The sequence below is a fragment of the Simochromis diagramma genome, unplaced genomic scaffold, assembly GCF_900408965.1.
Source record: "Simochromis diagramma unplaced genomic scaffold, fSimDia1.1 OVJJ01000776.1, whole genome shotgun sequence".
Taxonomy (NCBI): domain Eukaryota; kingdom Metazoa; phylum Chordata; class Actinopteri; order Cichliformes; family Cichlidae; genus Simochromis; species Simochromis diagramma.
The window spans coordinates 864,129-936,217 of NW_024387296.1; the positions used below are offsets into that span (position 1 = coordinate 864,129).

Here is a 72,089-nt window from a genome sequence, read left to right on the forward strand (position 1 = left end):
AATTGTTCAAAATTAATATTATGTGTACTGCAGTTACAAAATACATTATTCAAATTCCAAAATACTTTTGTGATGTCAGATTTAAATCACAAAACTTAAATCTTACATAAAACATTTTATAAGGATAATTACATAATATATATTAGATATAATATAAAACAATCAGTTGTGTTTTGTTTTAACTTTAACATATAATTTGATCGGTAACAACTTTTACAACTACAGTGTGCCAATCACTCATAATTCCTAAACATGTCAATCAGGTAGGAATGAAGTAAGACATTAATAGGAATAAAGAGTTGTATGTTGACATGTGGCCCTTTCCTTGCTTAATTCATTGTTAATATTTTTGAAAGATTAACCTGTAATAGGACAGCATATCAAGATAGAATATGCTAGATAGAGTCATATAACTAAAGATGAACCAAACTGTTCAGTTTTATCTAGCTCTCAGTTTTAAGAAAGGCTGGTGACCCCTGTTATAGAGTCTGACAGCTGCAGGGATTATATACAAATATTCATCTATACCAGAATTAAACCAGGTCTGAATAAAAAAAAAGGAGTGAGTATCACAACAAAGATTAACCCACAGTGGTCCTAATACCAGTTTGATATCAGCAAACACCGAGAGCATACACTGATATGACACCACAGCCATGCTATCATCGCAAACACTGATAACAGCATAAATTGAATTAAATCGGGACTTGATGAGACCTTTTGATTATCACTAGAAATATTATAAACAGTCGTCTCCATACCACAGTTTGCTATCAGTAAACACAGACGGCATTCATTGATAGCATAGCACATCCATGTTAGCAGTGTATAAATGGATAGTTTAGCATATATTAGCACGGGTATCAATAAAGGACTACCGTATTAAACACTTTTACTAACCTCAGGCAGATGGCCAGGCGCTCTGCAGGTGGGATTGAGCGCCTGTAGTTGGTGTCTAGACGGGCGATGCTTGGACCAACACGGGACAGCAGGTCCTCAAACTGGGCGAGGGAAAGACGGTGGTATCGCTGTCATCGCCGTCATCCAGGCGTAGCTCCTGGAGCAAGTGGTGAAACTCACCAAACTGCTCACGCATCTGGAGGACCTGATGGACCCAGGTACGGTGAGGGCGTCCTTTACGCCGCTGCTCTGCTCTCCACAGTAGATAGAGAAAGGAGACTCTCTCTTCAAACGCTAGCTCGACAGCTGCCATCTTGCAAAGATACCGTCTGGCACAACTTCCTCCCACATTCCTCTCACATTTCCAGTTCACGCGTGTCAAAATATGCAATTTTGAGGCGCGATGGATTTTTCTTGGACACGCGTTGAGGTGCGAATGTGCATGCATCAAATTAGGGGTGTTTGGTACGCTTTCGCTCGCGTCTATCGCGTTCGGTGTGAACACACCGTAACACGATTAACAATAAACCCACCTGAAGTGTAGACACAGTCAAAATCTCAGTCAGGGAGTTTGTGCGAATAACGATGTTAATCATGATGCCCGCGTTAACTCCGTATTAAAGTGATTAGCACTGCCCTATTTTTTTTTAGGGGGGGGATAGTTCGTCCATGTTTGGATTTCTGTGTTGTAAATGCATAAATCAGTCTGCGCATGCATGAATATATTGCCCATCGTCGATTATTGGACTGAAGATTGTTGGTTGGAAAATTTTTACATATTGCCCAACCCTAACACAGACTGAAATAAACATACTGAAAACCAGGTCTGTCGTCAAGAATGTCCTCTCTTTATCAACAGTCGGAATTCGTTCAAGTCTCTTTTTGGCAAAATACCAGCAACAGGGGGAGTTAGCCCACCATGCAGAAAGACTTTTTCAGTATATAGAAGCATTATAACCAAGGGCGTAGATTTGGTTTTGGCATTGGTAGGGACGGATGATTCAACCAACAAACCCTGCCCTGTTTCTTTTTTTCCCCTTTTTGTCTTTGCTTCTTGATAAAAAAGGAGAAATATACTTGCCTACATATGCTATTCTACATGCTTTTAAACCATTTAAAATTACAATTCATAGTTTTATATGTGAATTATATAATGTTAAATTTAACTAAGTATTTTAGACTTTAGTTTAAAACCAGCTCATAACCATAACCAGCTCATGTCTGCCAAGAGGCAGACATGAGCTGGTTGGAAGCACAGGAAACACAGGAATCAAACCAGGGACGCTGCTGTTATGGAGCTGAATTGGAACCATTCAGACACTGAGGCCCTCTGAACACATTTTAATTACAGCTGTGCAGAGACACACTGATGACTGACTGGAACACTATGATTGACATTTTACATTAACCCTTTAAGACCTACCATAGAACCAAGTCCGCCAGAGCTTATATTATATTTTTACCTGCTGTGGAACCATTTTTGGGAGCATTTCAAGTTGCTATACATCAATACAACCATTATAGCCCAGATTTTAATAATATGTATTCATTATGTGCATAGTAATTACATAAATTGCAAAAAAGTGCAATAAACTACAAAAAAATTGAAAATCGTTTTTGATTTTTTAACATATATTTGTAGTTAGAGAAATTTAAGAGGCTTATCCCTCAAAACTGTAAATACAAAAAAGTTGCACAAAATAGTTTCCCACCACAGGAAATTTATTTTGAGTGTCTTCATAGTTTTATTTTTGAAATACACCAATTTTTATACACTGCAGGAAAAACGAAAATAAATATTATACTGCAAATTTGCAAAAAAGCAGCATATGCATCAAAATAAACTATTTCCAGCAGTGCAATATGAGTCCTAAGCATCCCAGAAACAACACAGAAAGTCATAAAGTCAAACATAACTTTTAAAAAGACCAGTATAGGCCCTGAGGCCCTGATAGTAAAAAAGACTACATTTCCGCGAAAATGACGTCACTTCCGGTTTCGGGCAGGTAATGGCGGAAATGCAAAAGTTCGCGCTGACGTCTATTCCAACGTAGGAAGTGTTACAAACAGCTGATCGGATCGGCAAAGCGTGTTTCTGGAATATTATGTTTTTGTTCCTGCAAGGGCTTTTTATGCAGTTTTTGCAAAGCTTTATGTGGAAGGAAACCGTGACCTAGGACAAGCTGATGGCATAAGATGTAAGTACAACTCCTCCGGTTTCATATGCAAAAAAAATTTTTGCGCTAGCTTACGTGGTTGCAGTGCTACTGGGATTTAAAAATAGTTACGCATAACAGAGCGTGCCCGCTCCGATCGGCTCTAAAGGGTTAAGACCATCCTCATACATGGTTTATATTTGGCCACTAGAGGGAGATGTTTATACATGTGTATTGACAATTTTATGTTTAACTGTACATAAAGATTGACTTAATGAAAAGATTTTGCCAGGATGTTGTTGAAACAGTCTGTGAAAATCTTGAGTTTCAGAAGCTTCTAGATTAGGCTGTAATACTTCTAATATAAACATCCATCAATCCATTTTCTTCCGCTTACCTGGGGCCGGGTCGCCGGGTGGAGATATAATCTCTCAAGCGTGTCCTGGGTCTGGCCCGGGGCCTCCTCCTGTGGGACTGGCCTGGAACACCTCACCCAGAAGGCATCCTTGTCAGATGCCTGAACCACCTATACTGGCTCCTTTCGATGTGGAGGAGCAGCGGCTCTGCTCTGAGCCCCTTCCAAATGGCCAAACTTCTCACCCTATCTCTAAGAGAGAGGCCAGTCACCCTTCGGAGGAAGCCCGACCGCAATCTTGTTCTGTCGGTCACTACCCACAGCTCGTGACCATAGGTGAGGGTAGGGACATAGATTGACCGGAAAACTGAGAGCTTTGCTTTCACACTAAGCTCTCTGCACCAGGTCTGTCCAGCATTCTCCCCCGCTACCTGATCCAACTCACCACCAGGTGGTGACCAGTTGACAAGTCATCCCCTCTCTTTACCTGAGTGTCCAAAACATATGACCTTAGGTCTGGTGATACGATTACAAAATCGATCATCGACCTGTGGCCTAGAGTGTCCTGGTGCCATGGGCACTTATGGACACTCTTATGTTCGAATATGGTGTTCTTTATAGCCAAACTGTGGTTTGCACAGAGGTCCAATAACAAAACGCTGCTCGGGTTCAGATCTGGGAGGCCGTTCCTCCCAGTCACAGAAACCCCAACATACAGCAGCAATCCGAGGGGATACCAAAATACCCACCCCAGCCCATTGCCTCTCACCAGGGACAACTCCAGACTGAGACAAAGTCCAGCCCCTCTCCAGGAGGCTGGTTCCAGAGCCCAAGCCATGCATTGAGGTGAGCCCAATTATATCTAGCCAGTACCTCTCAACCTTACTCACTAACTCAGGCTCTTACCCCACCAGAGAGGTGACATTCCATGTCCCAATTGCCAGTCTTGGTAGCCGGGGATCAGTCCGCCAAGACCTCTGCTCCTGGCTGCCGCCTGGCTCACAATGCACCCGACCCCTACAGTGCCTCCTGCAGGTGGTGGGCCTGCAGAAAGATGGGCTCATGTCCCTTTTTCGGGCTGTGCCCGGCCTGTCCCCATTGACTAAGGCCCGGCCACCAGACGCTCACCCTCAAGCACCCTACCCTGGGCCTGGCTCCAGGGTGGGGCCCGGTAACCCTATCCCGGGAAGGGTAAACTATTCCCTCGATAGTCTTATCATAGGAGTCTTCTGAATCGCTCTTTGTCTGGTTCCTCACCCAGGACTAATTTGCCATTGGAGACCTTACCAGGGGGCAAAGCCCCCAGATAACATAGCCCCTGGGATCCCTGGGACACACAAACCCCTTCCCCACACGAATAATTTTTAATTAAGAAAAATGAAATTAAAAATTAAAAACTAATAATGATAAAATAGCACATATCTTGCTGTTATTTCATGATACCCTTCTATTCATTCCACTTAATCTTTCTTTAGCATGAATGTAAAATGTAACCTAAACCTATACATAGGTTACATTGGTTTTATAGTCTAACTAGTGGATCTCAAAATGTTTAACTTTTGTTATAAAGCAGTAGCTCTGCTGTAACCTGTTTTACCAAAAGGTTGCAGCACACTTCAAAATAGGATTTGTGACCGTTTCAAACTTGTCTGAGCTCCGTGCTGGTTCAGGAGATCCACTCTGGGTCACATGTTCATGAGTTTGTTACTTATCAATAAACACTAAGCTCTCTCTGTCTATATTTTATTATGCTCAAGCACAGCTGAAAATAGTTTATAAACGTCCAACCTAACATGTAAAGATTACTTTAGTTTATATCAATTACAATCAATATATTTAAAAAATGTGGAGATGCAAGGATTCATATCTTTGAAGCTGCTACCAGAGTTCTGTTTTGTTTCTCTCATCTGCCTAAAATTAAGAGAAAAAAATACAATTAACGATACACAGTACAATGAGAGTTTATCAGCTAATTTCTTAGTGACACAGAAAAATTATGACATTTATTTCCTCAGTCACATACTCTTAGTACTAACTAGTGATAGTTACCGGTATCAGGTTGCCATAAACAGTAGTAACCAGACCGAAAAGCAGTGCACATTTCGGTGCTTTATTTCTGTGCTTTTTTTTTCCTGAGATGCCATACACTTTGGATTCTAGCCAATCATTTTACCTTTGCAAGGATAGTAGGCGGGCCGAGGTATGTACATTCTTTTAGAGTAGATCTACAGATTAAAAATGCCCAAGGCAAAGTGTTCAAAAGTCTGGCTGTACTTCACAGCAAAAGATGCAAGCTCAGCAGCCTGCAACAAGTGCTTTAAGCTAATACTGCGATACTGTGCAAAGGAGGTAAGACCTCGAATCTGATGACAAACCTGGCGACACATAGCGTTTTTTAAAAGCTGAGAAATGCATCGTATTTGATAGCTTGCTGCGAGACCTCACATTAATCCTACAACTGTTCATAACTTGCATAGTTCACATTTCTGTATAACTGTATATCTCATATTTCTGTATAGTTTTTATTTGATATTCTGTATACTGTAGTTTTTCATATTTACATCCTGTTCATAGCCTGTACATAGCTTGTACTCACTACAGCCTGTGCATACTTATAGTTATAGAATATTCACAACATACTTCATACCGTGTACATTATAACATACCATAATAGACCCATTTCTGTAACATACTGACACATCTATATTATTGCTAATATATATTGTAATATATCTATATCATGGCTAAAGCACTTCTGGATGGATGCAAACTGCATTTCGTTGCCCTGTACCTGTGACATGTGCAATGACAATAAAGTTGAATTCTATTCTATTCTATTCTTTAAGCACCGGTTCGAGCACCGTTTAAGCACCGGCACTATTTCAAAAGTACCGTTTTGGCAATGGTATTGGATATAACCTAAACGATACCCATCCCTAGTACTAACCCCATCTTTTTAGGTTACATTCACAGAATTTTGCTGCCATTCCAGTTACATGCTTATGCTTTCTTTTCTCCAGTGAAAGGCGTGTATTTGTTAGCCACAACTACATTGGGAGAAGCCCAATTTTCCATATGACACTTTGGTGAAACCCACAGAATCACATGGAGAAAACAAAATGGAAAAAAAGTTTTATTAATCTCACAGAGAAACTAGGTTTAAAACTCTGCTAAAAATACATCTCATTTGGAGTGGCTAAATAATTGGAAAAAGAAGATATAGAATGCATAATACATATAATTCTTTGTAACATGTGGATCTCCTTTGGTCTGATGTGTTGGGGGGACCAGTTAGAGACCAGCAGCTGGACGTCAGTGGTTGGACTGTTAGACTACTACTGCTGGACTGGTAGTACAGAGTAGACGACGTCTGGCTCTGGTTCAATGTCTGAACACAAACACACACAGTTCAAACAACAGAAAACATGATTACACACTTTGTAGTTCAGTCAAGATCTCCAATCGCCACCTCACTGCATCATCCACAGTCCCAGTTCAGACTTTACAGGGAACCAGCTGCTTTATAAAATATTAAAATGTGCAAAGAACAAACCTGAAACGAACAGATCTGTAGCAATTAGCTTATGAAAAGCATTAAATGACATTAAAAAGCCATATAGTCACTGTTTCCACATTTTCAATCATTTTCATTGATTGTCCAAAATACTGTGTTGTCATCTATTGATTCAAAAATCAAGAAAATGGCAAATTAGGTCAGATAGAGTGCCGTTATTGTCTCAGGAAGTGCAGGGGATTAGTAACAAGGATGTGAGGGCAACTATGAAGGATCAAGTTTATATAAAGAGCTGGTAACTATGTGAAAGTACATCTTATCACCGTGTTACAGAGAAATGCTACAGTAATAGAAGCATTGTACAGTAACTAGTGTAACAAATTCATTTCTTTGGGAGTCATTACTTAACTCAAAACAATTAATGTTAATGTTTAATTTGAGCATTCACCAGAAGAACAGGTATTGACTTTAACAACAAAAAAATAAATAAAAAAAAATAATGGATTGCATTTATATAGCGCTTTTCAAGGCACCCAAAGCGCTTTACAATGCCACTATTCATTCACTCTCACATTTACACACTGGTGGAGGCAAGCTACAGTTGTAGCCACAGCTGCCCTGTGGCGACCTTCCGGTTATAGATGCGCTTCCCAACCCACTGAACCACAGTCGCCCCTAAGAACTTTACTTATTTATTTATTTTTTACCTCAACAAATTCGTATTTATTAAAAAATTATTATTACTTTTTAGCTACATTTTAATAAAAACCTGAGAGCTTTCAGTTTCACTTGCATAGAGTGCAAGACATTTCTTAACGCATATTTATAATGCTTACTTCTGTGATTGAAAAACTTTAAAGGAATTGTTTGAAATGGCAGGAAAAAAGACTGAAAATAGTCTGGAAACAAGCAGCTCACTCGGCTGTGTTAAAAATAAGGAGGTGCTGTACCTCTGGTCCTCTTTGGTGTGGCTTTTGTCCTCACTGATGAGTAGATTACAGTTGAATCACTCACTGCACAAACAAACAAAAATGATTGCATGTACAATGATGACAGTATTGTTTCATTATTACACTATAGCTGTAACAGTACGGTTTTATTTTGGGTTATGCAGAAATTAAAATTATACACATATGTGGGTTTTCACAGTTGTTGTTTTTTTCCACTTCTTACCACCTCTGCTGAAAAACATCTTACCAGACAGAAGTGGTGAGAATAGGAGGCAGATTACCACAAAGCTGCCGTTTTCTTTTAATACAGACTGAGACGCTTCACCACAGAGCACAAAGCAAACGTGTTCTCACAACATGAACACGTCTGTTAGCCAAACCAGGACACACTGTGGTGAGAGGTCTGATCAGTCTCAGACTACACTTAACTGGTGTCAACAAAAAGAAGTTGCTTCAGTGGTTTCACATACAGAAAGAAGTCAAAAGTCAATATTATATATATATATATACATACACACACACACACACACACACACACACACACATCAGGGTGTCTGTTTCCAGTAAGGTTCCCTATGATAGTTCCCCCCATGCTAACCAAGCCTACCTGAGGTATGAACAAGAGACAGATAACAGAAGCCATACCAGCTTGGGCGTCACCCGCATTACCAAGAGCTGCGTCAGGTGTTGAGAAACCAGGACACATTGATGAGAAGCTGACTACTGGAATAGGAAGGCACAGAAAAAGGGATGAGAAGAGGCCACTGTTGGCCCCAGTGGAAGGTGTAACATGAAGAGCATGAGGAAAATGTGGACCCTTCGATACCCAACATCTACACTAATGGCAAAACAGCTAGTGTCTCACAATATTACCGGTACGATTTTTAATCGGCTGTTTTTCACTATGTGATGTGTTGCTGTTCTTCTACATGATGTTGTCTGTGACATTGTTTTCTGAATCTTTGTTTTGAGCTGCTCTAATGATTCAAATTGAACACCAAAGTTCAGATAAAAATGTCAAAAAAATCTATATTTGTCATTTCTAACAATCAGCATCAAGACATGCAAGCAATAAGACATTTCCACTTAATAAATGTTTTGATTTTTCACCAAACCAAAAGCATGCATTTGAAATCTAGATATCCTGGGTCTCACCTTTAAGATTTTTGTGAGCATATCGTCTCACCAGTACCACCAGTAGAACCACAACACAGACTGATCCAACACATGACAACACAGAGAGAACAGCAGGAGAGGTGGTGTGTTTGTCTAAAATAAAGCAAACACAGTCATTAAGTTGTCGTCACATTGTGAATGTTGAAAGCTGCAGAAACACAGACAGGTGAGTGTGTCACCTGTGACAGTGATCCAGCTGGATGGAGACTCTCCATGACCGCTGATGTCACACTTGTAGAGGCCTTCATCAGACCTGGAAACATGCTGGATGGTCATGTGACCTGTAGGCTGCTTCCTGATGAGGGAGCCATCTTTATAGAAAGCAGCTGGGAGGTTGGAGGGAGTGGTCTTTGTTTTACAGAGCAGAGTGACGTCATCTCCCTCCATCACAGGGAGGACAGGACTCTGCAGGATCACTGATCCACCTCAACACAGAGACAAACTACAGCATTTCATCCATTTACACACAGCTTCATCAACACTAACTCCACACACTCAGCTTACCAGTGACTGTCAGGTTAACCATGTTACTGATGGGACCCTCTCTGGACTCACACCAGTAAACTCCACTGTCATATGGGAATACAACAATGATACAGGTAGGAGCAGCTGATGTTCCCCACCCATCTCCACACTGAGTCCTCTGTCGTTTGCTTGTGTTTCTCCTCAGAGTCCATCCAGCAGAGCTGTCGTCCTCCTCACAGCTCAGATACACAGATCGATCTTCAAAGAACTGAGAGCTGCTGGGACTCACAGTCAGACGAGCTGTGAGGGTTAAATTTAAAAACTGATGATTACTTATACTTTTGTGAGAACAATGGCATAATTATTCCCTCACTGCACTGTGCAATAACCCAAACTGTGTATACAAAACACTTTTTATTTGTATATTTAGTTTATGTTTACACCGGATTGCATATTTGTACAATTTATATAATTTCTTCAGTTGATACTGTTCATATGTAAACAGTGATGCAGAACTGTGCATCCCCCTCCCCCTACATGTTTACACTGAATAGGAGATGCTCAATATCTGATTGTACATCTGTATAGTGACAATAAAGGCATTCTGTTCTATTCTATTTCATCAGTTTCAGATGTGAGCTCCACTGTGAATATATGAACCCAATCAGGTCATATCAGTGAGCATTTCTCAGGTTTAAACTGTGACAGAAGAAGGTTACTGACCTTGGTTTGTTGTGCAGCTCAGCAGTGAGATCAGAACTAAAGAGAAATGACACTCAGGTTGATTTGAGGTGAACATAAAGAACAACAAACAAACTCGTCTCTGTGTGATATATCTGCTCATTTTTAAATTAACGCTCGTAAAAAGAGAAAGGACTGAAAACAATGTTTAAAGTTGAACAAACAAAAAAAGGAACATCTGGTAGGAGAACATCCATCTTCTCTACTAAATTTGGATCTTTGGGTCTACAGAGCCCAACTGTCGCTCGCTTACCATGACATTGGACCAGTAACATCTGAAATGTTACTGGTCCAATGCAGGGTTAACACATAAAACAAATCCCTGATTAGCCTGAAATGTTAAGTGAACATGTTTTAACATTTTACATCAAATTTAAAATCTGACACAGAGATTCTACTTACAGAGCAGACACAGCACAGATGTTTCCTTCATCGTCCTTCTCACTCATTTGAGCTTTTTTTCATGTCTGTCACTGACACCAAGTAAAGCCCGCCCTCTTCCTCTGAGCACCAGCTTTTCTATTGGTTCAAGACATAGTGAGTGGTCAGTGTGTGTGTGTGTAGCCAGCACAGGCCCAAACTGCTGTACAATAAATACATTAAGAACTATAGCATAAAGGGAACCATTAAAAAATAAAACAAATAATACATACGAATTAAAACAGCCCTGTATTAAAAAAAAAACAAGATATTACAACACAGAATCAGCAAAAATTACAAAAATAAAAATAAATTAATACCAACATCTCATACGTTGTCAAAGGCCAGGGTAAAGAGATTGGTTTTCAGAAGTGATTTAAAAACAGGCAGAGAAGAGGCCTGTCTAATCTCTAAAGGGAAATCATTCCACAGCTTTGGAGCTGCTACAGCAAAAGCACAATCGCCTCTAAGTTTACGCTCAGTCTTGGGTACATTCAGGAAAAGCTGATCAGCTGACCTGAGATACCCGGTGTATAAGGCTGCAAATGAAATAATTTTAAAATGAATCCTAAAAGAAATGGGTAGACAGTGAAGTGAAGCTAAAACACGGAAAATGTGTTCAAACTTTCGAGTTCCATTTAAAAGACGAGCTGCAGCATTTTACACCCTCTGTAGATGAGTACCTGTTACGGCCCTAGCAGGGCCTCCTCCTGAAGGTGCCTGTGTGGGCGTGTCCCACCACCTCTTCTACCTGGGGTGCCACCTTTCCCTTTTGTGCAGCTGACTCTCATCAGTAATTAAAAGTATTTAAGCCCAGGGAAAGGTGAGTTCTGGGCCAGAGTGCCATTAGTGTGTTTGCAGCTAGTGAGCTGCTCTTTCTTTTTGACTTACTTTTTACGTTATTGACCAACGCTTGAGTTTTGTTTGTTTTCCTTAAATGGTGATAGCGGCTTGTCCGTCTCTTTTAGTTGAGCTACTTTAATAAAACTCTTTAATTTAACCCTTTTGCCTCCTTGACTCCTTTTTCTGGCCCGGACACTTTTTGTTACTTCCCCCTCACCGCCTAGACCCTTTTAGGGGAACGTAACAGTACCGTATTTTTTGGATCATAAGGTCACCAGCGTGTAAAGCGCAAAAAACAAAAAAGTGAGATAAGTCAAATTTTACTCAACTAATTCTTCTTGCTTCCTCCACTCCTGTACCATTGATCCATTAATGTTGAATTCTCTCGCAGCTGCTCTCTTCCCATGTTGTTGCAGTATATTAATGACTAACCTGGTATTGTGGATGGATTATCTCAGTTGTTCTCCTGACTGAAGTTTGGTCCGTTTACAGCATCCTGTAATTACTGATGCGCTTCCCAAGTTCACCCTGCCATTTAAGACCTGAACCACTCCAGTCCTGTTCCCCTAATGCCCACCCAGTTTTCCAAATGAGAGAGTAAAATGGCATGATCCACTGTATCAAACGCAGCGGAAACACAGGAATCAAACCAGGGACGCTGCTGTTATGGAGCTGAACTGGAACCATTCAGACACTGAGGCCCTCTGAACACATTTTAATTACAGCTGTGCAGAGACACACTGATGACTGACTGGAACACTATGATTCACATTTTACATTAACACCATCCTCACACATGGTTTATATATGACCACTAGAGGGAGATGTTGGACTTTAAACACTAACACTAACATGCTCAGCATGTTCTGCTCCTAATATAATGGTAGTGTTTTAAATAATTTTGAATAAAGATGAGTAAGACTGTGCCGGTTCTTCCTGATCATGCTTTAATTCCTTGAATGTAAAATGAAGAACAGTAATTCCAGAACACAGTGAACAATGCATATACTATTATATATTGTACATATATTTATTAGTTTCAGATTTAGCCATTCTTGTATTTTGCTTGTTTACGTTATTGTATTTTGCACAACTCTGTTGCTTGTGAAGTTCGAACACAAGAATTTCACTCACATGTGCTGTACCAATGTACCTGCACATGTGATGTGACAATAAAAGTGATTTGATTTGATTTGATTTTGATTTGATTTAACATCCTTTGCTTAAAACCCTGACACATCACTTGACTATCGGAGTTAGACAAAGCTAGTTAAACTTCATCAATGTCAGTCTGCTCAATAGGAAAGTATTGTTTGTCATTTTCACCTGTTTTGGAACAAAAGAAAGTGCTGCAATCACAAGACAACCTCCAAGGGCCAATGGTTTATTACCATACTTTAAGAATGTAGTGTAGTTTTTCTTTTTCTTCTTATAAGTCCTCTTGTCATCAGATATCTTCATGAGATGAGTACCTGCAGTCCACCAAGGTTTTTCAGGTAGTCCAACTGTAACGGAGGCGGAAGGCTGGTTTTACTTCCACAGTGATTTTGTGCGAAGGAAGGAAACCTTCCTCCAAACGGATTGAGCAGTGGAGCCGCCAAGGGAAAGCACACATTAAAAACTGTATGATTAAAATATCAATCAATCTTTATTTATAAAGCACTTTTCATACAGAAAAAATGTAGCACAAAGTGCTTTACATAGTTAAAAGCAGCCCACCCCACCCTCCAACTCACTCCCCACACTCTCATTAACATAAATGATGTGAATACACACATATCCCCCCCCACACACACACACACATACACACACGCACACTTAAAGACTAAAAATTGGGCTGGGTTCACATGAGCCAAGTGAGGAAACACTATAACAGGGAGCCGTCTGCACTGGGAGCCGGTCACAGACCGCAACCTCCAGGCTGGGCACACAGCAGGAGGGAGGCAAAGGAGCCCCCCAGCCAGGCTGAGAGGACCCCCAGAAACCCAGCAGCCACGGTCAATCACAGCCCCGGTGCAGAGAGCGCCCTCCGAGGAAACACTGGAGATATGACACAATAGGATATATACAGAATAAAAAAATAAAATAAATAAGAACAGGATACAATATAAATATAAATATAAATATAAATATAAATAGAGTAAGAAGATTAAAAAATGAATAAGAATAAAATCAATAAATATTAGGTAAAGTCTAAATTAATAATAGAATAACAGGATAGAATAAATAAGCATAAAATAAATAAACGCTAAGTAAAAGCTAAATTAAAAAGGTGGGTCTTGAGCCTGTTCTTAAAAACATGTACGTTCTCTGCGGCCCTGAGCTCCTCCGGCAGGCTGTTCCACAGACGAGGACCATACCACTGAAAAGCTGCCTCTCCGTGAGTATGTGTCCTGACTTTAGGGACAATTAAAAGGCCAGTACCAGAGGACCTCAGGGTCCGCGAGGGTTCGTATGGTAAAAGCAGATCTGAGAGATAAGAAGGCCCAAGACCATTAAGACATTTAAAAACCAATAAAATAACTTTAAAATCGATCCTGAAACACACGGGGAGCCAATGCAGCGATTCTAAAACCGGTGTAATGTGGGCCCGCCCTCTGGTCTTCGTCAGAACACGAGCTGCAGAGTTTTGCAAAAGTTGTAAAGTTGAAATATTCTTCTTAGAAAGACCAGAGAGCAGGGCATTACAGTAATCAATGCGACTGGTAATAAAAGCATGCATCAGCATCTCCGTGTTGGCCCGAGAGAGAATAGGGCGGACTCTGGCTATATTTTTTAGATGATAAAATCCAATTTTGGTTACATGTTTAATATGTGGGATAAAACCAAGCTCAGAGTCAAAAATAACACCCAGGTTTTTCACTTGTAGCGAAGGACATAGTGAAAATGCCTCTAATTTAGACAAGAGTTTCTCTCTCTGAGCCTCAGGACCGACAATTAAAACTTCAGTCTTGTCCTGGTTAAGCTGTAAAAAGTTTTCTGCCATCCAAGATCTTATATCCAGGATACAGTTAAAAAGGGCATCCATTGGTCTGGTGTCATCAGGAGACACGGAGATGTACAGCTGCGTGTCATCAGCGTAACTGTGGAAGTTCACTCCATGCCTCCTGATGACACTGCCGAGAGGGAGCATATACAAATTAAAAAGTACAGGGCCTAAAACCGACCCTTGAGGCACACCACATGTCATTTTATGGATCTTAGAGGAGCATGTATCCATAATCACCATAAAAGTTCTGTCAGAGAGATAGGAAGTGAACCAGTTATGTACAGCACCAGAGAGGCCCACCATGTGTTTCAGTCTGTTTAAAAGAATAGTGTGGTCTACTGTATCAAAGGCTGCGCTTAGATCCAGTAGCACCAGGACTCAGAGCTTTTGGGAGTCCCAGTTACATCTAAGATCATTTAAAACCTTTAGGAGAGCCGTCTCTGTGCTGTGGTTCACCCTAAATCCAGACTGGAATATCTCCAGGATCTGTCTATCATTGAGAAAATCAGTAATCTGAGTAAAAACAAGTTTTTCTAAGATTTTACCTAAAAATGGTAAGTTGGATACAGGTCTGTAGTTATTAAAATCATTACAATCCAAATTGCTCTTCTTCAGAAGGGGTCTCACCACCGCCGTTTTAAAGGCAGCAGGGAAGACACCCAACTGAAGAGACCAATTCATCATGTATAAAAGCTCAGCCTCAAAAAATCCATAAAGTGTTTTAAAGAGTGAAGAAGGGATTGGATCTAAAAGACATGTGGTGGGTCTCACTGTGGAGAAAACTTTCTGAAGGTTCTCAGCATTAACCAGGACAAAGCTGTCCAGTGTCTCCTCAGGTACAATCGAGCCCTCAGATGTGTTTACAAACATATCGCGATTAGATAAAATATCAGATCTGATGGCGCTGATTTTTCCCCTGAAGTGGTCTGCAAACTGCTCACAGAGCGAGTCTGTGGGGGTTCTTTGGGAGCTGTTAAAATCAGGGTTAAATAAATGATCTATGGTGGAAAAGAGGACCTTGGGATTATTTTTGTTATTACTGATTATTTTGGCGAAGTATGAATTTCTTGAATTCCTTAATGTATTATTGTACATTTTAAGTTGCTCGCAGAGTATTTCATGGTTGATAGTATTTTTATTTTTCCTCCATCTCCTTTCTGCTGCCCTGCAATTTCTTTTGAGTTTTTTGACTTCTTCATTTCTCCAGGGTGATGCATGTTTTACGTTAATCTTTTTGGTGGTGAGTGGAGCAACGGAGTCAAGGCTTTTCTTCAGTTTGCTGTTGAAATGATTAAAAATCAAATCGCAGGGTGCAGGTAAAATCACAGGGGAGCATTCGTCTAAAACCCTGGTAAAATTTGCAGCCACTTCAGAGGTTAGATAGCGCCTCCTCACAGTTCGCACCGAGGTCTCCCGCTGAATAAAACCGGTGATGTTAAAAAACACACAGTAGTGGTCAGAGACAGCCAAGTCAACAACAGAGGACACGCTGGTGGACAGCCCATGGGTGATGACCAGGTCCAGAGTGTGTCCTCTGTTGTGAGTCGGCTGTGTGATGTGCTGGTAAAATCCAAACAGTGAAGAATGTTTAAGAATTATTTTGCTGCAGGATCAGAAGGATTATCTATGTGCAGGTTAAAATCACCGGTTAAAATTATCATATTATAGTTTGAATGTATGTTTGTTAAAAATTCTGAGAATTCCTTGATAAAAGCAGCGCTGTCTTTAGGTGGTCTATAAATTGTGACAGATAAAACTGGAGGGCTGCTGAAAACAATAGCATGGAATTCAAAAGTGGTAAAATGATCAAATAAAATTTGTTTGGAGGTGAGTGTGTTGTTGGCTAAAGATGCAGTCCCACCACCTCTCTTACCACTTCTAATAGAAAAAGAGAAATTAAAATTTGGTGGGGAGGCCTCAGTGAGAACAACTGGTGCATCCGAGCCCAGCCATGTTTCAGTTAAAAATAAATAGTCAAGTTTATTATCTAAAATTAAATCATTAATAATAAAAGACTTGTTCGACAGAGAGCGTACATTTAAAAGTGCCATACTGATTGAGACTGGTGGATTTTTGACAATAGAGTTGAATGGATGTTGATATTTTTGAAGAGGCCGTAGGTTATTAATGTTTTTGGAGTTACTGGATAATTTATTATATTTAAATAGTTAAAAATGCAAAATGAATTAACACAACCTTGGCCAAGGGGTAGCACAATAAAAGTCAATAAAACACAATATTAAAAGTCCAGTGGCCTGCGCCACAACCTAAAAGTCCCAGGGAGCTAAGAAATCCAGCAAGTGGTATAACCAAAGGAACCAGTGGAGTCCTCGCCTCCCTCTCGCACTCACGTCCTGATATGCTGAAGAAGGAGAGGAAGCAGCAGTCACTATTCTTTCCAGACAGGTTTACTTCATAAAAAAGGGATAAGTCAGAGACTTATCCCGGGTGGGCAGAGCTCTCAACTCCGCCCGCCGCTTCTTTAAAACTGGAAATCGGCATAGTGTTAGGAGGTGGTGGGTAGGTGTATTGTTGTTGTTTGGGTTTTTGTTTTCTTTTTGGTTATAGGTAGGCGAGGCGGGGCTTGATGGCATTCCAACACACCTGCGACGCATCGGACGTCATCAGTGAGCGCTTTTAGGGAGCAGAGTCACGGACGTCTGGTGTCGGAGTATTGTCGCTGTCATAAGTGGTAACGAGTTAGCACAGGCTGCATCTGTTGATTTTACGCTGTGGAGCTGTATGTTTTAAGGATCCACGTTTTGCCTGCTTCTCTTTGTCTTAGCCTGTTCCATCGCCTGCCTGCCTACCTAGGATTTTGTGTTGGCTAGTGTGGATCCGCGACGGAGTGCCACGTTTCATCAGGCTGCGATCACCGCAGCGGCTGTGGTTTGGGTGGTCAAGTAAGCTCTCCAACTCTCTCCGTCCACTTGTGTTTAACGTTCGGCTATCAACGGTACGCCCTAAGCTCTGTTTTGTTCCTTGTTGTCAGGAAGCTCCGGTGCGTCTGCTGCCTACCTGCATGCCTCGGCTCGTCTCATCTCCTCGGTGTTTATCTCCTGGCACATTTTTATCCATCACTGTATATAGCCCCTTCCCTTGTAAATATCCCCCTTACTCGTGTATATAAACTTGCATCACAAACTATTTTTGCGTCCGTGTGTGTGTTTCTGCCACGTAATCCATCTGTGTAATCCAGTACACCTGACAGAATACTCCGACCACTTTGATGGATTCGGCAGAACACACAGGTCCCGCGTCCGGCGATTTACTCCAGAAACACGAGGAGTCTTTGTCAAGCTTGTCTCTGCAGTTGGCGGCGTCCGAGCAATGGGCGGGCCGGGTTAATGAGACCCTGTCAGCCATTCAAGAGACTTTGGCTCGGTTAGTTCCTCCTACTGTTCCCGCTGCTCCTGCCCCCCCGCCCATACCGGCTGCCTCACGGGGTTTGGGCTCGGTTCGTGACCCTGCTCCCCCGGCTCTGGTGCCTTTTACGGGAGAGTTGGGCTGTTGCGGGGGTTTTTTGATTCAGGTTTCTCTGCTTTTTCAGTGGTATCCCCAAGCGTTTTCCGATGATGCTTTTAAGATTTCTCATGTTATCAGTGCCCTTCGTGATCGTGCTTTGGACTGGGCCGAGTCTTATCTCGCTCTGCATCCCGTGGAGACTGTCACGTATGAGCAGTTTGTTCGGGATTTTAAGGCTGTTTTTCATCACCCCCTGCGCTCGGATGAGGCCGCGCGGCAACTGCACGGGCTCCGCCAAGGGGGCCGGTCGGTGGCGGAGTTTTCTATTGATTTCCAGGTTAAGGCCGCGGAGACGGGGTGGGGTGATGACGCGTTGCGCGGGGCTTTCGTCATCGGATTGAATGATCGCATGAAGGATGAGCTCGCCACTCGTGACGAACCGGAGAGTTTCGAGGCTCTAGTTAATCTGGCTATTCGTATCGATAATCGCCTTCGCGAGCGTGAGAGGGAGAGGGGTGGCCGGTTCCGTGCTGGGAGTGGTGAGCGCACCGCGGGGCGCACAGTATCCCGTCCCCCTCCTCCCGGTTCGGCCCGCGCACGGTCTCCTCCGGTGCCCGCCGCTGAGGAGCCTATGCAGTTGGGTCGTACACGGCTGACGCTGGAGGAGCGTCGGAGGCGGTTTGAGGGACGGTTGTGTTTGTATTGTGGCCAGTCGGGCCATTTTGTGTCCACCTGCCCGTTGCGGCCAAAAGGCGGTGCCCACCAGTAATGGTGGGGGTACTGGTGGGTGGCACCTCCTCTCTTTCCCAAATTCCCCGCATGCAGCTTCCTGCTATCGTGAACGCCGCTTCTGGCACTTTCTCCACTAACGCACTTTTGGATTCTGGCGCTGAGCAGAATTTTATTGACGGCGGTCTTACGCGGCGTCTCGGTATTGAGACGAAACCCCTGCAGGTTCCCGTCTCCGTTGTGGCTCTCACCGGTCAGTTACTGCCCTCCGTCACTCATGAGACTGAACCGGTTTCGTTGATTCTTTCTGGTAATCATCGTGAGGTTCTTCGTTTCTTTGTTTTTTCCTCTCCGGAGTCTCCCATCGTTTTAGGTTACCCGTGGTTCGAGCGTCATAATCCTCATATCAATTGGTCCTCCCGTCGCATTGAGAGTTGGAGTAGCCACTGCTTGTCTCACTGTTTACAGTCTGCTCTTCCGCCTTCGCCTGTCTGCTCGTCTAAGCTGGCGCCCGAGGAGGTGGATCTTTCGTCTGTACCTGAACAATATCATGATCTGGGGGCGGTTTTCAGTAAACGCTGTGCGCTCTCGCTTCCCCCCCCATCGTCCTTATGATTGTGGCATTGAACTGTTACCTGGAGCTCCTTTGCCCACCAGCCGGCTGTATAACCTCTCTGGTCCGGAGAAGGCAGCCATGGAGAAGTATATTTCGGAGTCGCTGGAGGCGGGCCTGATTCGTCCATCGTCTTCGCCGTTGGCGGCGGGTTTTTTCTTTGTGGATAAGAAAGATGGATCTCTCCGACCCTGCATTGATTTTCGGGGTCTTAATGACATTACTGTGAAGAACAAATATCCTCTTCCCCTGATCTCTTCTGCTTTTGAACCTTTACAGGACGCGGTCGTTTTTACGAAGCTGGACCTTCGCAATGCGTACCATCTGGTGCGCATGCGCCAGGGAGATGAGTGGAAGACTGCCTTTAACACTCACCGTGGACATTACGAATATCTGGTAATGCCTTTTGGCCTGACGAATGCGCCGGCAGTCTTTCAAGCATTGATTAATGATGTGCTTCGGGACTTTTTGAATCGGTGTGTGTTCGTTTATTTGGATGACATCCTTGTTTTTTCGCGGTCTTTTGAGGACCATGTTCAGCAGGTGCATAGCGTTTTGCAGCGCCTTCTGGAAAACAAACTCTTTGTGAAAGCGGAGAAGTGTGTGTTTCATGCTCATTCTGTGTCGTTCCTGGGCTATGTCCTTGCTAAGGGGCGGGTGGGGCCTGATCCTGGCAAAATCAGAGCGATTGCTGATTGGCCGACTCCTTCCTCGCGCAAACACCTGCAGAGGTTTTTGGGGTTTGCTAATTTTTATCGCCGATTTATTAAGAACTTCAGTCAGATCACCCTTCCGCTCACCCGGCTTACGTCCTCGGCTCGAGTTTTCAGTTGGTCTCCTGAGGCCGAGCAGGCGTTTGCTCGGTTGAAGGAGTTGTTTTGTTCCGCGCCCATTCTCGCCCACCCGGATGGTGCCAGACAGTTGTGGTGGAGGTGGATGCTTCTGATGTGGGTGCGGGGGCGGTGCTGTCGCAGCGCTCGCCCGATGATGGCCGTCTCCATCCGTGCGCGTTTTTTTCGCGGCGGTTTTCTCCGGCTGAGCGGAACTATGACGTGGGTAATCGTGAGCTGCTGGCGGTTAAGCTGGCTTTGGAAGAGTGGCGTCACTGGTTGGAGGGGGCGGAACAGCCGTTTGTGGTTTGGACGGACCATAAGAATCTCTCTTACATTCGGAGTGCGAAGCGGCTTAACTCCAGGCAGGCCAGGTGGCAGCTGTTTTTAGCCGGTTCCATTTTACGATCTCGTTTCGCCCGGGTTCTCGCAATGTTAAGCCGGACGCCTTGTCCCGTCAGTTTTCCCCCGCGTCTGAGTCTACGGGGGTGGTTCCGATCATCCCCTCGTCTTGCGTGGTGGGGGCCGTGACATGGGAGATCGAGAGCCTGGTGCGCCAGGCGCAGCGGCAGGATCCGGACCCGGGTTCGGGCCCGCCGGGTATACTGTTTGTTCCGGCGGCCGTGCGCGCGCGTGTCTTGCACTGGGTGCACGCGTCTCGTTTTGCTTGTCATCCCGGCGTGCGTCGTACGGTTTCCCTGTTACGGCGCTTCTTTTGGTGGCCCGCTTTGGCGAGTGATGCCCGCAAGTATGTGCTGGCCTGTGACACTTGTGCGCGCAATAAGAGCCGTCATTTGGCCCCTCCCGGGTTGCTGCATCCCCTGCCTGTCCCTGGTCGACCTTGGTCGCATATTGCAGTTGACTTTGTTACCGGGTTGCCGCGTTCCGCTGGTCACTCGGTGATCCTCACCATTGTGGACAGGTTCTCCAAGGCGGCGCATTTTGTCCCTTTGTCTAAACTTCCTTCTGCCCTGGAAACTGCTCGCGTGCTCGTGGATCACGTTTTTCGGTTACATGGGATTCCTTTGGACATTGTGTCGGACAGGGGGCCTCAGTTTGTTTCTCGGGTGTGGAAGGCTTTTTGTACTGCTTTGGGGGTGGGGGTGAGCCTTTCCTCGGGCTATCACCCGCAGTCTAATGGACAGACTGAAAGGGCCAATCAGCAGTTGGAGTCCGCCTTGCGCTGTGTGGCCTCCTCTGACCCCGCTTCCTGGAGAGGTCATCTTGCTTGGATTGAGTATGCTTATAACTCTCTCACCTCGGCAGCTACTGGGTTTTCTCCGTTTGAGGTCTGTCTGGGATATCAGCCGCCGCTGTTTCCTTCTCAGGAGGCGGAGATTGCGGTTCCGGCCGTGCGGGATCATCTACGTTGCAGTCGGAGGATTTGGCGCCGGACTAAGGCGGCGCTGCTCCGGACCGTGTCTCAGACTCGCCGGGCTGCTGATCGGAGGAGAACGCCTGCGCCTCAATACACCGTGGGCCAACAGGTTTGGCTGTCCTCTGCAAATGTTCCTTTGAAGTGCGTGGCCAGGAAGCTTGCCCCTCGCTTCCTGGGTCCTTTCACCATCCAACGCATCATCAATCCTGTTTCCGTGAGGCTGCAACTACCGGCCTCCATGAGGATTCATCCTACATTCCATGTTTCTCAACTGCAGCCAGTTTCTCGCAGCCTGCTGTGCCCACCCGTGGAACCTCCTCCGCCCGCCCGGGTGGTGGACGGGGGTCCTGTCTATTCGGTCCGGCGGCTGCTGGATGTGCGCCGTTGTGGCCGAGGTTTCCAGTTTCTGGTGGACTGGGAGGGGTATGGCCCGGAGGAGCGCTCCTGGGTCTCTAGGGCCTTCATTGTGGACCCGGCGCTTATTGTGGATTTTTACAGGAGGCATCCTGACAAGCCTGGAGGACCGCCGGGTGGCGTTCCTTGAGGGGGGGATACTGTTAGGAGGTGGTGGGTAGGTGTATTGTTGTTGTTTGGGTTTTTGTTTTCTTTTTGGTTATAGGTAGGCGAGGCGGGGCTTGATGGCATTCCAACACACCTGCGACGCATCGGACGTCATCAGTGAGCGCTTTTAGGGAGCAGAGTCACGGACGTCTAGTGTCGGAGTATTGTCGCTGTCATAAGTGGTAACGAGTTAGCACAGGCTGCATCTGTTGATTTTACACTGTGGAGCTGTATGTTTTAAGGATCCACGTTTTGCCTGCTTCTCTTTGTCTTAGCCTGTTCCATCGCCTGCCCGCCTACCTAGGATTTTGTGTTGGCTAGTGTGGATCCGCGACGGAGTGCCACGTTTCATCAGGCTGCGATCACCGCAGCGGCTGTGGTTTGGGTGGTCAAGTAAGCTCTCCAACTCTCTCCGTCCACTTGTGTTTAACGTTCGGCTATCAACGGTACGCCCTAAGCTCTGTTTTGTTCCTTGTTGTCAGGAAGCTCCGGTGCGTCTGCTGCCTACCTGCATGCCTCGGCTCCGTCTCATCTCCTCGGTGTTTATCTCCTGGCACATTTTTATCCATCACTGTATATAGCCCCTTCCCTTGTAAATATCCCCCTTACTCGTGTATATAAACTTGCATCACAAACTATTTTTGCGTCCGTGTGTGTGTTTCTGCCACGTAATCCATCTGTGTAATCCAGTACACCTGACACATAGCTGTCTCGTAGCCTCCGCTGGTGCTGTCTCCGCTCTCCCCGCTGGTACTGTCGCTCTCTGTGCGCTGGTCCTCCTGCTGGTGCTCTCCGCGCTGGTCGTGCATCGTCCTTCCCTAACGCCCAGCTCCACCAGCCCCTTCGGCTTGCGGGCGCCGCCGCCTGGCACCACTTACTCCTGCCCGTCTCTCAAGCCTCTCGGTCGAGCTCCTGCCTTTGGTCTGCCAGGCCCTCTTATTGGCCTCTCTGGGATCTCTCGCAGGTGTGATCAGTTTATTATCAGGTAGGGGCGGAGTCTTTCCAGGACAAGTCACCAAATAAATACCATTAAAACATGCAGTAAAACTCATAAAAACAAACCAGTGTACAATATTAAAATATTAAAAAGGTAAAACGCAGCAAAACATGCATAGTAGAAAAACTTAGATAACTTGTCCCTTTCCACCCCGTGACACAACTTCTCCAGAAAGGCACATCCACATGTGCTATCATCCTTTTGCTGTATTTCCTAGTACAGCCTCAGGACTGTGGAGGAGATACACCTTGCTGGTGACCTCATCAACATCTTGAATGTTGTTTTTCCAGGTTTGCTAGTAGTTTCTGTTTCTGTCTCTTTTCTACCGGAGGACACAGCTGTGTTCCCTGTAATCTTTAGAAATCATAGGCTGCATTTAAAGCAGCTGAAAAAGCATCTCATAAATAGTCTATGACCTTGTTTAAATGACCTGTGAGTGTTCTGCTTCTGTTCTTGGAGGTCAAATCAACATGTACAGTGTTAAATATACATGGACCTATTAAAATCTAAAATGTATGTACTCTTTCATTTCTAACATGCTGCCAGATTTGAACTATCAAAGATGTACACATAATTCAACATTCACTTGAAGTGCTGCTTTTTATAAAAGCTTCAAACAGGTGCAGATTTCTCAGAAGACGTGTGTTCAGGTTGTGGTGCGAGCATGGGGCTCAGCCTCCTCATGCCTTCTCCTTTTGAGTTAGACACCAGGACCTGCTTAGTTTTCTGTGCTGGAGACATGAGCTGAAAAACTGCACAATAACACAGTGGAAATAAATACTGAGGACTGTTGATCTTGCACTGCTGCGTGCATCAGGTCCATTGTCACAAAGGTGTGTTCACCATCTCCAGACCTACAAGTCAAGCTAAGTATCGGCAGAGGTCTCTGTACTAGGGTTCAGATCTGCACATCTGAAGATAAATGTGCCATTATGACACTGACAACATGAAAAAGCATGCTTTCAGTATGGAGATAAATATGTGTCAAAAAGGTTGATGATGATCAACAAGCAAAAATTGTTCCACTGTTCTTCACACTATGACTTGAATGCAGCTGAAATTTGTGGATCTGTGTGAAAGTGCAACGTTAAATTTGTCTCAAAACATCACGTGGGCCTGCAACGTGATCTCTGTGTATCAGGCGATGTACCACATGTATTTATGGTTTTGTGACCTTTATATTATTACAAATTTGTAATATATATTTGTATATATTTTCCACCCTGAGCTGTTTGCTGTTTGCTGAGTACATACAGTTTTCGTGATTATTGTTTTTATTTTAAAATTATTGGGCCACTGCTATGTTTGATTTATTTGAAAATGGGCTGTTTTATTATTTGATTAATTTTCCACAAGCTCTGAACTCAAATAGACAAAATGATTTTCATTTCAAAGTCGGCCTGCACGTGCCAGTGTAGTTTTTTTCTCTTCTTCAAAGCATTCATAAAAAGTACAGACAGGTTTTCTTCTTATTAAGACATCTTATTATTTTTGTATTAAACATATGTATAGGAGCCGATTAAGCTCACTGGGACGAGCAGGTTACTGTATGAGAGCAGCTGGCCCGGGTTTGAATACGACTTGTGGCCTTTTGCCATGTCTTCCCCTCTCAGTCTCTCTCTCTCTCTCTCCCTCCACTTTCCACTTTCCTCACAACAAGAAGGTCCTTGGTTAAATCCATTCATCTCTGGCAACAGATTAAAAGCGTTCTATGTGGTCTGAAAGGACCATGATAATCCAAATGTTTGTAAGAATCTTAAGTGGTTTCTTTTGAGGTTATCAGTAAAAGTCAGAGTTCAGAGATGAATGATGGAACTACAACCCATCTGTCTGGAGAGCTTGTGGATGCATCTTCATTAGAAGAGAAAGAATAGTATGCAGGTCAAACTGGATAACTGCATTTAAAGTCTGACTGGAACAAACCTGTCAGATTTGGCCACTAGAGGGAGGTGTTTTAGTTTAGAAGCAGATAAGCAGGTCGTCACTGATGCTTCCACAGTTTATTCCAGAGCACAAGGAACACATCTAACATGTGCAGTGAACAGTAGGACCACAACATTTCTTTTTTCAAAACAACATTGTAAAAATGACTTTTACTTTGAAACCCTACTTTGAAAAAGGCCTAGGCACATACGGACCAGAGCTGTGATGAAATTCCCTGAGAGGAAATTCCCAGACTGTTGTTATGAATTGGGATTATATAAGAAGTGACTGAAGCACGCGTGGTTAGCCTGAAATCTATCCATCCATCCCCTTCGGCTTATCAAGGTCATGCATGAACTGGAGGCTATCGTAGCTCCCACAGTGCGAGAGAGGTGGGGGTACACTCAGGATATGTTCCCACTCTGCCAACACAGCAATAAAGATAACCGTTTACACTCAAATTCACACCTATTGAATCATCAATTATGGTAATCGCACTAACTGCATGTCTTTGGACTGTTGGAGGAAGTCGGAGTACCCGGACAGAACCCACACAGAAATGGTTAGAACACACAAACTCTACACACAGAGACCCTGGCAAGATGGTGGCTTTAAGCTGGGACTGTTTGTTTTGGGGTTTTATTACTAATTGTTTGTTTTATGCATTAAAAAAAAAGATTGGTGTATCAATTCTGGAAAACCAAACCACTACATATTTTTCCCATCTGATACTTTGTTACTGTGATACTTTCACAGTAACAAAGTCAGACTAAAAGTGCATTTATTAATGAAGCAAACAAACTAAACCACTACCAGCATTACAAAAGTGACCTTATTGTAAGCATTAAACATGTTAGCATACTTTTATTAGCATTGCTGAATTTAGATACCTATATCAATTAAGATTATATGATTTTTGAAGTATGTGAGTCTAAATAAGCCAAAGAAACACATAAAATACACAGAAAGTCTTTTGAACATGTGGATTTCCTTTGGTCTGAGGTGCTGGGGGACCAGTTAGAGACCAGCAGCTGGATGTCAGTGGTTGGACTGGTGGACTACTTCAGTGAAGAGTAGACGACGTCTGGTTCTGGTTTAAAGTCTGAACACAAACACACACAGTTCAAACAACAGGAAACATGATTGCAAGCTTTGTAGTTCAATAAAGACCTCAAATCTCCACCTCTCTGCATCACACACAGTCCCAGTTCAGACTTTACTGGGAACCAGTTCAGACACAAATCAGAGCACTGTGAAATTAGCAAGTCAAACAGGAACCCGAAGAGCTGAAATTAACTCATACATGTATACCTAGGGTCAGTTTGAAATCACAAACAAAAATAAACCCGTCATGTCCTGGACTGTGGGAGAGAACCTGCACATCCACAGGGAGAACATGTAAACTCCAGACATTAAGGCCTGAGTCTGGATTTGAACTCAGGACGTTGTTGCTGTTAGGAAACAGTGCTAACCATCACAAAACTGTGCAACCCTGAGCACAATCATTGTTAGCTTATAGTAGAAATGGGACCTGGTGGCCCTCAGAATCTGCTCTTCCTGCTGTGCAAAATGCCCCTTAAAAGCTGATGAGGCATTGTCATCACCCCGGCTGGCATGCTGACGGACAGCATGGACACCTGCATTGATGAATATGACAACTTGAGATCTAGGGGACAGAGTTTCAAAATGATACCAAGCTCATCTACTAAAAATCTCCGACAAGTTCAAATCTCAGTATCATTGACCTCAAGGTCAGAAGTCAAGTTTTCTGAAAATCTGTAAATGCAATAAATTGAGCTCAATGTGACAAAGGATAATGAAAGTGATACCACAGGTGTGTCTATCAGGAGGCTGATTTTTGTTTGTAGTCATCCATTTATAATTACAGAATCACTTGAATTACATGTTATGTGACATAAAACTCTTAAGTATTGTTCCAAGAGAAGGGGGGAGGCTCTTTTATCACTGATCTAATGTTTAGCTGTCCATGTCTCATTTAACAGGAACAGGTTTGTGTGCTTGTTCAGAGATGAGAAGTGTGAGTGTGATATCCTTCACAAATCTGAGATCTGAAATTGAGTCATGATGTGGTTGTGTTAGCTTAGGTTAGGAGGATGTCTGGAAACAGAGTAGCCTTTATTCAAAGTTAAAAGTCAAGAGCAGCTGTACCTGGGCCTTCTTTGTTCAGATGGTTTCAGGTTGGTAAGTTCTCACTGCTGAATGGACTGCAGCTGGATGTAAAATAAAACACATTTAAATGACTGCAGGTACAACAGCTACAGCACTGTGCTATTATCACACTAGAGCAAAAAGTTTACTATTATTTGTAGTATTATCATATTTTTTGTAAAGTTGCATCATGAAAAGTTTAACTGACAACTCTTTATAAAGATTAAAACCTTTGTAAAGTTTCCATTTTTTTAACAGCTCTGCTGAGAAACACAGACCACCACAAAGAACTGGGGAGAGTTTCTGAGAATAACAAGGTGGACAACCACAAACACACCTTCTTCTTCCATTGCAGACCGACGCTCTTTACCACAGAGCAAAGAGCAAAAATCTGCTCACAGCACGACCACTTTAAGTGCATTGAGGCAACTGTTTTTCTGATTTGGTGCTGTATAAATAAATCTGAAATGACCTAAATTATGATTGGCCAAATAACAATGCACTGCAGTGAGAAGCAGCTTAAGACTATATTTTACTAGAATCAATATCAATATGAATGTATCTCTTTTACATATTAGTGTGTCAAAGACACTAGCAAAATATTAATGTTGTTAAGGTGACACTCAGAATGCAAATATATATACTGATGTAGATATGATTTAAAATGCTATTGTCATTTAAAAAACTCAAAGGCTAAATTCGAAATAAAAAGTGAATGCTGAAAGAAGATCTTAATCAAATGAATTTATCCTTTGTGTGCAGAGTTTCCAAATGATGTCTCCACGTTCCTTCCTGTGTTTAAAATGAGCAGCTCTGTGTTGAAACGCCTGCAGCTGAAGTGTTTTCTTTCTATCAGAAACAGGATGCTGGACGACTGCAGAGCTGTTAGCTTCAGTTAACCACAGACCACAAACACACAGTCCAGCTCACAGTGAACAACACTCAGTAAGTACAGTATGAAACACACATGGTAACATTCGTCTAAGTTAGCCAATGTTTAATCAAAGGACACAGATGTATATATAGGTGTGAACTTAATTGTTATGATTTTAGGCTTTTGATCAAAAATAGTTTTACTGTTACAATAATCTGCATTTCTACACTTCTGATCATCCCTCACTGCTTCATAATGTCCTCAAAATTCATCATATCACCAAAGTCATAAACAGTCTTCATGGACTAAATCTAATTCTACCTACAGTCAAACACTCAGCAGCAGTCTTATATTGACTCTGAGCAGAAATGTGCAGTTGTTTTATAACCTCTGCCTAAATGAAAGGGAAACAACAAGGGCAGATGCAGAATCACCAGACACCATCTGATAAAACATGATTTAATGGTTTGATGACTTTGTCATAGAAAATAAGTAAGTAAACCACACAAGTTATACTTCTACTCTTTATGTGTGAGCTGGTCTTCTAGTAAGGATTTTCTAATAAGTCTTCATTAGAACAATAAACAGACTGAGCTGAAACTTGCAGAGGTGAAAAGAACAAGTGCAAAAAGCTGCTGTTCCTCTAATAATCACTTTCCTAAAGAAATTTATTCCCCACACAGTAATCCAGGAAGTTACCATAAGTATATTGAACTCCATCCTTACTATGATAAAAAAGAAGCTGAAACTTTCTGATGTTCATATACTTTGTGTTTAAGCTGCTGATTGGCTCTTTGATAGTGTGGCAGCCATCATGTTTGTTACTACAACTTTTAAGCAAAGTATGCCTTACCTATTTATGAATGTCCTCACATTATAAAACATACCACACATCTACTCCCAAAACACACACAGACACAAAACACTAACAACCCAGTGTAGGAAACACAGTGATACCTCTACTTTGTATTTTGACAGCATGGTACATGACACGTGTGATAATGTCGTCTTCTCCAGCTTGTTGATCTGCTGAAATTTTACAAAATGAAAAATATTTCAAATTAAATATCTAAACAGAGATTACATTTAATCAAGTCGTTACTGTGATCATCATGAGTGTGAACTTTATTCTACTAAACAAACTCAGACATGAAAGATCAGGAAGTCTGAGTCTCACCTTCAGGTTTCCTGTGAACACATCGTCTCACCAGCAGAACCAGTAACACCAGTAGAACCACAACACAGACTGATACAACAAATGAAAACACAGAGAGAACAGGAGGAGAGAGTGATGGAGGAAAAATGATGGAGGTGGAACCAGAAGGAGGTGTGGATGTAGGTGGAGGTGTGGTGGTGTGTTCCCCTAAAATAAAGCAAACACAGTCATTAAGTTGTCGTCACATTGTGAATGTTGAAAGCTGCAGAAACACAGACAGGTGAGTGTGTCACCTGTGACAGTGATCCAGCTGGATGGAGACTCTCCATGACCGCTGATGTCACACTTGTAGAGGCCTTCATCAGACCTGGAAACATGCTGGATGGTCATGTGACCTGTAGGCTGCTTCCTGATGAGGGAGCCATCTTTATAGAAAGCAGCTGGGAGGTTGGAGGGAGTGGTCTTTGTTTTACAGAGCAGAGTGACGTCATCTCCCTCCATCACAGGGAGGACAGGACTCTGCAGGATCACTGATCCACCTCAACACAGAGACAAACTACAGCATTTCATCCATTTACACACAGCTTCATCAACACTAACTCCACACACTCAGCTTACCAGCGACTGTCAGGTTAACCATGTTACTGATGGGACCCTCTCTGGACTCACACCAGTAAACTCCACTGTCAGATTCATATACTTTGCTGATTTCACAGGAAGAACCAGCTGGTTTTCCCCATCCATCTCCACACTGAGTGATGTTCGGTTTGCTTGTGTTTCTCCTCAGAGTCCATCCAGCAGAGCTGTCGTCCTCCTCACAGCTCAGAGACACAACGTCTCTTTTAAAGAACTGAGAGCTGCTGGGACTCACAGTCAGACGAGCTGTGAGGGTTAAAATGAAAAACTGATGATCTGCTTGCTGTTGTCAAGAGTTATAATTTTGTAATTATTGCTTCATTTCAACAGTTTTTTATTCAAAATCCATTGTGAAACATTTCATTTTCAGAGTTTGAAATGTGAGCTCCATTTTACAAACATGAACTCAATCAGGTCATATCAGTGAGCATTTCTCAGGTTTAAACTGTGACAGAAGAAGGTTACTGACCTTGGTTTGTTGTGCAGCTCAGCAGTGAGATCAGAACTAAAGAGAAATGACACTCAGGTTGATTTGAGGTGAACATAAAGAACAACTCCACACAAACAGCAAAGCTATATGTGGAAGGAAATGACTCCTCGAGTTTCATATTCAAAAAAAAAATTACTGCGCTAGCTTACGTTGTTGCAGTTCTACAGGGATTTAAAAATAGTTACGCAAAATGGAGTGTGCTTCCTCCCACTGGTTTTAAAGGGTCAAACACAATTTATAAATCATTTCATTTTATTTTTATTAACATATCTCACCACATCCAAACTTTTCTGACACACGCCATACCACATTTGCATCGGAATATCATGCAGTGGACAGCAGGAAAAAAGCATGTCAAGAGCTACTTTGCAAAGTGCAAGCTAATCAGCAGCAACTCCATGTTTGGACCCAACAAGGTGACTGGAATTTGGCTAGCTTTGCTAGTGCTTTAATATAAAGCCATTCATAGATGGGGGTATGCCAAAACATTCTTGAACTTGAACCACTTTGTGCTCAGATGCGTGGCGTGCAGCTTGGTGAGCTGGTCACTCGGGTGGTATAGCTTTTATTTATTTATAGTATTTCATGAACATGACTGAACATCTGAAACAGCTCAGTGTCAGGACTTATCAAAGTGTCTGAAATGTAACATTCCAACTTCCCCCTTAGTGTGTTTGTTGGGCAGCTTAGATAATGTCACTACAGATAAGAATATCGCCCATATGGTTTTCACTGCCCTATGCATAGCCAAGAAAACAATCCTCATGAACTGGAAAAATAAAAATAATCTTAATTCTAACCAATATAGAAATTATCTATTAGATTACATTAGTCTTGATCCAGCCTCTGCCACATCAGATCTTTGATCAGCTCCATCACCTAGTGGGGGGGGGGGGTCATAGTTTGGTCCCACCTTCGCAGTTGTGATTGGTGTGGGGGTAGGGTCAGGCTTGGGGCGTCGGGGGGTTCCCCAGGAGCATCTTCCTTGTGGGGCTCAACCTGGGGTAGCGGTCAAGGCCTATTAGTGGCTCTGCTGGCTCTTAGGTGACGGTGCAGGGTGCCGCCAGTGCATTGAACCACCTGGGGGGCTCTTCAACTGGTGGGGGAGGTTTTCACATCTTGCAGGAGCTTTCCTCTCTTCAGGAACTCACTCTGCAGGAGCGGGAGATACAGGAGAGGTGGATGAAGATCTCAGCCTGGGCGTCTATTGTCTTGTGTAGTCTGGAAGATGAGTGGATGACGGGGTGGGTGCAGTTTTCTCTGTGGTGGGGTCGGGTGGGCTGTCCCGGGCTCTGTGGGGCCGGGCGGCCCTGCTGTTCTGGGCCCCGGTCCAGATGGGCCTGGGCCCCCTTTCCCTGGCGGGTTGCGGAGTATGGGGGTGCCTACTGGGGTCAGCGGGGGAGCTGGCACGCTACACGGACTCCAAAAGACCATCAGAGTGTACACCTCACCCCTGGCGTCGTTGCCCACCTCCCAATTTTAAATACACATAGACCCGATTGGCGTCTGGAGTGTGGGGCCTCCCTGCTGCTGCCAAGTCGGGGTGGTCTGCTTCCCTCCACCCTAGTGAAAAGGGTGACACCACCTCGGTCTGGGTGCAGTTTCCCCCTCCAGGGGCAAGGGTACCTAGACCTGGGGCTTAGAGTACCCTTGGGGAGTGTGATTGTGTGTACAGTGTCTCTTTATGTCTGTCTCCACGTTGGATGAGTGTTTAGTAATTGCATATAACATAAACAGATTTTGTGACGGGAAACTGTTCTTGAAGTACAGAGAGAGAGAGCTGTGCATGAAGTGTGATTTTATTGTGGTGGAAGCAAAACCGTAAAAGTCAGAGGGAATTCATGACGATGTTTATGTGAAGCGAAGTTTGGATCTTTTGCTGCTGGTTAGGTCAATATTGTTTGGAGAGAGATAAAACTAACAGCTTTAACTCTAATAACAGTCACAAGCAATGTTCCCTCTAATTTTATATGTGTCTGAATAAACACACAAACTCCCTGAGCGATCCCTTGGACCACTGTGAGCAACATTAGATGTGTGCACTGTGGTCACGCCAGCATTGAATCCATCCAAGTTACATGGTTTATTAAAATGACAACATTTACATGTATTCTAGAATACTTTTAATTAACTGCTTTAGCTCACTTACAATGAAAATTAAAAAAAAAAAAATCTTGTTCATGACCTGTGTTGTATGTTAACACTATTGGAAGTAAAAATATTGATCCCACACAAATTATTTGTGCCACTCCAAAAAATAATTTCTGTCCACTATGAGATAAAGGAGAACAACAGCCTGATACCTGCAGGCCTGACAACAGGAGATGTAGCACTCCTTTAACAGCTGTAACATTCAGCAGTCGCCTCATTGTTCTGACACACACAACAAAACTATTGACTACACTACACACTAACTACACAAAATTTGCGCTAAAGTTCACAAATCTCTCACATCTCAAAACACCGCCCTCACTCCTAAAACTTTTCTCCTCCCTAAACAACTGTTGATTGGTCGACATGGTACATTTTTGTAAGTTATAGTTTTGTTTTTGCTCACAGGCTTTCGAGCGTTTTCCTTATAAAACGCCTTTTTTACCGTTTCTTCCCGCAGTAAATATAAACAATGACAGTATTCAGGAAGAAAACCAAACATTGCATATTTTTATCATAACTCTGGTTTTACGTGGCCTATCAACACAATTTAAAAACTGGTATAAAGTCCACAGTTTTTCCGTCATTTGTTCCGTCTGTCCTGCTCAGATCTCCAATGGTTCTACACATTGGCTTCACTCCACATCAGCCACGTCGCTTTGCTAGCTAAAACACTGGTGTCGGCACATAAGGACGCTGTCATAGCCTGTCAACGACGTTGATTAGCTGCGTATATACGAATGTGAATCGCATCATTGGCTGGACTATGGGATAAGGTGGCATCGTTCTAATCCCATACAGGAGCAGCCAGTCACTCACTGACTAACACTGCAAAACAGAATTGTTAAAGTTTTAATTTTATTTTCAATTCAGGTTAGAAGTTTTTTGCCAGCAGTGTGCAATTGCGCACACGTGCAGCTTAGAGGGAACATTGCCTGACATTAATTAATTCTTCAATCTTAAATATGATCAACCTATCTCTAATAATCGGATATGTACCACAGGCCTTCAAGCTGGCTAAAACCTTTACTCAGACCCAGCAGTCTTAGCTAATTATAGGCCAATCTCCAACCTTCCTTTCATATCAAGAATCCTTGAAAGAGTAGTTGTCAAACAGCTAACAGATCATCTGCAGAGGAATGGTTTATTTGAAGAGTTTCAGTCAGGTTTCAGAGCTCAGCACAGCACAGAAACAGCTTTAGTGAAGGTTACAAATGATCTTCTTATGGCCTCTGACAGTGGACTCATCTCTGTGCTTGTCCTGCTAGACCTCAGTGCAGCGTTCAATACTTTTGACCATAATATCCTATTAGAGCGATTAGAACATGCTGTAGGTATTACAGGTACTGCACTGCAGTGGTTTGTATCATATCTATCTAATAGACTCCAATTTGTACATGTAAATGGAGAGTCCTCTTCATACACTGAGGTTAATTATGGAGTTCCACAGGGTTCAGTGCTGGGACCAATTCTGTTTACACTATACATGCTTCCCTCAGGCAGCATCATTAGAAGACTAACTTTCTGCTTCTTAATTCAGATAAAACTGAGGTTATTGTACTCGGCCCTGAAAAGCCTAGAAATATGGTATCTAACCAGATTCTTACTCTGGATGGCATTACCTTGGCCTCCAGTAACACTGTGAGGAACCTTGGAGTCATTTTTGACCAGGACATGTCCTTCAATGCACATATTAAACAAATATGTAAGACTGCTTTCTTCCATTTGTGCAACATCTCTAAAGTTAGAAATATCCTGTCTCAGAGTGACGCTGAAAAACTAGTTCACACATTTATTACTTCCAGGCTGGACTACTGCAATTCATTATTATCAGGATGTCCTAAAAACTCACTGAAAAGCCTTCAGCTGATCCAAAATGCTGCAGCAAGAGTCCTGACAGGGACTAGAAAGAGAGAGCATATTTCTCCTGTTTTGGCTTCCCTTCATTGGCTTCCTGTTAAATCCAGAATTGAATTCAAAATCCTGCTCCTCACATACAAGGTCTTAAATAATCAGGCCCCATCTTATCTTAATGACCTTGTAGTACCATATCACCCTATTAGAGCACTTCGCTCTCGCTCTGCAGGCCTACTTGTTGTTCCTAGAGTATTTAAAAGTAGAATGGGAGGCAGAGCCTTCAGTTTTCAGGCCCCTCTTCTGTGGAACCAGCTTCCAGTTTGGATTCAGGAGACAGACACTATCTCTACTTTTAAGATTAGGCTTAAAACTTCCTTTTTGCTAAAGCATATATTTAGGGCTGGACCAGGTGTGTCATGATCCTGGGTCGTTGATCCAGCGTTTTGTCTTTCTTTTTGGTTTCATCTTGTGTTTGGTGTTTCTTCTGATTCTGTATTAATTCCTTGGGTTGGTTGCCGTGTTTATTATCCCTACCTGTGTCTCCCTTCTGTGCTCCGTTCAGGTCCCTGCGTTTTGTTGTAAAACAGTCTGTGTGTTTCCGGTTTTACTTTGTAGGTCTGCTTCTCATCATGTCCATTAGTGTCAGCTGTGTCCACCCCTGCATGTCATCTCCTCATTACCTAGTGTGTATTTATAGTGTGTGTTGGCTTCTGTTCATCGTTGGATTGTCTGTGTTTCTTGGTGTAACTACGTCGCTCTGCATTCTCAGCCCACGTTTCATGCTTAGGTTTGTCATTTAGTTTTTCCAGTCTAGGTTTTTTCAGTCATTTGTCTTTTCTCACTGCCTGTTCAGTCGCTCCACTTCTGTAAATAAAACATCATTCTCATCACCAGTCCACTGCCTGCATTTTGGGTCCTTTTTCTCCTACACCACACGGCTCACCCCGCCAGCCGTGACAAGGTGACCCTGAATCCTCCCTTAGTTATGCTACAATAGACGTAGGCTGCCGGGGGATTCCCATGATGCATTGAGTTTTTCCTTTCCAGCCACCTTTCTCATTCGTTCTCATTCATATGTGTTAATAGACCTCTCTGCATTGAATCATATCTGTTATTAATCTCTGTCTCTCTTCCAAAGCATGTCTTTATCATGTTTTTAGGGCGCTCTGTAGCTCTGTAGTTTTATTAGATTGAACTTCTGCTTTTAATACGGTTGACCATAACATTCTCCTTACAAGGGTAGAATATGTTGTTATTTTTAACCCTTGTGTGGTGTTCATATTTTTGTTACTCAGCCAGTGTTCATGGGTCTGGTGGACCCGCTAGAGTTTTGGCTTTCCAAATTAACACTATCAAACAATTTTATGTTAAATTACTCAACAGATGTTTACTTCATCCCAATTACAAGCCATATGAACAGTAAACATGGTTAATTTTTTCCCTTTACCTTTGTTAGATCACATTTATGAATTAATGTGCTTCTCGTTTTTTTTTTTTTTATAAAATGTTATAAAAAAATAAATCAGTTATAATCAAGTGGAGTGAGTGGAAAGACACAACACATTTACACGTGAAGCAATATGTTTCACAACTAAATGGGATCAGCTGCTCATCAATGGTGACATTAGGCCCAGGGTTGTAAAACAGGGGGAGGTGGTGCACACATTTATCCCACACTGTCCTGATGGCAGCTAGCTTGTCTCTCTGCCGTCGAGCTGGTCTGTCATCTCGGTTATCAAGACGGATAATCCTGGAAATTTTGTGGAAGTTTTCCAGAGACATTGATGCACAGAAAGGTTCTTGCCGGTTTCTGCATCCCACAGGGATTCTGTGGATTCCCCTTTGGACCTGAAAACTCCTGCAAGATGAATTTGGTCCATCTCCTTCCACCTCTCTCCAAAGACACACCTTCCTTCTAGATTACTGCAATCCAGAATAATTTTCTGGATGGAATCTGGGATGAAAAGCTCAAATGAAGCCTTGATGTCCTGCACATGAGTAACTGTCAGCCATGTTGGCCCTGGCTTATCACAGTAACAGCTCTGCAGGGTGGCTCATTTCTTGGGCAAGAAGACAATTCAATTTCACCAGTTATTGACATCCATATTTCTTCACTTGCTGTCTGGTGGGCTTGTTCTGGTCCTGGAGCTGGCTGCAGATGGGTCTTCGTTTTGTTACTAAATGATGCTCAACCTCATCCTCTTCTTCAAAGTCACTGTCAGACTCTGAATTTTCAGAAATGTGAAATATTCTGAAACCTCTTTGTCAACATCATCATCCGAAGCCCCTCCCTCTTCCAAAATCAATTGGATGGCCCTCGCAGCAGATAATCTTTTGCCATCTTTGCCAGTGTGGTTCTGATCAAGTCTTATTTATAGTATTATGCCCCTAATTTGCAAGTGGGACAGGGTATCAGAAAATAAAATTTGGATCCCTCAAAAAAGAGGGTAAAATGTGTGGGAATGTAAGTAATGTAAGTTAGCAAGGACAGGGATCGTCCCTGTCCTTGCTAACTTACACTGGCTTCCCATCAAATATCATATTGATTTTAAAATCCTTTTGCTCACTGTTAAACATTTAAATAACTTAAAACTTCAAATAACCCTAGCTACTTGATCTCCTTGACCTGTATAACCCAAAGTTCTTCCAGCCAACTGCTCTTAATGCAACCACGGTCTGGTTTAAAAGCCTTTGCTATTGCCGCTCCTAGACTCTAGAATAATCTCCTAGTAGATATCCGTACATCGGAATCTATTCAATCATTCAATTTGTTTCCCGTTCTGCCCGCATTGCTGTACTATTGTGATTGTGAAGCATTGTGATGTATGCTAGTCTTTTAAAATGTGCTATAGAAATAAACTTTGATTGACATGTACTTTATCTTTAAACCTACTGTATGGCTCTCATGGAATTACATTTTTAAAATATGGCGTTCACGGCTCTCTCAGCCAAAAAAGGTACCCGACCCCTGTCTTAGAGTGATCATAATGATTACAGTCATGTGCACTGAATACACTGTGATTATATCGAAAATATCCACTACTTATAATGACACAGAAAGGTCATGTGTCCACTGTGCAGCTGTGTTGATATAACGAGTGAATGATTTGATCTTTTCACTGCCTGCTGTGTTTCCTCGACTCCTGAGCAAAGATAAAGAGTCAGTTCAGACCTGCAGTTGGTCCTCGTGGTGTTTGAACTTGAATTCAGCCTGATTTGTTTTTCATGTCTTCTCCTCCATCATCAGTTATCAGGAGAGCAGACAGTCAAAGTACAAGAATTCAAACAAACACAGAGATTCTACTTACAGAGCAGACACAGCACAGATGTTTCCTTCATCGTCCTTCTCACTCATTTGAGCTTTTTTTCATTTCTGTCACTGACACCAAGTAAAGCCCGCCCTCTTCCTCTGAGCACCAGCTTTCTATTGGTTCAAAGACAAAGGTGGGATACTACTTTTCATCGTGTAAATATTATTATTTTTTGTATGTTATTAACAGATTAATTTTTAAGATGTAACTTGTCTGTGAAGGTTCAGGGGGTCCTTTTGTCCCTCTGTGGGGGGGGCACTCCCACTAGGTTTAAATCGGGGACTCCAGATTCTCCATTCTCGTATTCTCAAAATGAGGAGAATGAACAGTCTTTTTAGCCCAACAAATCAGCAGCCTTGGAATAAACGATTTTAGATTTGATGTTCTTAATAGGTTTTGAAGAGTGTTTACGTTTTTGGTATTAACCATCTCAGGAGGAACATGAAAAAAGAAATCATTTTCACTCCCCACCAGGAGTTGCTTGGTGAAGGAAGAGTGTCGGTGGCATGAGTGCTGCATTCTCTGGGAGAGGGAATTGAGCTGTGCCTCCAGTGTGCAGAACAACAGCACCGAAGCTGAGGTGTGAATGCCTGCAGACACCTTGAACAAGGTTTTGATACCAAAAAAGCTTTATTTATTTATCCAAAATAATTATTATTATTTGTTAACTGACGAGTTTCAGGTTTTGTTTTTTTTACCACAGAATGCAGGTTATGTTACAGCAAATTTATGACTCTTACTTTCCATTGTTTTTGGAAGTGCATTATTTGAATTATTTAAAATGACAGAAAAACCTTCCCTTTCTGAGAGATGTCCAGTTTGATATCCTGAGCTTTTCTAAGCAGCTTACCACCTCTGCTGAAAAACATCTGATTAGAAAGGACCAGTGGGTGTTTCTGAGAAAATGGAAGTCAGACGACCACAAAGGTGCCATCTTCTTTTAATACAGACTGAGACGCTTCACCACAGAGCACAAAGCAAACTTTTTTCTCACAACATGAACACTTCTGTTAGCCAAACCAGGACACTCTGTGGTGAGAGGTCTCATCACAGTAAAACTACAGTTAACTAGTGTCAACAACAGGAAGTTGTTTTTGTGGTTTCAGAAGTGAAAGTAATGTATTGTATCATAGTAGGTTAAGCCTGGTCAGTTTTTCTCCTTAGACACCTTGTACTGACAATGAAGTCTTCATGTGAACAACTTGTTTACATTTTAAATCCTAATCAACTCTGTTGAGGGATTTAATGCTCAGTCATGGCACAACACAAGGTCCAAAGTGGTCCAGAGGCTGAAACTACACCATTAGTTGTGGCCAAATGTGTTAAAAAAACACAACATTTAACGGTGTCACGGTACTGGGTCATGAACCCAGTGCCTTTGGTTTATTATTGAACTAATAGTTCCAACTATTGTCTTGTAATCGGAAGGTTGCCGGTTCGAGCTTCGGCTTGGACAGTCTCAGTCGTTGTGTCCTTGGGCAAGACACTTCACCCGTTGCCTACTGGTGGTGGTCAGAGGGCCCGGAGATGCCAGTGTCCGACAGCCTCGCCTCTGTCAGTGCGCCCTAGGGTGGCTGTGGCTACAATGTAGCTTGCCATCACCAGTGTGTGGATGGGTGGATGACTGAATGTGTAAAGTGCTTTGAGGTCCATAGGGACCAAGTAAAGCGCTATACAAATACGGTAAATGGCCATTTACCATATTTTATCATATGATTACCATATGATTCTTTTGCTTATATTACATTCTTAGTCCTTGGATTATGGTTTCTGTTTCATATAATCTCTGCTTCATGTTCCCATGTTCCACGTTTTAGTGCCTATAGTCGGGGTCATGGTGTTTGTCTCAGTTTCCTGTTTTACGTTGGTAATTCCAATTCCCATGTTTCCGTTGTCAGTGTTGTTTCCCCGAGTGTCATCATGCCTGAATTGTCCCTGCTGTGTTTCCCTCCTGTCTTGCATTCTCTAATTACGACAGTATGTATTTAAGCCCTGTGTTTTTGCCCTTTGTTGCGTCCTTCATGTTAGCTGTTTGTTCATCCCTCGTCCTTTGTCGTCCTTGGTTATGACATGGCACGCCATGCATTCCTAGTTTAGGTCATCCCTCCTAGTTTGAGTTTTGGTGTTGTTTATAGGACTCATGTGTTGTGTTTTACATTTTACATTAACACCATCCTTCCTCGTGGTTTATTTGTATGGCCACTAGAGGGAGATGTTGGACGTGAAATACTAACAGTGATACAAGCAGATCATCAGTGATGCTTCCACAGCTTGTCATAAATAAAATTATCATGCTAAGCACGTGCTGTAGGAATCATTATGGCTGCATTTACTCAAGTCTGAATAAAGATAACTGAGATCCTAAAATAATTCAGAGAAAACCCCCCAAATTAAATGACCCCTAGCAAGCACAATAGAAAAAACACTCGAGCAGAACCAGCTTGATGCTTTCTGGTGGGGGTAGCTGTAGCTCAGAAGGAAGAGCAGGCCATGGTACATCTCCAAGTAAAGTGGGACCTTTGAACGTGGACCTTTCGAAAAGTGTGAAGTATCCTGTTATTTCAGCTGACAACTTAAAACTCAGTCTGACAGATGTTTTGCTGCCAGATTTTTGATCAAAGACTTGCACACAACCATAGCAGTCACTTAAATTGTTGCTTTTTTTAAAACCTGCAAACTGTTGTTGAGGTGCTTGCTGTCAGTTACCTTTCACTATAATCATGAAAAAAAGTAATAAATAAATATAAATAAATTATTTATTATAAATAATAAATAATAATGAAAATAAATAATTAACCATCGTTTTTCTAACATTTATTAATATGAGATTTCAATGTTAATTCAGCGTTCATAACTCTCTCAATCAGAACTCCATCAATGGACAGTTACTTCATCCTCATTTACATGATTTTTCAAAAATCATAAATTTCCTTTTTTTGTCAAGTCGAAAGATAATTTGTTTACATCTTCAAAGATAATTTGTTTACATCCGTCATATGCTTCATGCAAGGAAATCTAAACCAGATACAGGGGATTCTGCATACTTGTCATCCTTCACCAGACTTTTGACTTTTTGATATATAGATGACTTCTATGTTCAAAAAGTGGCATGCAGGAGAGGAAAATTAAGTCATTTCCAAGGGCTTCAAACGCACTACGTTATTTATTTAGTCTTCTGTACTTTCTTGTCATTAAGTTGGAAGCTTATTAAGATTATGGTTTTCTGACCAATGTTATTTTGTAAAAGCAGGCGTGTTTACTAGAAACTACTAGCATTAAAAAAAATATTGGTTCTTTATCGTGGTTATTTACTAGCAGAATGAGATTCTGGATTCTGATCAACTTCTTTATCTATTTCCTTGGCTGTTTATAATTGTTTTACAACAACTTACACTTGATGAGTTCTGAGAGATTTCAGCCTGCAGGAGGTTCGTTTGAAATCTTACCTGATTAATCTTTATGTTTTCCCTAGATCACAAAACCAACAAAATAGCATTAAAAGCAACAAGATTACCAAAAACCGATGCACTTGTTAGCAATCCAGTACATCCTCTACTTATTCCATCCTCCTTCCTTCCACCTTCATCTTTGTTGTCTCCTCCTGTCTGACCTGCAGGTGAGAAACAGGTGTGAGGTGTCAGCTGTCAGGTAGGTGATGAGTGAAGAACAGAACAGAATCCATTTCCTCTTCAAACTGCTGTCAGACATTATCTACTGCACTCTGATCACATCACTCAGACCAGCTGCTTTCTACAAAGTCTCATCAACAACATCTTTAGAAACAAACATCAACAAGCAGGAAGCAGCTTCACCTCTGATCACACACACACTCAACTCTACTCACTCACCTGGAGGACCAACAATCAAACTCTTCTCTGTAGTACTTTGTTTTCAACCAAACACGAGTTTTTGTGTTTAAGCAAATGTGAGTTTTCATTCTTTCTAACAGATTTTTTCCTCAGTAAACATTCAAACAAGTGAAAACTGGGAAATGTGAGGTAAAGAATGATCACTCCATTTCACATAGAGGCAGTGAGCCTCATCTTGCTCCCAACTTCTAACATATGGATGTTCGATCGCTTTGCATCACATCAGTTTAATGTTGTAATCTTATTTTTAACCCAACCCGTCATCTTTTAACAAACCTAACCAAGAACTTTTTGTGCGCCAATCAAATCAAATGGGGAGGGAACAGACTGGTGACTTTTCCAGGATGTACCTGCATTTTGCCCTATAGTAGCTGGGATAGATTCCAGCCTCCTCATGATGCTGAACTAGATAAGTGGAAGAAGATGGATAAATTGATAATCATTGAGTCACAAGCAGCATGTAACATGGTCAACATGACCAAACCAAATATCTGGTGTCAGACAGACTGGGCCGAGTGTTTCAGAAACTGCTGATCTACTGGGATTTACCCACACAATCAGAGAATCATCTGAAAAAAGAGAAAATATCCAGCGAGCGGCAGTTCTGGGGTGAAAATGCCTTGTTGATAGCAGATGACAAAGGAGAATAGCCAGACTGCTTTGAGCTGATAGAAAGGCAAAAGTAGCTCAAACAGCCATTCGTTATAACCAAAGTATGCAGAAGAGCATCCCTGAACGCTTTATGTTTAAACAGATGGGCTACAGGTGCCGCTCCCGTAACAAGAAACTGGGGCTCACTAAAATGTGTTAATAGAAAGTTACCTTGTATCAACAGTTCAGTTCGGCTGGTGGTGACGTTGTGGAGGGTATTTCCTTGGCACATTTTGGTCCCTCTTGTGCCAACTGAGCATCATTTAAAGCCAAAGTCCATCCTCTGAAGACTGCTTCCAGCAGGACAACATACTTCACTGGATTCCAATGGCCTCCACAGGCAGCAGATCTCAATCTACCTTTAGGATTTGTTGGAATGGAAGATTCACGTTATGGATGTGCACCAACTGTTTGATGCTATATGTCAATATGGACCAATATGGACCAATATGGATCTCTCAGGAAGGTTTCCAGCTCCTTGTTGAATCCATGCCTTGGAGGATTAAGGCAGTTCTGAAGGTAAAACCAAAAGTGGTTTTGATGTGAGTCAAACTATCACAGTCCTATGTTCCATTATCATTAATTGTCATCCTTCAGAATCAAAGACACGTCTCCATCCTTCATCTGTCTGTCCTGCAGATCCACCCAGTTCTTAAAAGATGGATGCTGTTTGGCTGGAACAAACTGAATGTCCCGGTACAAAAGAACATAATCTGACTCCAGATCAGCTCTGCTCCACTCCACAGCTATGATGATCTCATTTGGAGCTCAATATGTCAGAGTGATGTTGTGCCCAGACGCAGCTGTTTGTATTATTATTATTATTTATTATTATTATTATTGCAGCCCATTGCAAACATAGTACAATATATTCAGGGAAAAAATAAAAAAATAAAAAAAAATAAACAGCAGGACCAGTAAAAATTGACTGGTGCTCAGAAAGCAGAAAACAGGCCTCAGTAAGCAGGACACTTAAATCTGTACTCAAGTAAAGGACTGTGTGACATCAAGCCACATCATGATCAGTAATATTCAAGGCTTTCTCTTTCTTTTTTGTTTACCTGTGTCTATGTGACTTTGGTGAGCATTTTTTATAACCAAAAAATATATATTTACATATCAATATCACAGGGTTCAGGGTAATGGGTTAGCAGAATTAAAAGCACATAGAGTTTAAACCATGCTGCTTGTAACATTTTCTTCAATAAATATGTGACCTGATCTTAGTCTCATTCTTTTTCACTCTTATGCTGCTCAAGCTTTGTAATGGCTGGATTGCTGTTTGCTGTGGATGTGGACATGGTCTGCTGGAAACCTGTCAAGTGAGCAGTCATTCCTGTTATACTTCTTTGAAATCTGCCACCTAAGGCGGATGCAAAGTTTTAGTCAGGCTTTCTTTGTGTCAGCTGGCTTGATTCAACCCAAAACTGTCATGGTCTGGGTGAGTCACAGTATTTTCCACAGCCCCTGCTCCCCTTCTCCCGGCAGAGTCTTTATCACCAGCTCCCAGGATCACCACGTGAGATCAGATCAGCGTTCATAAGCCGGCCTTGCCAGATTGTCTGCTAACCTATGTTAGTGCATGGCTCCCTGTTTACTCATGTTTTTCACAGTCCATGTATTTACCTCTGCTCGCTTGTGTCTTCAGTGGTTTCTTGGAAAACTCTGTCATCGTCACAGTAATATCACTCATCTGGATGCTGGCCTCTCCTCACGTTTCTGAGACTACCCAAGGGAAAGCCACTTGGCCACGCCTAGAAATTAGTGGTGGGCAGATTGATCCAAATATCGATTGTATCGATACCAAGTCGACATCAATATCGGATCAATACTAGCCTGGGCAAAGGACTTGCCGCTCCCGTGTCAGCGCAAAGCAGGCACACTTTGCTCCCCCTCCCCCGTCTAATGCTTAGATGTTGCACTGTCACATGACGCGACTTAGATGCTTTGGGGAGTTTTAAGTTGTTTATACATTATTTATATTTTCATCAGTTGTTCTTTTTGTTGAGAATTTTAAATATAATTTCTGTATTATAGTTTCTCAACAGTACTTGCTTTAATTTGTTCACTGGTTTGCGTTCACTGTAGGTTCAGTGAATGAAATTTAATTTGAATTAAATTGCACTGATTAGAATATACTGGACATTCAAAAGGTAAGATTCAGCGCACTGTGTTAGAGGCTGGGATTTGATGAATTCATCATATGTACAACCTTTGATCATCATTTATGTCCAGTTGAGAATGAATCTGTGCACTCACATATTAAATGAACTGAAACCAGTAGTGCGATCTCCAGTCTTGGTATAAGGAATGAGAGAACTCACAGCTGTTATTTTAATCAGCCTGTCTCAGTTGTTTTAACTCTTAAGTATCACAAAGTAATGTGGTAACATCTGGACTGACGAGTTTACTGTCAGCATTTTAGTCGCTAGTTTAAAGGCTGTAGGCTGCATCCGTTGCTCTAACACTTGTAACAGGCCTCAGTGCTGGTTCTAATAGTCTGAGCTGCTTCCAGCTTTATTTGTGAAGAGCACAGCAGCTTACAAAACACGTAGCTAGCTCGTACAGCTGCGACGTAAAACTTTCACAAGCTAAAATGACCTTAAAATAACGGGGCTACCTGTGGTGATGCTAGCGTTAGCATATGTTAGCATGTTACCTTCAAATGTTGGTCAGACTGCATAAACTCCGTTTCACTGCAGGGTCCCTTCATTCTTCACATATCCGTGTTGAGATGAGTGTAAATCTTGAGGCTGAACAGTTTATTAAATTGGAATTTGAAAATGAATTTATGAATGCAGAATTTATTCTAAAATTTATTATTTAAGCACAGAATTCTTTATTTCGATGCACATGACTCTTGTGGTCCTCCATAGTTCTTATAGAATAATAATAGAATAAACCAGTTATAACTTTAAATAAATCAGTTTAAATAAATAAACACTTGACACGGATAGAGCATCACTGTTTATTATTAGTAAGCAAAAATGACAAAGAAGCTTGCACAGGAAAGTTATGTAACCATTGAGATAAGAAAACACCCAAAAAGAGCAGAAGCTGCACATGATGAAAGACATGATAAATTTAACCTTCCCTCCTTTCATTTAAATAATTCTGTTCTGGCACTGAACAACTAAACCTTCAAGGGAAATAAACAATAAATCTGATGAGGAAATGACATGGAAAAGCCTTCACAAAGACCCATACTTTCCCTGCATTAAAAATTTTTTTTAGGTCCTCCACAGAGGTTTCAGTCTTCCCCCAAAGGAAAATAATGATGATTGTAATCAAAACTTTTTAATATATGCTTATATTGCTTGATTTTTAACAGTTTCCAGACTAAATATGCCCACCCCCACACATTTCCAATCAAAACCAGAAAAACCCCCAAAGATGTTAAAAAACAAACAAGGGCTGTGTGAGACATTTGCAGCTGACTACCTCCTGCTGGATTCACATCACTGTGAACTCACGTCTGTCCTCAGAGCATCTGGCTTTTTGCCACGAAAGGTGGGATGAGTGGGATGAAGAGAAAGTTCTACCTTGGTGCTTGGCTGTATTTGTGTTGTGCTGTTTTTTTCTCCTTCTGTCTATTGTGTCATTTTTATGTAGTAGATTATACTTGCAAAAGAAACCAATAAAAGCACAATAACAGCTCTCAGTCCAACAGACTTACCTTTTGGAATAACTTTTAGGTGGATGATGCTGATGGGATCAGTCTTTAAAATGTATAACTTTCTACCGTCTCTCACTTCCTGGATGATGCAACACTCGTATGTTCCCCTATCAGCAGTCGTCACATCCTTCAGAATCAAAGACATGACTCCATCCTTCATCTGTCTGTCCTGCAGATCCACCCGGTTCTTAAAAGATGGATGCTGATAATCTCGAACAAACTCTTTTTCCCAGTACCAAAAGACATATTGTGCCTTCAAGTCACGTCTGCTCCACTCTACACCTGGTATGAGGACAGCGTTTGGAGCTCGACATGTCAGAGTGACGTTCTGTCCAGACTCAGCTGTGATGATTTTTTGGCCTGAAAGAGAAAAAAAAAAAACAAAGAGCAGAGAGGTTAAAGAACTAACTGATAACTACAACAGCCAATCACAGACAAAAAAAATACAAACCAAGAAAAAGACCCAACGCTATATATGTATATGTCTCATGTTTCAACTAGTTCTTCAACGTGCAGCCCTTTACCTACTTTGTCTAAGTTACTATAAACATTTAGGAAGAACAGAAGTGAATCACCTCTTTTCTGCAGGCTGTAGCCAGTTTTAAAGTATAAAGTACGACTACAAAGATCCAAGCTTCAGACTTTTATTCTTCTCAGAAACATCAGACATCAAAAACCAAGAAGCAGCTATATGTATTCCAGGGGTCGGCAACCCGGGGCATGCGAAGGCTTAACTGATGGCACGACCATATCTGGAGTAGCCATCGGGCACACTGGGTATTTTCTTGGTGGGCCGATGATTTTTAATTTTTTTTTGTAATGGTATAAAAATTGAAAGATGGTGGATTGGCCAGATGTTGGCAGGTGCAAAAATAACTCAGTTGTTTGGTGGTGGCTATGGCAGAGCTTCCCAGAGGTGGATGAGGGAAGGGGAGGCAGGAGGAAGAGAGACGCGAGGCGGCCGCCGGTCTGAGTGTCAGGTGAACTGAACTTCAGGTAAGAAGTTATGACCTGCAGTCTATCTGGGTCAGATATAAACCAAGTTTAGGTGGAGTTGATTTTCATTATGCTGACTTTTTCGTACTGGGTACTAGCTAGCATGAGTTTCTATACAGCTGGGTGGTGTTCATGGAGCTGCATTTTCACCTGCTGGACATCATTACCTGACAAGTTTAACTGTATTCAGAACATTGCAGAAGCCTTGTTGACAGTATTTGGCTCTACATGTCTGTGTGAGCAGATTTTCTCTGACACATAAAGTGTCCTGAGGTAGCCGTCTGAATGCTGGACACTCGGAGACCTGTGTCTCTGTTTGGGAGACCAGAGATCACATTATCATGTGTATCTCTGTATTAACAAACATGCCATATTGGCCCAGTTTATTTTTCTTATCATTGTTGTTCAGGAGACCATAAAAAGCATTTGCATTCTCTGTTGTACAGTTCATTTGCTGTTATGGATAAAAAAAAGTCTTGTGTTTTGTTTCAAAATAGCTGATAACTATTCGCTGATAGCTGCCAACATTTGCGAACAAATATAATCCTATAGAGTGGTTCTATATAGTGTGTAATATATATATAATTTTTTATATAATTATATCTTATATTATATATAATTATTTATATATAATGCATATAAAGAGTTATTAAATTTATTGCTAATGCAATCATATGGCACATTGACTTCTGAGGAAATTTTAGATGGCACTCATAATCAGAAAGGTTGCCTACCCCTGATCTATACTGACAATAGTACTAACTGAACTCTACCAACTCACTTTGAGGAACAACACTCAGGTAGGTGGTGCTGATGGGGTAACTATCCAGACTGGCTCTCTTCCTGCGGTTCACTCCTCTCTGGGCCACATAACACTCGTATGTTCCAGTGTCATTAATTGTCACATTCTTCAGAATCAAAGACATGTCTTTATCCTTCATCTTTCTGTCCTTCAGATGCACCCGGTTCTTAAAAGATGGATGCTGGTGGTAATCTGGAAAAAGCTTGTAGTCCTGATAATAAAGGACGTATTTTCGCTCCAAGTCAACTCTGCTCCACTCTGCAGCTATTATGGGGTTGTTGCTGATTAGAGCTCGACATGGCAGAGTGACCGTCTGTCCCATCACAGCTATGATGATTTTTTTGTCTGAAAGAGAAAAACACAGAATGGTTAAAGAAGAGAAGTGATCACTAGAGCAGCCAATCATATATATATATATATGTGTGTATGTGAGTGTGTATAACCTGAACCAACTCACTTGACGGAATAACACTCAGATAGATGGTGCTGATGTGGTGACTTGTCGGACTGGCTATCTCCCAACCCAACGATTCCCTCTGGACCACATGACACTCGTATGCTCCCGCGTCATCAGTAGTCACATCCTTCAGAATCAAAGACACGTCTCCACCCTTCATCTGTCTGTCTTGCAGATCCACCCTGTTCTTAAAAGACGGATGCTGATTTTCTGGATGAAATCGCTGATTCGGGTAAGAAAAGACACATTCTTCTCCCAGGTCAGCTCTTTTCCACACTACAACCATGATAAACTTTAAATCGAGGAGTGGAACTTGACATGGTAGAATTACGTTCCGCCCAGAATCAACTATGATGTTTTTCTGGTCTGAAGGAGGAAAACAACACACAGAGTAGAGAAATCAAAGAACTAACTACAGCAGCAGACACCGTTGGGTGTCTATGAGCGAGGGAATGAGAAAAAGTAGTACGAGTTATATATATATATATATATATATATATATATATATACATATATATATATACAACTCATACTTTTTCACTCTCCTTTTTCTCATTCCCTCGCTCATAGACACCCAACGGGTATGGCAAACTATTCTCACTGCAGTACGGACTACACTGCCCATGAGGCTACATTCGTTAGGGCTATGCCTGCAACAATCAGCCTGTTGCCGTCACATTAAATCATTTTTGGAATAAACATTTTTTAAAACATTTCTTCATGTCATTATGTGGGCTGCAAGTAGAGGTGACATGGGGCGCGAGAATGAGACACCGGCATTAAAGCCTTGTAATGCATGTTTTGTTTGGGTTTCCACTGGCGTGGAATTACCAGAAACAGAGGGCACAGCCTAACATATGAAACAGGAAAAGACCGCAGTGTAATCCATTTATTTCAACAAAGTAACTGTATTCTCAATATCACCTTTTTAAACTGTAACTGTAACGGAATACAGTTACTCATATTTTGTATTTTAAATTCGTAACACCGGTACATGTATTCCATTACTCCCCAATACTGGTGGTACCAGAGAGCCAAAGAAGAAAGGACGGGGATCCATGAACCATCATGGAAGAACAGGCCCCTGCACAGCATGTAGTACTGACAGATAGAGGAAGTGGCTGGCATCCTGAAATTCTACCAGCAGCTCGACAAAGCTGGACCGGAAGAAAGCACTGAGTCACCAATCATGGCATGGCATGCTATTTTTTCATGGTCAGTGTAAATGTCGGGTACAGAAGATTATATAAGTCCCTCATCCTATTCATGTGAACCCCTCCTTCATGTAAAACTCAAACTTACCTGGAGGAACAACAGTTAGGTAGGTGATTCTGATGGGGTGAATGTACAGACTGGCTCGTTTCGTTTTTCTCTGGTCAACGTAACACACATAGAGTCCTGAGTCATCAGCTGTCACATCCTTCAAAATCAAAGACACGTCTCCACCCTTCATCTGTCTGTCCTTCAGATCCACCCTGTTCTTAAAAAATGGATGCTGATAATCTGTATCAATCTCATCATCCTGGTAAAAAAGGACATATTCTGGCTCCAGGTCAGGTCTTATCCAAAATGCAGCTATGATGGGGTCATTGCTGTTTGGAGCTTGACATTCTAGAGTGGCCGTGTCTCCCCCAATAATTATGTTGTTATTGTGGTCTGAAAGAAGAAACAAAATAGAGCACAGAGGTTAAAGAACTAACTGATCACTACAGCAGCAGCCAATCACAGAAAAGAAGAAAACAAAGTAATATCTATACATATATATAGATAGACAGATCTAATAGACCTACATTGTATAGGTTGCTATGGCCATCTGAGTACAACAGATGTCTACAAATGCACCTGTCTTTTACAGGCTGTAGCCAGTTTTAAAGTATAAGGTACAAGTACAAGGATCCAAGCTTTGTTCACCTCAGAAACATCAAACATCAAGAACCAGGAAGCAGCTTCATCTCTACTAACAAACTGAACTCTACCAACTCACTTTGAAGAGAAACAGTCAGGTAGGTGGCTCTGATGTAGTAACCATCCAGACTCGTTGTTTTGCTGTGGTTCGCTCCTTTCTGGACCACGTAACACTCGTATGCTCCCGTGTCATCAGTAGTAAGATCCATCAGAATCAAAGACACGTCTCCACCCTTCATCTGTCTGTCCTGCAGATCCACTCGGTTCTTAAAAGACGGATGCTGGTAATCTGGAACAAGCTTATTGTCCCGGTAAAAAAGGACATATTCTGGCTCCAGGTCACGTCTGCTCCACTCCACAGCTACAATGGGGTTGTTGTTGCTTGGAACTTGACATGGCAGAACGATGGTCATTCCAGTCTCACCTAATATAACTTCTTCTACTGAAAGAGGAAACAACAGAGGGGTTCAAGAGATCAACGAACAACCTGAGCTACTGGGAGATCAGGGAGCTTTTTACTGTACATTGCTTCAGACAAACACAAGGGGCACATTCAGTCAATGACTGACTGTCTAGTGAAGGACTATTGTGTGAACTCACTTAATAAAGGGCTACTGTACTTACAGCACCACTGTTTCATAATTACTTATTATTTAGTCTATAAATACACTGTTATGCTTGGTCTTCTGTATATTTTATATATTTTATTTTATTGTTTACTCTATTTAATTTGTAAAATATGTGTACACACACACGTAGAAAAACATATCTAGTATACACATCCAGTAATGCATATACTATTATATATTGTACATATATTTATTAGTCTCAGATTTAGCCATTCTTATATTTTTCTTGTTTTACGTTATTGTATTTTTGTACCCTCCCAAATAGTGGTCACAAATCAGTCCAAATGTGTGGTAGTGGGCACATCTGCCATATTGAGATAATCCATCCCACTTCACAGGTGTGCCACATCAGGATGCTGATCTGACATCATGAGTAGTGCACAGGTGTACCTCAGACCAGCAGGCCACAGCCAGGCTCCACCATCAGCCAGCAGGCCCCAGCCAGCCGGCCCCAGCCAGCCGGCCCCAGCCAGCAGGCCCCAGCCAGCAGGCCACAGCCAGGCTCCTCCATCAGCCAGCCGGCCCCAGCCAGCCGGCCCCAGCCAGCAGGCCCCAGCCAGCAGGCCCCAGCCAGCAGGCCACAGCCAGGCTCCTCCATCAGCCAGCCGGCCCCAGCCAGCCGGCCCCAGCCAGCAGGCCCCAGCCAGCAGGCCCCAGCCAGCCGGCCCCAGCCAGCCGGCCCCAGCCAGCAGGCCCCAGCCAGCAGGCCACAGCCAGCAGGCCACAGCCAGGCTCCTCCATCAGAAATTCCGCTTCCGGGTCCCTCGTGGTGGCCGCCTCGTGCTCTCGCTTCAGTATGCCACCCAAGAAAGGCCCAACACCAGAGGAGGTTGAGGACATTAAAACCTCCCTCGGAGCGCTGTGCGGAGACGTGGCAGCAGTCAGGGCGCAGCAGGAGCTGCTTCTGGGGCTACTGGAGGAGGTAAAACAGCTACGCCTCCAAAATGCCGAAAAGGACAGACGGATCATGGATCTTGAGCGGCGGGTGGATGAGCTGGAGCAGTACACCCGTACGAACGACGTGGTCATCAGCGGTATTAAAATCAAGCCGCACTCGTACGCGCACGCAGTGGCCGGGAACGTCGGGGAGCCCAGCGACGAGGAGACCCGCTCAGTGGAGCAACAGGTGGCGTCCTTCCTCCAAAGCAAGGGGATAGAGATGGACCTGGAGCACATAGAAGCATGTCACTCACTGCCCAGGAGGAGTGACAGACCGCTGGCCGTCGTTATGAGATTTGTCAATCGGAAGAACAAGGTCGCACTGCTGAAACAAGGACGCAAACTGAAAGGCACGGACGTTTTCATTAATGAGCATCTGACACGAAAAAACGCAGACATCGCGAGGAAGGCAAGGCAACTGAAGAAGAATGGTAAAATACAACATACATGGGTAACAAACTGTAAGATTTTCATTAAGCTAAACGGGACACCAGAAGAGGCAAAAGTACTGATAGTGAGGAACATGGAGGATCTGGACAAGTACAACTGACACTAATGTATCGAGGTAATATATAACTCTAATGATAATCAAATGATAAATACACCAACATCTCTAATTACACCAGGAAATGACATGGACATGTTGAAATTAATTCTTCAACAGAAAGTAATTGATCTAGATTGTGAATATAAGGAGCATAATATAATAGATCCAGAAATAGATTCTGGAAGTAACTTTCTCTCTACTTTTGTTAAAAATTGTAATTATTTCACTCAGGAACAATATGAAAAAGAAATTAACCTAGACGGGAAGCTCTCATTAATTCACTTTAACAGCAGAAGTATGTACTCTAATTTTGATTTCATTAAGGACTATTTGCAACAATTTTCTCGCCCCTTTAGTATTATAGCCATCACTGAAACTTGGTTCAATGTCGATAAAGGAATAGATTTTTGTTTGAATGGATATGATTTAAAATACATGAATAGATTAAATAAGGCGGGCGGCGGGGTTGCTATATATGTTCATAACTCTATAAAATATAATGTTGTAACAACTATGTCTATGGCTATTGATGGAATTTTGGAATGTTTGACTATTGAGATCATGAATGAAAAAAAGAGAAATGTTATAATAAGTTGCATATATCGGACACCCAGTTCAAGTATTGACACTTTTAATGAATGGATAGAAAAAAACGTTTGCTTCAGTGAACCAAAAATTACTATTTATCTGTGGTGACTTTAATATTGATTTGCTAAACCCAACAAGGTTAAAAGCCATTGATGATTTTACTGACACGATGTACAGCTTATCACTATATCCAACAATAACAAAGCCAAGCAGAATAACATCACATAGCGCCACTATTATTGACAATATTTTTACTAATGTCATGGATTTCCAAATTAATAGTGGCCTGCTTGTCTGTGATATAACTGACCACTTACCAGTTTTTACTTTGTGTGACTGTGATTTTAAAAAAAATAGATACCAAGATCATGATAGCAAAGCGAACAATAAATGAAGAAGCAATTCATGCCTTCAATTTCGATTTAGCACAACAAGATTGGAGTTCGGTGTATGAAGAGTCAGATGTGGACAAGGCTTATGACAATTTCCTAGATATTTTTACTATGTGGTACAATAAACATTGTCCTGTAAACGAACACATGACAAAGAAAAAAAAAGATAAAAAGTCCTTGGCTCACAAAAGGAATTATTAATGCTTGCAAAAAGAAAAACAATCTGTATAAACAGTTTATCAAAGTAAAAACAAAAGAAGTGGAACAAAGATATAAAGCATATAGAAATAAATTGACTGATATTATAAGAACGAGCAAACAACTTTATTATAGAAGAAGATTATATGAAAATAAAAACAATATAAAAGGAACTTGGGATGTGTTAAACAACTTAATTAAACAAGGATCTTCTGGAACATCATATCCTGAATATTTTACTGATGCAAATGGTGAAAATCACAACATGAGTAATATTGTCGATGGGTTCAATAAATTCTTCATAAATGTTGGCCCTGAACTAGCAGCAGACATCCCGTGTCATAAAAATGAAAATATCAGTAATATAAAATCAAATCCCTTTTCACTGTTCCTCTCAGCTACAAATGAGCAAGAAGTAATAAATATCACATTAGAATGCAAAAGTAAGTCTTCAATGGATTATCATGACATAAATATGTCTGTAGTTAAACAGGTTATTCTGAATATTGCTAGTCCCTTAACATATATCTGTAATTTATCATTTCAGTCCGGTTGTTTTCCAAAAAAAATGAAAATTGCGAAAGTAATACCACTATATAAAAGTAATGACAAACACAGTTTTACCAATTATAGGCCTATTTCTCTACTGCCTCAATTCTCAAAAATTCTAGAAAAACTTTTTAATTCAAGATTACAAAAATTCCTTGAAAAACATCAAATAATAAATGTTGGTCAGTATGGTTTCAGAACACAAAGAACCACTTCAATGGCGATAATTGAGGCAGTAGAAGAAATTACTGATGCACTGGACAAAAATAAATATGCAGTTGGTATTTTTGTTGATCTCAAAAAGGCCTTCGACACAATTAATCACTCAATTTTATTGGATAAATTGGAAAGATATGGTATTCGAGGGAAAGCTGGTAACTGGTTAAAAAGTTACCTAACGGGTCGGGAACAATATGTTAGCATAGGGCATTACCATTCAGAGAAACTTGGTATTACATGTGGTGTTCCCCAAGGGTCAGTGTTGGGACCAAAACTTTTCAATGTATACATAAATGATATTTTTGATGTTTCTCAAGTACTTAAACTCATACTGTTCGCAGATGACACCAACATATTTTTCAGTAGCAATGATTATACTGATCTTGTAATGACTGTAAACAGGGAGCTACAATTAATAAAAAAATGGATGGACATAAATAAATTATCATTAAATATAAATAAAACTAAAGCAATGTTTTTTGGTAATTTAAAATATAATATAGAATTACCAATTGTCATTGAAGGTGTACCAATTGATAATGTGAGTGAAAACAAATTTTTGGGAGTCGTAATTGATAACAAAATTTCATGGAAACCCCATGTCAGACACATAAAAACCAAAATTTCCAGAAGCCTCGCAGTTTTGAACAAAGTGAAACAATACCTTGATAAAGATGCACTTCGTACTCTGTACTGTACCCTGGTTCTTCCATATCTTACATATTGTGTGGAAGTGTGGGGAAACACATATAAAAATACAACTAATCCATTAGTCACAGTACAGAAACGAGCACTGCGTATAATTCACAAGGCTGGTTATCTAGATCATACTCACAAACTCTTTCTTCAGGCAAAGTTACTTAAATTCCAGGATCTGGTTAATTACAATACATCCATAATTTTGTATAAAGCTTTTACTAAACTTTTACCGGCAAATTTACAAACTAGATTTGAAATTCGAGAAAAGGTTTATAATGTTAGAGGATTTGGAGAATTCAAATTACCCAGAACTCGAACAACCCGTAAAGGTTTTTGTGTGTCTGTATGTGGTGTGAAAATCTGGAACAGTCTGAGTTTACAATTGAAACAATGCAAAAATATTCATAGATTTAAATTTCTCTACAAACAGTTGGTTGTGGATTCAAAAAAAAAAAAAAAAAAAAAAGACTGTGCGTATGTATGTACATGTGTGTGTAGATATATATGTATGTATGTGTGTATGTGTGTGTTTGTTACTTGTAGTTATTACTGCCTGTTACCTGTGGTAATGTAATTTATAATTTATATATTCTGTATTCAGTTATGAAGGCTCTAATTGTTGCTTGCGAGCTGCAGTTTAGATGCTTGTATGCGCCCGGGGCTGTTGATGGGACTGTATGCAATAATGGGCGTAGCTGCGGGAAGTTTATTGTTTTGTTTTGTTTTTTGTTTTTTTGTTGATGAGTGAGTATAGGGGTGGGATTTAATAAGTTTTCTTCGTCCCACTCCTTTTTCAGGCAATTTTTGTTTTTTGTTTTGTGCATTTTATGTTCAATATAGGTATTTGTTGTGCCTGGAAATGAACAAATAAATGAAAATGAAATGAAATGAAAAATGAGACTGCCCACAACAAAAGGCCACCCTGGAATGTGCAGTTTTGTCTCACAGCAAAATGCCACAGATGCCACAAGCAATGAGGGAGCGTGCAATTGGCATGCTGACAGCAGGAATGTCAACCAGATCTGTCGCCCGTGCATTGAATGTTCATTTCTCAACCATAAGCCGTCTCCACAGGCGTTTCAGAGAATATAGCAGCACATCCAACCGGCCTCACAACCGCAGACCTCGTGTAACCACACCAGCCCAGGACCTCCACATCCAGCAGGTTCACCTCCAAGATCGTCTGAGACCAGCCACCCAGACAGCTGCTGGAACAATTGGTTTGCACAACCAAACAATTTCTGCACAAACTGTCAGAAACCGTCTCAGGGACGCTCAACTGCATGCCCGTCGTCCTCATCGGGGTCTTGACCTGACTCCAGCTCGTCGCCGTAACAGACTTGTGTGGGCAAATGCTCACATTCGATGGCGTCTGGCACGTTGGAGAGGTGTGCGCTTCACGGATGAATCATGGTTCACATTGTTCAGGGCAGATGGCAGCTGAGAATGTCCCAGTTCTTGCATGGCCAGCATACTCACCGGACATGTCACCCATTGAGCATGTTCGGGATGTGCTTGACCGGCGTATACGACAGCGTGTACCAGTTCCCACGAATATCCAACAACCTCGCACAGCCATTGAAGTGGAGTGGACCAACATTCCACAGGTCACAATTGACAATCTGATAGACTCCATGCGACGATGTGTTGCACTGCATGAGGCAAATGGTGGTCACACCAGCTACTGACCGGTTCTGGGTCCCCAGACCCCCAATAGCGCAAAAAACTGCACATTCCAGGGTGGCCTTTTGTTGTGGGCAGTCTGAGGTACACCTGTGCACTACTCATGATGTCAGATCAGCATCCTGATGTGGCACACCTGTGAGGTGGGATGGATTATCTCAATATAGCAGATGTGCCCACTACCACACATTTGGACTGATTTGTGACCACTGTTTGGGAGGGATGGTTATATTGTGTATCTGGAATGAATTTTAGGTCTCTACGTCCATCCCATGGGGAATGGGAGCAGTAACAAAGGTGTTGCGTTTATATATATATATATATATATGAGTGTTAACGTACTACACAGGTCATTGTAAGTGGGCTAAAGCAGTTAATTAAAAGTAGTCTAACATAAATGTAAATTCTGTAATTTGATTATTTTAATAAACCATGTAACTTGGATGGATTAGATGCTGGCGTGACCACAGTACACACATCTGCTGTTGCTCACAGTGGTCCAAGGGACCGCTCAGGGAGTTTGTGTGTTCGCTCAGACACATGAAAAATTAGGAACATTGGATATCAGATGTGCTTTGGGGTGAACTTTGACCTGTAGGTATTCAATTCAGTTCAATTCAATTCAATTTTATTTATATAGCGCCAAATCGCAACAAAAGTCCCCTCAAGGCGCTTCATAGATACAGAGAAAAACCCAACAATCATATGACCCCCTATGAGCAAGCACTTTGGCGACAGTGGGAAGGAAAAACTCCCTTTTAACAGGAAGAAACCTCCGGCAGAACCAGGCTCAGGGAGGGGCGGCCATCTGCTGCGACCGGTTGGGGTGAGAGAAGGAAGACAGGATAAAGACATGCTGTGGAAGAGAGACAGAGGTTAATAACAGATATGATTCAATGCAGAGAGGTCTGTTAATACATAGTGAGTGAGAAAGGTGACTGGAAAGGAAAAACTCAGTGCATCATGGGAATCCCCCGGCAGCCTACATCTATTGCAGCATAACTAAGGGAGGATTCAGGGTCACCTGGTCCAGACCTAACTATATGCTTTAGCAAAAAGGAAAGTTTTAAGCCTAATCTTAAAAGTAGAGATAGTGTCTGTCTCCTGAATCCAAACTGGAAGCTGGTTCCACAGAAGAGGGGCCTGAAAACTGAAGGCTCTGCCTCCCATTCTACTTTTAAATACTCTAGGAACAACAAGTAGGCCTGCAGAGCGAGAGCGAAGTGCTCTAATAGGGTGATATGGTACTACAAGGTCATTAAGATAAGATGGGGCCTGATTATTTAAGACCTTGTATGTGAGGAGCAGGATTTTGAATTCAATTCAAAGGTATGAGAAAATGAAGCAGGTGTAGCAGGAGGAGAGGACAATCTCAGGTAAACAGAGTGCTCACAAGCTAAATGACGCAGCTCTCCTCCTCCCACATTTCTGGTTTAACAGAATTGCTTGGAAAAGAAACAGACCTCAGATCAGTCCTTAAGCTTTAACTCTCGGCAGATGTGGCAGGTCATACAGCCCGGCAGGTCATACAGCCCAGTTAAACACACCTTTAAAACAATGAACAGAATCCTTGAAGAGTGTTAATAATTTATAAATCTGAAATTTAATCTCACCTGCAGAGACAAACGAGAGGCAGACAGACAGTAAAGTCCAGCAGATAAATGCAGACGTTACAGCAGACATTGCTCCTTCGTTTAAAGTGCAATAAATGTCCAAAAGATGGTGGTATTCTTCAACAATTAAAAAATCCCTGAACTTAAAATCTGATGTATCTTTAAAGAAAGCTGAAAGTCTCTTAGTGTGATACCAGTTATCAGTTAACTTGTTCTTGCGATGGTCCAGACAGACGAGTGTTTCTTTCTCTTTCTCTTTACTCGAGTTTACGGTAGCGCAGTCTGCAGACCTTTACGTCTTTTTATTGGCCCGGTGAGCGTAAACATTGTAGATTCGTGCCAATAGGAGCGGCGAATCCCAATGTAGACGACCAATCAACGGAAGTTGCGTCACCAAAACAACACCACGCAGCGGAACAGCGAAGAAGCCGGTGTTCTGACAAAACTTTTGACAGGTGCATCTATGGTCAGAAAGGGTTTAAAGATCACACCTTTCAAGAGATGTGGGAATTATATTGTCAGTACAGCAGCCAAAAGGACAGACCTGAGAAGTTCAGTGATGAGCAGAGGGAGGTCATTCAGAAGGCACACAGTTTTTTTTGTTTGTTTGTTTTTTCACTTTATTTATCACATTTTAGACATACAGTCAAGTTAAACAGGAATCACATAAAAGATGACATTGTGGTATTACAATTTGGAACAAAGAGAGTGACAGGGACAGTGAGACAAACGTGAGAACAAAAAAATAAAATAAATTAAGGGGAACATAAATAAACAAAAGTTTGCAAGAGCCAAAATCAAGTTAGTAGTTTCAAACGGTTACAGATGTTAACAGTCACGAGGGCCTTGGTGTTTTTTGATGAGGAGATTGTCCTTATATATTGTGCAAGTTCCATTTTTAATACAAGAAGTTCAGGCTTTCTGCCGAGGACTTTGCTTTTGTGTATATGAAATTTTGCCAAAAATAAAACCAAATTTATAAAGAAGAAAGCATCATTGTCCGTGTCTTTAAAATTATAATAGCCAAAGATAACATCCTTGTAGTATAGTTGAAGAGTAGGGAGAAAAGAGTCAGTAATAAACAGTTCTGTGAAGAGGTGGTTGAACACGCCACTGACGCACATCACAAGCACCCAAATGAAGAGGTTCAGAAACAATGCATATGACAAGGAACTGTCAGGTAGTGATCAGCTGATCACGGGGTCTGGTTTGAAAGGGAGACACCACCCACCTGTTCGCCGCTCAAACAGCGTTCTCTTCATGTCAGGAGCTCCTAATCCTTGCCGACGTCAGTCTCCGCCTGCTTCAGCAACTGTGAGTGTTTTTCCTCATGATTAATTTTCTCAGCCCGGCTCCGCTCGCTCTCCGTTTGTAACGCCAGTTCCGAAGCCACGCTTCGTGCACTGATCGTTACTAGAGTATGTGCGTGCCTGTTCCAACGCGCCTTCGCCGCGTTTGGGTCTAGCCAGCACGCCACACGGGCACGCCGAATTACTGTGTTTAATTCGTGCGTTTCCCCCGATCGTGACAGGGGCAAGGATTAGGAGCTCCTGACATGAAGAGAACGCTGTCTGAGCGGCGAACAGGTGGGTGGTGTCTCCCTTTCAAACCCGACCCCGTGATCAGCTGATCACTACCTGACAGGAACAAGTAAGTGCTATGGAGGAGAACAGTAGAACAGGGCAATAAATGACTTAGTTAAAGATAGTGATATGTGATTAATCTTGGCAAAGTGTGCATGTGCAATTTTTCCACCAATCGCGATACTCACAATAAACTGTATTGTTTAGCAACGGCTGACAAGTACACCCAGGTGTGATCCTTCATTGTGGCCAGGTGATGATGCTGAACTGATAGCTGCATCCCAGTCTGCGGAAGGTATGTGAAATTCAGAGTTAATATACATTGTACTGTTTGTATAAATTCATTATAATTACAAAACTAATTGGTCACCTCATTTATAGATTCACTGAAGTCCCAGCATCTCCTTGTCTGCAAGTCAACCTGTAAAGCAACGGCTGACAAGCAGAGGTGCTTCCTCCTCCCAGACGTCTGGAACACAGGAGAACTCAGCTCCCCTGTCCAAGGAGTTTAAGAACACTGTACAGTCACATCAAAATAAATCTACTGTGCAGCCCAAACATCGTGAGTCCACGGAGGCTGCCGCACGGTCCAAAAAACTTGACACCGTTGGACTCACTGAGTCATCTGCATCCCAGCGTCATGATCATACAACACAATTACCGTTGAGAGTCATTCACCTGTAAGTGATATTTATTTGAAATCAGCCTATTTCAGTTAGAGCGTGTGTGCATGCGTGTCCACGTGCGTGTTGTTCTAGTATTCTATGTTACATGTGTGTGTTTCAGGTGGAGCTAGAGGGATGGGTGCGTCCCTGGGAAAATCCTAATGGTATCCCATCTGCTGACATTTCCTGGCTTAAAGAGGACTCTGAAAGAGGGCTTTTCACCCCTGTTCAGACATACAAGGATGTCACTGGTGTGTTAAAGAGGCGACGGGTGATTAAATCAGATCGCATGTGGTTTTACCCACTAGAACCTCCTGGCTATGCCAGGGGTGCTGTGCCCAGTGTACAGCTCTTTTTTTCGCAGCCGTGTCTTTTTGTGGCGTCCGGTTGGGGTATGGAAGTACTCCCTGAAGTGTCCTCGAGCTGACGAGTGTGTGGGTAAAGGACTAGATGTGCACCTATATAAGTCTGGCTATCACCAGGGTAATTTCACATAAATAGTTTACTGAAGTCTTCAAATTTAAACGGTAAAACTGCCATCCTAGATTCATATGCTTATTTTGGCCATTTTCTCTCTTCTTCATTCTATACTTCAGGTATCTCACATCTGTGACGTCTCCAACTGGTACACAATGCTTACTGAAGTCCTGTGCTGCGGACCATGTACAAAGGCAGGCAGAAGTGGCGGAGGAAGAAAAGTGGGTCGGTGGCTTGCCTGGGACTCGGCAATTTTATCACAACTCAGCGAGGAACACCAAGCCATGTTCCCGGCCATCCTGACTAGCAAGTGAGTAAAATGACCACCACGTTCATTTGTATTTTAAAGGCTATAAGTTTGTTTTTGTAGGGTTTCCTTTGTTGTTGTTGTTGTTGTTGTTGTTGTTTTGTAAAAGTTCTCAATCACTCAGTCAATTCAACATCAAGAACTTGACTGTGACTGTCCTTGCAGGCGCGGTGTGGATAAGAATGTTGTACGCTTTCTGAGAGACGGAACCGAAGGAAACATTATGGTCAAGCTGTGGCGGCAGATAAAAGAGAATCACATGCAGGAGTACCTTCAGCGGAAGGACCTGTACACCACACTCCTAATGACTTTTGCAGAGCCCGGGGGTATCGTCTCAGCCTTACGGCACACATTCCAGGCGCCACTTCCTCCAAGAGACCTTCCCTCTGCATGGCTGTTGCGCCACGCTTTCCTCCTGGCAGAGGCCAGCAATGTGAGGGATTACCGAAGCCAGATTCTGTCCACTTTTGGCACTGTGCTGAAAATGGATTCCACCAAAAAAGCATGTACTTCATAATACTGTGTCACCCACATTTTGTTTTTAAGTCATTAAACAAGCAAGCAAACCTTGCTTAGTCTTGAAAGACACTGGCCTGTTGTCTTTAACAGATATTGGCCACGTATTTGTTTTGTGTGTGATTAGCCCTTGAACAATGTTTTTGTACAGAAAGGAGTATTTCTGTATTGTTGTGACAGAGGGAATACGAAAGATGCTCATGGTATTGTTATGGGGTTTTTATTATTTAAAATACTATTACATAATGCAAACATTTCCCCCTTTTTTTTGTTTTTTTTCTTTTGATCTTTTGATCACACTATTTTCATAATCAACTATTCACTGACACTTCTTCAAAAACTTTGTCACAGGAAAAACATAATCTCTCATGGCAACTTTGTAATCATTTTGCGACTCTTTTGCCTTTCACATGTGGACCCTAACATGGTAGCAAAGTGCAACAATGTCTCTCTGAGCACTCTGTTTACCTGAGCGTGTCCTCTCCTGCTACACCTGCTTCATTTTCTCATACCTACAGGTCAAAGTTCACCCCAGAGCACATCTGATATCCAATGTTCCCTCTAATTTTTCATGTGTCTGAGCGAACACACAAACTCCCTGAGCGATCCCTTGGACCACTGTGAGCAACAGCAGACGTGTGCACTGTGGTCACGCCAGCATCTAATCCATCCGAGTTACATGGTTTATGTAACTTGGATGGATTTAGCGATGGGGGACTTCAGTGGTATTTATCTATTTATCAGTTTCTCATTTATGAGCTTTGCAAAGTATTCCTTACATCTTCTCAACAAGCTCTCTTCCCTCTTAGTAATCATCTCTATCCTCAATCACTTCAACCTCCTCCGATAATTAATAATTTGTGACCTCAAATTACAAACCAGAGTAAGTGACTGGTTAGATTACAAAAGATTCCAATGTAATCATTGAGCGGGATTTGTGTTTTAGCTCATCTGAAGAAATCAACAATGCTGGACTGTTCTCTGCATGACTTTTGAAACCACGTTTATCAGGTTAATTCTGTGTGGTGTGGATGGCCATGGTTATTAAACTCTTTGAATAGATCTCTATCAGAAGAGAAAGAATATTCTTAAAGTACTTAAAAACATTGATATTAATGTTCCCAAACATGTTAGTCTGTAGTTTTGGCCACTGCCATCATGAGGTCAAACTACATAACTACATTTAGAAAAAAGGCTGATGACTGACTGGAATAGCAACTTTTATGTATGTCCACTAGATGGAGCTGTTTGAGTTTAATTACCACACAGTTCCAAGCAGATCATCAGTGATGCTTTCACTGTTTATTCCAGAGTACAATGTTATTAATTAGTTATTATTTTTATTGTATTTATTGTTGAGTCACATGGATAGTGATAACTGGTAGTTTAGACACTAATATTTTTTGTCCTTTAAGTGAAGTTTTATTAATTATTTAATTAATATAAGTTTTGTATTGCAACTATTTTGTCTTCAGAAGTGTGGCCTTTTCTGGAGGTGACTGCATCACAGGGGCTGCACCTTTAATATGACACGTTAAGAGGAAATTTCTGATCCTAACTAATTTTCTAAACTATGGTTACGTTGCTGATCGTAGTCGCACTGAAGCCCTTGTGTGCTGTGAACAGCCACTGACACAGACAAGCATGAGAAAAACAGTGAGAACAGAAGTTTATTGATCATGCAGTAAAACTGTCATGGGAACAAGAACAAAGTGCCAAACTAAAACATGTTAAATGTGTTTTGCTGTTTTTAAAATCATTGTTGATTTTAAGTACTGAAACAGCTCTGGTTAAGATTCTGATTTTTTTTTAATCAAATAAGTGAACAAACAGACACAGTAATCATTTGTATGCATGGATGTCCTCTGGTTTGAAGTTCTGAATGGGCCAGTAAGAGACCAGCAGCTGGACGTCAGTGGTTGGACTGGTGGACTACTTCAGTGAAGAGTAGACGACATCTGGCTCTGGTTTAAAGTCTGAACACAAACACACACAGTTCAAAGAACAGGAAAAATGATTACAAGCTTTGAACTCCATGATGTCCAATCTCTCTGCATCACACACAGTCCCAGGTCAGACTGTGCAGTGGAGCTGCACCGATTCACAGAGTAATTTGAGTTACTTGATTCTAAAAAAAATCCTCCATACATTTTTTTTCTTTTTTTGCTTCTGTAGCACCTTTACAAATGACCAGTAGGACATCAATTTGAATAGAGACCTTAGACATCTAGTTTGGTACTCACAAAATGAGTTGTTTTGAAAGTGAACAACTTGGACAATCATTGCCTCAGTACAACTCATCGATCCATACATAGATATAGAATAAAATAAAACAAAATAAAAAATTGAAATGAAAATTATTAATTGGCATACTGTCAGGGAAATGTCATTGTGCAGACCAATGACTGTTCTACAGTCACTGGAGCAGACCCTAAGATTAAGAAACTGACTTCCCAGCCCATCGTTCCTTCGGTGGGCTGGGAAGTCATTATGCAAATAGAATAGAATAGAATAGAATAGAATAGAATTAGAATAGAATTCAACTTTATTGTCATTGCACATGCACAGGTACAGGGCAACGAAATGCAGTTTGCATCCATCCAGAAGTGCTTTAGTGATATAGATATATTACAATATATATTAGCAATAATATAGATATGTGAGTATATTACAGAAATGGGTCTATTATGGTATGTTATAATGTACACGGTATGAAGTATGTTGTGAATATTCTATAACTATAAGTATGTACAGGCTGTAGTGAGTACAAGCTATGTACAGGATATGAACAGGATATAAATATGAAAAACTATACAGAATATGAAATAAATAACTTTACAGAATCTGAGATATACAGCTATACAGAAATGGGAACTATGCAAGTTGTAAACAGTTGTAGGATTAAAGATTATCGAATGTACAGAATGATTATTTACACAGAGCTATACAGTAGTGCAGTTAAGATAAGTGAGGGTGTAGATAGTTTCTACAGAGGCTATATAAAGTGCTAGTGGTTGTGAGTGGTGGTTCAGTCCATGTTATTATTGTGTGTTTGAGGGTACAGTTGTCCATTGTGGGTGTGTGTATGTTCAGTCCATGAGTTTAACGTGGGTCAGATGTCAGGAGGCAGAGTTCAGGAGTCTGACAGCTGTGGGGAAGAAGCTGTTCCGGTACCTGGTGGTCTTAGTCCGGAGGCTCCTGTAGCGCCTCCCAGAGGGCAGGAGGGTGAAGAGTCCATGTGATGTGGGTGACTGGGGTCTTTGATGATTTTCCCAGCCCTTTTCAGACACCGCTTCCTGTAGATGTCTTTTATGGCAGGAAGTGGTGCTCCGGCGATGCGCTGGGCAGTTTTCACGACCCTCTGCAACGCCTTCCGGTCCGAGGCAGAGCAGTTCCCGTACCAGACTGTTATACAGTTGGTCAGGATGCTCTCGATGGTGCAGCGATAGAAGTTCACCAGGATGTCTGAGGACAGGTGGTTCTTCCTCAGAGTCCTCAAGAAGAAGAGGCGCTGGTGAGCCTTCTTGACCAGCTTGGAGCAGTTGGTCGTCCAGGTGAGATCCTCGGAGATGTGGACTCCCAGGAACTTGAAGCTGCTCACACGCTCCACAGCCGTCCCCTTAATGTGGATGGGTGGATGTGGGTCAGCATTCCTCCTGTAGTCCACGATGAGCTCCTTGGTCTTCTCGGTGTTAAGCAGCAGGTTGTTTCTGTCGCACCACTCAGCCAGACGATCCACCTCCTCCCTGTAGGCGGCCTCATCGTTGTCACTGATGAGGCCAATCACCGTGGTGTCATCTGCAAACTTAATGATGGTGTTGGAACCATCAGCAGGTCTGCAGTCGTGGGTGAAGAGGGAGTAGAGGAAAGGGCTCATCACACAGCCTTGTGGTACACCGGTGTTCATTGTGATGGTAGATGAGCAGTGGTTATCCAGCCGGACGTGTTGGGGGCGGTTGGTCAGGAAGTCCAGTAACCATTTGCAGATGAGGGAACTGATGCCCAGGTCTGTCAGTTTCCTGATGAGTTGTGAGGGGTGGATTGTATTGAATGCTGAACTGAAGTCTATAAACAGCATTCTGGCGTAGGTGTTGTTGTTGTCCAGGTGTGAGAGGACCGAGTGCATTGCGATGGAGACTGCATCCTCTGTGCTCCTGTTCTGGCGGTATGCGAATTGGTGGGGGTCCAGGGTGGGGGGGAGACAGGATTTGAAGTGTGCTAGGACCAGTCGCTCTAAGCACTTAGTGATGATGGGGGTGAGTGCTACTGAGCGGTAATCATTGAGGCAAGATGGGTTGGAGTTTTTGGGTATCGGGACGATGGAGGTGGATTTGAAGCAGGCCGGTACCACAGCGGTACCACAGCGTTGAATATGTCTGTGAGCACTCCTGCAAGCTCCCCAGAACACGCTCTGAGAACACGCCCGGGGATGCCATCAGGGCCTGCAGCCTTGTGGACATTGATCCTGCTCAGCACCGCTCCTACATCGGTGGGGGAGAGAGTCAGAGGTTGGTGGTCTGGCGTCATGTCTGCTTTGGTTGTGGTTGTGGGGTTCCCTCGCTCAAAACGAGCATAAAAGTGTGTAAAAATAAAAATGTGCTGTTTATAAGATTTGGGGAAACCTGCAGTCAGCTGAGACTGAAGAAGTCACTTGGATGAGTGACGAAAGATTTCTCCCACAAAACGCTATGAACAGAATCAACTTTGGAGACTTACCTAAAAGCCTCATTACCTCTTGACAACCAAATGTAACTTAGTTTACAATGCTTCACAATGTAATGCTTTTGAAATGCTTTTTAAAACCTCAAATATTGTGGTTCTATTAACACTCAGCTACTATCTAAACTTAGCAGGTAGCAAACAAAAGCATGTAACAAGATTTACCAATACAGTTATTGTCCCGACAGACTTCTTCATTTCAACAGCTTCTTTATTGTCCCATGTACAAGGGAGAATAAGCACAGCGCAAAAGCCTCATGCAGATTCAAAGGGCAGTCCCTCGATCTGTTACATTTATTTAAGTTCCTCATTCAGCGCCTACTTTTTCTGTTTTTTAGTACTCTGTGTTCCTGTACCCTTCATACACAGTTTTGAACTAAATATCTCCTCCTTCCTTTAATTTTCTTAACCCTCCTTTTATGGTGCTACACTTGGATTTTGTTTCTTTCATTACGCTTGTCCTACCCCCCTATAAAGTGTGAGTGGTTATATACAGAGTCTTGACGTGCAACAAGTCCATCACCTAGTTCTGCTTTTTGTCTATAATTACCAAAATGTGTTAAACAGCAGTTAGCGCTGCCTTTTCCTTTAATGCTGCTTCTTACTAATTATTTTCCTCCTGCAGTTACACCTGCCTGCTAGCAGTATAATGCTATCTACAGTTCCACACTCTACAGATGTTATAACCCTTGAGGTCAGAGTTTGGCCTAAAAGAGTAGCTTTTACATTAACATGTAAAAACAATTTCATCAGCTGGTTTGCAGCACTGCACACCGAGATACTTCCTTGCTGCGCTTTGGCACACACTTGACCGCCATAAGAGAGACTCTCCAATTTATATGGTAACGACAGAGTGCTACAGAGTTTAAATGAAGCATCGCGTGTAACCCATGTGAAATACAGCCTAAACCTCTTTTCGTTAATTAAAGCGGTTGCTTATTATTGTCTCTCACACACACACACACACACACACACACACACACACACACACACACACACACACACACACACACACACACACACACACACACACACACACACACAAAGCCCTGTTTCTCCCTGTCCTTGTCTTCGTCTCTGTTATCAGTCATCATTCATCAAGTCTCTCTGTGCCTGGGTCCTCGTCACAAAACATGACATCACTGTTTTGTACATTTTAACACAATTTAATCCCACATTTGTCAAAGAAAAGCAAAACACTTTTTTGAAAAGTCTGTAACAAAACCATCAAATCTGATAAATGTAATTTAAATGCTGCAAAAGAAGAATGGATTGGAATAAAATACACATCCTAACCTTAATTACTGGGGGAGAATAATGAATGATGCTCATAGTGAGTAAAAAGTAAATTGAGTGCATTTTTTTGGACAGAGATTCACATTTAATGTGTATGTATAATATAATACAGATACATTAAAAATACTCTCCAAAAATCGAAGAGTCCTTGAAATGTACAAATGTACAAAAAATTAATATAAAAATTATAATAATTATAAAAATGCGTTTCAGCTGCTCAGTCTGTGGTTTTTCATCAGATATGGGGAACACTGAGTTGTTTTTGTAGCTATTTCCTTCTTTACTGGGTTTCAAAAATGTAAAAATAAGACAAAATAAAAACAAACCAACAAACATGAAAACACCAATACATATAAGACTTATAATTTGCACGGATGGTTTTTCAAAATTCTATACTCGAAAAGTGAGCGCAAGAGCCCTCGGTGCGCCTGCTTGCTGAAGTCAAAGTAAACTTCATTGTCATCTCTGCTACATACAGTCCAGTATATAGAGAGACGAGACGACGAGGCTCCAGTTACAGCAGTGCAAGTAAACAAACAATAAATATAAGAAGAGTAAGAAAATAAATATAGACTTTAGGACTCGGGGTAAACGGCTCATTAAAAATTTTAAATGTATAATTTACAGTTAAATGATTTAAAGTCAGAATGAATCAGAAGACTTTATTAATCCCTAAGGAAATTATGTGGGTTAGGTTACAGTTGCTCCAAGAAGAAATTATAAAAATAGTAACAGTAACAGACGAAATTCCAATTCCATGTAACGGATCACATTAACTTGGTGGACGAACACATCCAATTCACCAGGGAGGATATGAAAAGTGGCAGGTTAGCCTTCTTAGACTGTAAGATTTCCATCAGTAATGGGGGACATGTTCAAGCTGTCGTGTACCATAAACCTACACATATGGATCAGTATCTAAGGTTTGATTCTCATCATCCACTTGAGCACAAACTGGGTGTCATTATGACTCTACAACACAGAGCAAACACCATCATAGCCATTGATCAGTGGTTGATAATCATGAGAGTCATGAGAATTTGCATAATTAAGATTAAGAAACTGACTTCCCAGCCCATCGTTCCTTCAGTGAGCTGGTTTCAGTCATTATGCAAATGTGCTGTTTATAAGATTTGGGGAAACCGGGGGTCAGCTGAGACTGAAGAAGTCACTTGGATGAGTGACGAAAGATTTCTCCCACAAAACGCTACGAACAGATGAACAGAATCAACTTTGGAAACGTACCTAAAAGCCTCATTACCTCTTGACAACCAAATGTAACTTAGTTTACAATGCTTCACAATGTAATGCTTTTGAAATGCTTTTTAAAACCTCAAATATCGTGGTTCTATTAACACTCAATCATTTCATTGTAACCAAAGCAAGTACCTACGTTTTAATACCTCCCCCTATTGTGATGTGGCTTGGGGGGCTGACTAACCACATCGAGCAGCTAGCATCACACCGACCATCACCAGTAACATTTGTAGAACAAACATAAACCTAAAAACTATAAGGAACAATAATTGAATAAAAACAACATCCTACATTCTCATAGCTCCCAATTGGTGTTTTTAAAAGGTTTCTGAGCTTAATCAGCTACTATCTAAACTCAGCAGGTAGCAAACAAAAGCATGTAACAAGATTTACCAATACAGTTATTGTCCCGACAGACTTCTTCATTTCAACAGCTTCTTTATTGTCCCATGTACAAGGGAGAATAAGCACAGCACAAAAGCCTCATGCAGTCCCTCGATCTGTTACATTTATTTAAGTTCCTCATTCAGCGCCTACTTTTTCTGTTTTTTAGTACTCTGTGTTCCTGTACCCTTCATACACAGTTTTGAACTAAATATCTCCTCCTTCCTTTAATTTTCTTAACCCTCCTTTTATGGTGCTACACTTGGATTTTGTTTCTTTCATTACGCTTGTCCTACCCCCCTATAAAGTGTGAGTGGTTATATACAGAGTCTTGACGTGCAACAAGTCCATCACCTAGTTCTGCTTTTTGTCTATAATTACCAAAATGTGTTAAACAGCAGTTAGCGCTGCCTTTTCCTTTAATGCTGCTTCTTACTAATTATTTTCCTCCTGCAGTTACACCTGCCTGCTAGCAGTATAATGCTATCTACAGTTCCACACTCTACAGATGTTATAACCCTTGAGGTCAGAGTTTGGCCTAAAAGAGTAGCTTTTACATTAACATGTAAAAACAATTTCATCAGCTGGTTTGCAGCACTGCACACCGAGATACTTCCTTGCTGCGCTTTGGCACACACTTGACCGCCATAAGAGAGACTCTCCAATTTATATGGTAACGACAGAGTGCTACAGAGTTTAAATGTTTAAATGAAGCATCGAGTGTAACCCATGTGAAATACAGCCTGAACCTCTTCTCGTTAATTAAAGCGGTTGCTTATTATTGACACACACACACACACACACACACACACACACACACACACACACACACACACACACACACACACACACACACAAAGCCCTGTTTCTCCCTGTCCTTGTCTTCATCTCTGTTATCAGTCATCAGCATGTCATGGAGTGGGTGGGAAGTATTATCCAACATTGTCTTTATCTTGGACAGCATTCGCCTCTCCGACACCACCCTAACAGAGCTCCATCCACACAACATTAGTAATGGTTTGCATTTATATAGTGCTTTTCTAGACACCCAAAGCGCTTTCACTATTCATTCACACACTGGTGGAGGCAAACCACAGTTGTAGCCACAGCTGCCCTGGGGCAGATTGACAGAAGCGAGGCTGTATCTTGCAGGGTGAAGTGTCTTGCACAAAGACACAACGACCAGGGCATACAGAGCTGGGTTACAAGATGAGCTTCCAACCTCCTGAGCCAGTGGATCAGTTTATTTAGTCTATTTTCATCTGTGACCCTCAACCTCCTGCCCCAGCATGCAGCAGCATAGAGGATAGCACTGACAACAACAGAGATACAACAAGACATTAATTAGAAAGCCGACAGCTTACTCATTTTGATGCGTCGGCGGGTCCGCACTTTGTGTTTACGTCTTTTTTTGTGCTGATTCTGAAGCTGCAGGTTTTATCTCTCTCCAAACAATATTCACTGAACCAGCAGCAAAAGACGATCCAAACTACGCTTCACATAAACATCGTCATGAATCCCTTCTTGCAGTTTTGTCCGCACAACGATAAAAATCACACTTCATGCACAGCTCTCTCTCTGTCCGAGTACAAAAACAGTTTCCCATTCACTTGCAGTCTACAGTTGTTTACAGCGTTGTTGGCCACTGTGTTTTTTTTTTCTTTTCTTTTTTACTTAAATTTACTTAAATTACTTCTGAAAAGAAACTTTTTAATATCATGCAAAATGCATAGCTGTCTCTAATAAAAACCTCTGCAACTTTGCTTCACTTCACCAGTCCAGGTAATGTTCATATGTCGATTCACGGTTTTCTTCAGTTTTTGTTCTACTGCCGAATATTTTTAAGATTACCTGCTGTAAAATCCCAGGCCAGGAAAATGTCCTTCATGTTTTTCTGAGTTTTATCCTCAGTTACTTTGGCACAGAGGCATCTGCTGTGATGCTTACACCTTTGATAAAGTCTCACAAGTGTCACCTTTCTTTTTATAGATATAAAAATATGGATATGTACTGATTAGTGATCAGAATTATAATATTTCTGACTGTGTGAGGGCCAAATTTTTCCGATTCAAATTGAATCGAATCATGGATTGAATTGATTCGGGAGCTTCTCTCCACCACGACAGACAGTTTCTTAGGATGATCCATTAGACTTAAAACAAGTCTGAAACACTAATCTGCTAAAAAACAACAACAACTGCATCTACAAAGCAGAATCCAGACCACCTGAAATATTTGTTCCATCATGAAATGAAAAATATGAAGCAGGGCAACTGAGTAGCTAAAAACCTACTTTTTATTTATTACTTTATATATGAATGGAACAGCCTTCCTCTCCTTCATTACCAAATGTTTACAGCCTTTTACACTGTGGTAAATATGTCCCTGTCCAGCTTTAGAGAAGTACTGATCCAATCAAATTTAACAGGATCAGCCCACAGTGAAAGATGCAGAGCAGCTGGACCTCTGACTTTGTTTGTCCATACGTGACATCTTATTTTGCAGCTGGGTTACTTTTTGCAAGATGTGTAAATTTCTCCAGGTATATCGAATGTATATTATTACAACTACAGGGAAACATTTTATACTGATTAACTTTTTATTCATGTATTTTTATCTATTCAGAAACTTAATTAACTTCGATAAACAGCAACTGAATTTCACAGTTTGTACCTCTCCTTAACAGCTCTTCTGAGAAATGACTACAAAGAGCTGGGTGTTGTTTCTGTGGGAATAAACGAAGGTAGATGACCACAAAGCTGCTATTTTGTTTCTTCATGGTGACTGATACACTTCACCACAGAGCAGGAAGCAAGCATGTTTT

General features: G+C 41.9%; 1 protein-coding gene and 3 long non-coding RNA genes across 7 annotated transcripts; 1 reads left to right on the forward strand and 3 right to left on the reverse strand.

Moving 5' to 3' along the window:
* Positions 1–6,588: 6,588 nt before the first annotated feature.
* On the reverse strand, positions 6,589–9,131 carry LOC120716518. The gene is made up of 4 exons (XR_005691968.1): positions 9,031–9,131; positions 8,521–8,598; positions 7,876–7,938; positions 6,589–6,799 (listed from the first exon to the last, which is right to left on the reverse strand). It is a non-coding gene; the product is annotated as an uncharacterized LOC120716518 (long non-coding RNA).
* Positions 9,132–22,238: 13,107 nt separating this feature from the next.
* LOC120716516 lies at positions 22,239–22,723 on the forward strand. Its single transcript, XR_005691965.1, has 3 exons — positions 22,239–22,267; positions 22,361–22,478; positions 22,568–22,723. It is a non-coding gene; the product is annotated as an uncharacterized LOC120716516 (long non-coding RNA).
* Positions 22,724–25,995: 3,272 nt separating this feature from the next.
* On the reverse strand, positions 25,996–29,388 carry LOC120716517. 2 transcript variants are annotated; one of them, XR_005691967.1, is made up of 4 exons: positions 29,226–29,388; positions 29,006–29,074; positions 27,175–27,236; positions 25,996–26,107 (listed from the first exon to the last, which is right to left on the reverse strand). It is a non-coding gene; the product is annotated as an uncharacterized LOC120716517 (long non-coding RNA). The 2 variants fall into 2 exon arrangements; XR_005691966.1 differs by having other exon boundaries at positions 29,006–29,077.
* A 13,205-nt stretch (positions 29,389–42,593) lies between these two features.
* Positions 42,594–58,346, reverse strand: LOC120716515. Of its 3 annotated transcripts, XM_040004028.1 has the most exons (7): positions 58,062–58,346; positions 50,085–50,447; positions 49,403–49,756; positions 48,101–48,466; positions 47,623–47,988; positions 46,144–46,205; positions 42,594–42,925 (listed from the first exon to the last, which is right to left on the reverse strand). In XM_040004028.1, exons 1-7 carry the CDS (start codon positions 58,129–58,131, stop codon positions 42,749–42,751), a joined length of 1,758 nt encoding a protein of 585 aa, XP_039859962.1. In that variant the 5' UTR covers positions 58,132–58,346; the 3' UTR covers positions 42,594–42,748. The 3 variants fall into 3 exon arrangements, with proteins under 3 accessions (XP_039859962.1, XP_039859961.1, XP_039859960.1); XM_040004027.1 differs by lacking the exon at positions 42,594–42,925 and having other exon boundaries at positions 45,135–46,205; positions 50,085–50,444; XM_040004026.1 differs by lacking the exon at positions 42,594–42,925 and having other exon boundaries at positions 45,135–46,205.
* Between the last annotated feature and the right edge of the window lie 13,743 nt (positions 58,347–72,089).

Coding starts and splice junctions, on each gene's coding strand:
- LOC120716515 (XM_040004026.1), bottom strand. CDS start 58,131: ATGTCTGCTGTAACGTCTGCATTTATCTGCTGGACTTTACTGTCTGTC. Junction 49,757..50,084: donor CCTGACTGTTTCTCTTCAAA/GTGAGTTGGTAG, acceptor TTCTTCTTTCAG/ACCACAATAACAACATAATT. Junction 46,206..47,622: donor CCTGAGTGTTGTTCCTCAAA/GTGAGTTGGTAG, acceptor TTTCTCTTTCAG/GCCAAAAAATCATCACAGCT.